Consider the following 72,089-nt stretch of genomic DNA (forward strand, 5'->3'; position numbering starts at 1 on the left):
ATTAGGAACTTGTGTGATAGCATTGTTTGATTGTTGCTAGACCCATTTTGGGCTAGTGGGATTGCCTCTATCCGCAGAGGGGATTTACCTCTCCAACAAGGACAATGGAGATGAGATGACCTACACATCTTAAGATAATTTTGGCCCTTCATTTATGGTAATGACCATAAAATTTTTATTTCTATTAGCATTTTGTATAAGCACATAAGTCTTAAACTATGTTTTAACCTTTTGACATTTTATTATTGAATTGTTCTAGTTTGACATATTATGATTCTTAGTTACTTTAATTGCATTGTTTTATAAGGTTTAAAGGTGTTTATTTTATAAGTAACATTGTTTTTTAACTATAATACAAAATGAGCATGAAGTAAATGATCTAAATTCGTATTTGAATATTAAATTGGATATCATCATTGTCGTCTTTCAAGAAGATTCTCTAGAAGTTTGTAGATATCTACAAAAAAACACCCTTTAAGAGTTGTATCAATGTTTGTAGATGGCATGTACATTTTCAAATAGATGTATTTAGTGATTTAGACATAAATTTCATGGTATTTAGAGATCACTTAAATCATAATTTTAATATCCAATATCTCAATTTTTACATTGAACTCTAGTTTTGTGTGTTGTGACTCATATTATTAGATTTTACTTTTACATGTTTTTCTAGTCTGTAATAATAATTAATTTGATGCATTTTGATCTTCATTATTTCTAAGTTGTTTTAGAGAGAAGGGGTCTGTAACATTTTAAATAGGAGAAATTAATGTTGGAAGTAACATAAATATACTTGGTAGAGAAAGATTTAATGCATTTTCATATAATGATTGTTTATTTAAATTTTTAAAAAAAGTATGTGTAAGATGTATAATGTGGAATTTTTTCCATATTGAATTTTATAGGGTCGAATTTTTTCCGTATCTAATCAAATTCGAATTCAAATTTGGTAACTATAGTTTAAATAACACAAATAAAAATTTCACCTCAAACTTTTTTACCAAATTTCGGTACGAGAAAATGCACTAAGAACAACTCCGTTCAAAAGTGTAGATAGATGATATAAATTTATTAGCGGGAGTAGCAACGTGAAGAGTCTAGCTCTCAGTAACTCTGTTTCCTGTTCAAGAAAATTGGTCTTCTATATTAAACATCCAATCAAACACAAAAGCCCACGACCCATTTGAAAGATGAATGCATATAGTCAATGAATTCCCATCCAGTTAAATAATGTTTTGTCGAGCTCAGAAGAGACACTAGAATCAATACAGATATTGTACAGGTGGTCCTCCTCTGCCCAAACGCTAACTGGGCCAGGAGCCTGACCTTCATACTCGAAATCGAACGTTGCAGTTCCTCCTGTTCCGAATATTGTAAGAGGTCGAGTTGCCTTCCCTTCTTTAAAGGGAATTGCAGAGCAATCCCATTTATCATCATCCTGCAACTCTCTGTCCCAAAGTAATTCACCACTGCTCAAAATTACAGGATCTTGGCAACCACCCAGGCCCTGAACTTTAGAGCACTGACCAACTTCAGCCCATGTAACTGCTGGTGCGCTTAAATGGGAGTGAGAAATGAGTGACTAGTGTGACCTAACGTCTCTCTTCTCGTGGTGTTCGCTCGTGTAATCTTCCAGAATACTAAATGCCCCATTATGAGTATTATAAGCGCCTAGGTAGACATCAGCTGAAATGGATGGATTTGAATCTGCATTAGGGTTCCATGGTGTAATTCCAGAAGAATATGCTGCAAACAAGTAATAGTCCATCATGATCTCATTTTCATTAAAGGTGTCACCATCATTTTCATTTTTTCCTGAATCGCTCATCCCAACAAGACCAAGGATGGTGACAATGTTATGAAACCAGCTCAAGAAAAGATAGAAAAGATAGATCAATGCCTTAGAATTTAGCCTCTTCGAGGGGGCAACCTCCTTTACATTACATAAATGAACAATTCTTTGATGATTCAAATGACAAAACCTCCTTTCTATGTATAGGAGTCTAAGGAGTCACAATATAATCTAGCCGACCTAACAATAATAATATAAAGCCACAAAAATAACAATAGAGGGATTCTATGGGGCACAGTAATAACAATATGGGGGCAATAGATGCACAACAATATTAATAAGAGGTATAACTACAATAGTAATGGGGTAATCACTAGTATTATAGGGACCCAACATGCCCCTCGCCTTCAAAAAAGTGTTGTCCTCAACGCTTGAGTAGTTCTGGATACTTCTGCATAAAATTCTCATCCTCCCATGTGGAATCTTCAGTGGATAAGTTCTTCCATTTGATAAGATACTTTGAAATTGATCGATTTCGTAGTTGTCGAGTTCTTGTTTCTATGACTGCTTCCAGTTCCAATATAATTTTTCCTTCCTCGTCAAGTTTTGGCAATATTGTTTGAACTGGGAGCTTGTCGCCTATAACCTTCTTTAAACATGAAACATGGAAAACTGGGTGCAATCGAGAAGCTGCAGGAAGCTCCAATTTGTATGCCATAGTACCAATCTTTTGCAACACCTTATACGGACCATAATACTTTGGTGATAATTTATTATCCTTCTTAGCTTGCTTGAGGGACATTTTCTTATATGGTTGTAGCCGTAGGAATACCCAATCACCTACATCAAAACTTCTTGCACTGCGATGTTGATCTGCCCGTTGTTTCATTCTATTCTGTGCCAACACGAGGTTATCCTTTAAGAGTTGTAGGACTTGTTGTTGATGTTCGATGTGATGTTCCACTGCCTGAACCTTAGAATTTTCTCTTAAATATGATGTGATGGATGGTGGTTGATACCGATAAAGTGCCATAAATGGGGTCATTTTTGTTGCTGTATGGAAGGAAGTGTTATACCACCATTCAGCCAGAGGCAACCATTTGACACATTGTGTCTGTTTATCAGATACAAAGCAACGAAGATATCCTTCCAAACATTTGTTTACTATCTCAGTTTGCCCATCAGATTGAGGATGATAAGATGAGCTATGAGCTAACTGAGTATCAAGACAAGAAAATAAGTTTGTCCAAAAATTTCCAGTGAAAATGGGATCTCTGTCACTTACAATAATCTTTGGGTTTCCATGTAGCTTTTGAATTGTTTCCATAAATGCAGTAGAAACTGTACTGGCTTTAAATGGATGTGATAATTCACAAAAGTGTGCATACTTGGTAAGTCTATCAATTACCACCATGATGACACTCTTTCCCTCAGACTTGGGTAAACCTGTGATAAAATCCATTGAAACCTCCTCCCAACGTTGGCTTGGAATGGATAAAGGTTGTAATAGACCCGGTGTCTTAATTGTTTCAACTTTATTTTGTTGGCAAACCAAACATTCCGCCACAAACTTTTGAATATCTAATTTAAGGCCATCCCAAAAAAATTCCTTCTTAACCTTGTGGTAAGTTTTTAGAAATCCAGAGTGCCCTCCTAAGGGAGAAGTGTGCAATTCCATAAGAATATTTTGTTTTAGCTGGGAATTCTTACAGAGGTATAAGCAATCTTTGTACCATAACAAATCATTTTGCCAGCTAAATGTATCAGACGTACTGGAATCTTGTTGTAGCTTTCGAATAAGTGCCCACACTTCTTCGTCATTCTTCCATTCCTCCCTTGCTTCGTTTATCCAATCTGGTTGGATAATAGAAATGGCGCACAACAATGCTTCCACATCCTCATCCTTTATTGAGAGTGCATCTGCCACAACATTTTGCTTCCCTTTTTTGTAGATGATTTCAAAGTCATAACCCAACATTTTTGTGACCCACTTTTGTTGCTCTTCAAAGGATAATCTTTGTTCTAGAAAGTATTTAAGGCTATCATGATCCGTTTTTACCTTGAAGTGTCTTCCCATTAGGTAGGGTCGCCATTTCTTAAGTGCATGGAGTATTGCCAACATTTCCTTCTCATAAATAGCTTTGCTTAAAAACTTTCCCTTGATTGGACGACTTTCAAAAGCAATGGGTCTTTCATCTTGCATTAGAACAGCACCAATTCCATTTCCTGAAGCATCACATTCCACAATAAAGGTTTTTGTGAAGTCCGGTGTAGCTAAGACCAGTGCTTGGCACATTGCCTCTTTAAGATGTTCAAAGGCCTTTGTTGCTTCTGGAGTCCATGAAAATTCATCTTTCTTCAATAATGTTGTTAGAGGTGCTGCTATTCTCCCATAATTCATAACAAACTTGCGATAATACCCTGTCAACCCAAGAAATCCTCGTAGATGCTTTATGGATGTGGGGATTTTCCATTCCTTAATGGCTTTAATTTTGCTAGGGTCTACCTTAACTCCTTCATGAGATACAATATGACCCAAATATTCCACCTCCTAGACTCCAAAAAAACATTTGGATCTTTTTGCATATAATTGTTTCTCCTCCAATAGTTGTAGCACCCTGTCAACATGTTCACCATGATCCTTCCAAGACTTGCTGTAGATTAGTATATCATCAAAAAATACTAACAAAATTTTTATAAGGAATGGTTTGAAAATTGAATTCATCAAAAGGCATGACCAAAAATTCATAATGACCCTCATGAGTTATAAATGTTGTTTTCAGAATGTCTTCAATCTTCATTCTGATTTAATGATATCCTGAACGAAGATCCAACTTGGTGAAGTAAATTGATCCATGGAATTCATCCAGTAATTCATCAATGATAGGAATGGGGAACTTATCTTTAATAGCAAGCTTGTTGAGCTCCCTATAATCCAGACACATGCGCCATGATCCATACTTCTTATGCACCAATACTATTGGAGTAGAGAAAGAACTTTGACTCGGTTGAATTATACCAGCCTCTAGCATTTCTACAACCATACGTTCAATTTCACTTTTTTGGACATAGGGATATCTGTACCGCCTGATGTTTGGAGGAACACTTCCTGGAATCAGATGAATAGCGTGATCATGATCACACATAGGTGGGAGACCTTTGGGAGTCTCAAATACCTTGGAATGATTGTCCAAGACTTTTTGGAGATCTGGAGAAATAGATGATTCTGATGTGGAAACATCTAGCGAACATAATTGTGCAATTACACCTCTTTTCTCCTTTTTTAGAAGTTTTGTCATACCACTAGAGCTGATTATCTTTCCTGGTTTCCCTGCAATACCCCTTAATTCAACTTCCTTTCCTTCCATAGAAAATTTGATGAAAAGTTCTTGAAAATTAAAAGCTATTGTACCCAAGGATTGTAGCCATTGGACTCCTAGTACAACATCAACACCTCCCATTGAAATGGAAAGCATTGGGCTAGTCAATACATATTCTCCCATGGATAGCTTGATATTATGGCACTTTCCAGAGCAATTTATTGTTCCTCCATTTGCAATCATCACTTGACACTTTGGTGCTGGATATAGGAAGCAATTCAATTCTTTTGCTACCCTACAATGAATAAAATTGTGGGTGCTTCCTGAATCAATCAACACTATTACCTTTTTCTTCTTGATCTGTCCTTCTATCTTGATGGTTTGAGGAGTAGTAATTCCCGCCAATGCATTACAAGATATGGTCGGATTTATTTGTTCTTCATCTAGGCTTTGTTCCTGGAGTATATCCTCTTCTTTTGACCTTTCTTGCTCCTTTTCTTCTTCCTCTTCACAATCTATGTGGAATAATTTCTTCTCAGCACACTTATGACCTTTAGTGTATTTGCTATCACAACTGTAACAAAGCCCTTTTTCTCTTTTTTCTTCCAATTGTTGTGGTGTCAACCTTATAGGTTGTGGAAGACTAGGGGTAACAACACTTCCGTCTTTATAGTTGTGAGTGGTATGATTCTTGGTTGCTATAATTTTGCTTTCCATTTTTCTTGCTAACCTGAATACCTTCTCTAATGAATCAGGTTCCCAAAGGCGAACATCATGTTGGATATTATCCTTTAAAGACCCTATGGACACATCAATCCTATCGTCCTCTGGAATATATTTTACCCTTATGTTCAATTTTTGGAACTCCTCAATGTGCTCCATTATTGAACCCTTTTGTTTGAGACTTATCAATTGGCTAAAAAAAGTGTTGCTTTTTGTATCCTCATAATGTGCTATCAATTCTTCCGTAAAAATTGCCCAAGTGATAAAGTTTTTATGAGAGCAAAGCCATTGATACCATACAAACTGATTTGGTTCCAAATATAAAGTTGCCATACGTACCTTTTGTGTGTTTTGCACATTATTGAGATCGAAGAACTGCTCCATCTGTAATATCCATGTGGCAGGATCCTTGCCATCAAACTTCCTCATATCGATTTTTGGAATATGGTGAGACTTCGATCCAACATTAGAGTCTATGGAATCATGATTAACATTTCTTTTGTTCTCATCATGAGTTTCCTTTAGTACCCTTTCACCCTTATTGACCATTTCTTGTAGCAACTTATTCATATTTATCTTCAATTCTTCCATCTTATCATCCATGCCATCAATTTTAGCTTCTACACCTTTTTTTAAACCATCCATCTTAGCTTCTACATCTTTCCTTAAATCATCCATCTTAGATTCTGTTGCTTTTTGTGCAAGTGACACTTGTTGCACTTGTTCTTGTAATTTTGATATATCATATAGCATTTCTTCTTCTTCTTCATGAGTCATGCTAGATCTTCCAGGTTCCTTACTAGGTGTTTGCATTTTCTTTCCTCGTGGAATCAATTACCGATAATAATGCTCTATTATGCCCTTTGAATTCCTTCAAAACAAATTTTCAAACCAAGCTTAAGCAAAAATTTAAGAAAATCTACACACCTTTTTTCAATTTGTAGGAGCTCGATATTGCCTCTGATGTATCTTTGTACTTTCTGATCATCTAGTTCTGAATTTGTGACCTGCAATAGCCCTTTATGTCCTCTTTCCAATTCCACAAGTCTGACCCCAATTGATTTCTCCAAGGAAGAGTTATGTGAAATCTCCCACAGTGACTTGATTATAGACTAGTTCAGTAGAGCGAACTTGTACGACGTTCCACGAGTCACTGTTTCGACCTTTGGATCTAAAAATGCATACCAGAAGCTAAAGTCCGTCCTCTTTCTGTACCTTCTTACGAAATTTCAATCCGATCCCCAGAGAGAAAGTTATGACGATTTTCCCCAGGTCACCTGTTTGGAATGTAATTCAGGAGTCTGCAAAACGACCAAATTCCGCAGATCATATCTCCCCAAATATAGCGCGAAAAGCTCTGAAATTTGGATCCAAGGTTCAGCACGATTTCTTCTCAAATGGGTTTTTCTTGCAACTTCTGAAACGTTGTAGAAAAAAAGTTATAGCGAAAATACCATGATGACCTGTTTGGAGCAGCGAAACCCTAGAATCCAAAGCTCTGATACCAAATGTTATGAAACCAGCTCAAGAAAAGATAGAAAAGATAGATCAATGCCTTAGAATTCAGCCTCTTCGAGGGGGCAACCTCCTTTACATTACATAAATGAACAATTCTTGGATGATTCAAATGACAAAACCTCCTTTCTATACATAGGAGTCTAAGGAGTCACAATATAATCCAGCCGACCTAACAATAATAATATAAAGCCACAAAAATAACAATAGAGGGATTCTATGGGGCACAATAATAACAATATGGGGGCAATAGGGGCACAACAATATTAATAAGGGGTATAACTACAATAGTAATGGGGTAATCACTAGTATTATAGGGACCCAACAGACAAGGCAGCCAGCAGAGTTATTGGGAAAGCCAGGAATTTCATGAGGCGGCAGTGTTGAACGCGGGTCTATTAATTGGTTGCATTTCGATGATGTAACTGTTGGAAATTTCTGGTAATTTCAAACACAAAAGAACAGAGAACAATGCTCTGTTTTTGCCACAGGATCTTAACACATGGAAGCTAAATTTTTCTGAGCAGACAGAGTTTTCAACACACATGGAAACACTTATGTATTCATTAATAAAACAGCCTGTTACAAAAACTCTTCCTCTTAATAGAGGGATTCACCAAGAACTTCCAAAAAAAATTACTCTGTCTCTTTTAGAAATTTTACACTACTGTGTGTAAAAATTTCTTTTACATTTACTGCTGTAAAAACAATCTTTAACTTCAGAAAATTACATTCACTGCTATGAAAAAAAAATCTTCAATACATATGCTGGAGCGCATTTGCATTACAATGCCCATTTACCCTCTGCATATTACACTGCATACATTACATATTAAAAAAAACATTACCCTCACGCTGCTGTGTGAATTGGGTTTTCATTCTCCACAAAAATGATTCTGCGCTGCCCCTGTTTTCTTCTTCGCACTTCTGTGCATATTACATTGCATATACAATACATAATAAAAACAAACATTACATGTTTTTTTACCTATGCTATACTCACGTGAGAATAAAAAACAATATAATTAAAACTTCTACCTACTGTCTACCAATCACAATTAAATTTCATTTAATTTCTTTGCTGACAGAACCGGCGGTCAAAACACAAAAACTTTCACGTCACGTCATGTTCAGGCCTGTATGCATCTTTGACTTCAATCAACGGTTTCAAGCCTTCATTTTAATCGAACGGCTGTCATTAATCCCCGGGAGCCCCTTTTAATCGAACTTTACGTTCTGGGGATTGGTGGTTTTGAAACCCTACAGTGGACACGCGTTAACTGGTCGGTGTGATCGGAGCCCTCGGAGGTAAAACCACAAATTGCAAAAGGCGGTGCGGGGAACTGTACTGGCAGTTTTCTGAAAATAAATGACGTGGCACTGTTCAACTATTACGGCAGTTGAAATTACAATTTCAACACTCCCCTTTAATTTCAACTACTGGGTTATCAATCATACCCAGACATTTCCTCAAAAATTCAAAGCTTTTCTGGTCCAATGGCTTGGTCAGAATGTCTGCAACCTCCTCCTGAGTCCTGCAATGTTCTAAAACAATTTCTCCATTGTTTACCAATTCCCTGATGTAATGAAACGTTGTGTCAATGTGCTTCGTTCTCTTATGAAACATCGAATTCTTGGATAATGCAATAGCTGAGCTATTGTCACAAAAAATCACCGTTCCTTTTGCCTGCTCTTGGCCTAAGCTCCTTAACATTCTTCTCATCCAAACTACTTGACATGCTGCTACTGTAGCTGCCACATATTCAGCCTCTGCTGTAGACAATGCTACAATAGGATGTTTCTTAGAAACCCATGAAATGGCTCCTGAACCCATGTGAAAAACATAACCGAAAGTGCTTTTCCGATCATCTACACTTCCAGCCCAATCACTATCAGTGTATCCAACTAAATCTGAACATTCTGAGACAGTATATAAAATGCCAAATTTTTTGGTACCTTTAACATACCTCAGAATCCTTTTTGCTGCCTGCCAATGTGCTTCTTTTGGCCTATCCATGAATCTAGAAATTAAACTAACAGCATGCATTATATCCGGCCTAGTTATAGTTAAATACATGAGGCTGCCAACTATGCTCTTGTACAAACTAGGATTAAAATCCTTGCTGCTATCCTCTTTGCTGAGTTTTAATCCCATCATTGTGGGAGTGATTGCTGCTTTGTTGTCCTGCATGTTAAATCTTTCCAACACTTCATTAACATATTTTTCTTGTGAGATAAAAATCCCATTCTCATTTTGATCTACTTCTATTCCTAATAAGTATCTCAGCAAACCCATGTCAATCATTTCAAATTCCTCTTTCATGACTGCTTTGCAATTTTCAATGAGATATTCATCATTGCCTATGAAAATAACATCATCAACATATAACACAACAATTAGAATTTTACCATCCTTTTCTTTGATGTAGACGGTGGGTTCTCCATCACACTTATCAAATCCATTTTCCAGTAGATAGGAATCTATGCTCTTGGTGCTTGCTTCATCCCATAAAGAGCTTTCTTCAATCTGCACACTTTGTGCTCTTGGCCTTTCTTTTCATAGCCTAGAGGTTGTTCAATGTAAACCTCTTCCATTAACACTCCATTTAGGAATGTTGACTTCACGTCCATTTGGTAAAATTTCCACTTGTTTTGTGTTGCTATGGATAGCACTGCTCTCACGGTTTCCATTCTTGCAACCGGTGCAAAAGTTTCCTCATAGTCTCTCCCATACTGTTGCTTGTATCCTTTGACAACCAGCCTTGCCTTGTGTCTTTCTATTTTGCCATCAGCATTACTCTTGGTCTTATAAACCTATTTAACTACAATGACTTCTTTTCCTTTTGGTATCTCAACCAAATCCCATGTCTTGTTTCTCTCTATGGCATTGATCTCCTCATCCATAGCTTCTATCCATTTCCTATCCTTAATAGCATCTTCGAAATGAATAGGGTCATCAACATGACAATATAATGCAAACAAAGAATTCATACCTTCATCATAAATGTCACTTAAATTTCTGAATTTCTTACCTCTTTCATTTGGTGTACAAGTTCTTGAAGATGCACTTGAATTTCCTCCTTGTGGTGTGCTTGGAGAAGCACTTTCATTTCTCCTCAAGGGTGTATCTTGTTGTCCTTGTGTTGGCGCTGCTGTTTGTGGATGTATTTAGCCATCTCCTCATCATTTTCATCATGAGACAAACAGTTTTTAACATTCACTGTTTTTTCTATGCTTCCATCCCAAGCTTCTTCCTCAATGAACTGAACATCTCTGCTCACAAAAAACTTCTTGGTAGATGGGATATACAACTTGTAAGCTTTGGATTCCTCACTGTATCCAATGAAAATACATTTCTCCCCTTTGTTGTCCAACTTCCTCCTTAGCTGATCTGGAATGTGTGCATAAGCCACACATCCAAAAACTTTCATGTGGGTGACTCCTTGTTTTCTCCCACTCCATGCTTCTTCCAACACTTTGTTCATCAATGCTTTTGTAGGACACCTATTCAAAATATATACTGCACAGTGTACAGCTTCAGCCCAATAATCATTTGGAAAATGCTTTGCCTTTAACATACTCCTTGCCATATCCATGATTGTCCTATTCTTCCTTTCAGCAACTCCATTTTGCTGCGGAGTGTACCTTGTGGTAAACTGTTTGTGTATTCCATTTTCTCTACAAAACCGTAGAAATTCCTTGGAGATATACTCACCTCCTCTATCAGTTCTCAGAACTTTGATATGCAGCCCACTTTGGTTTTCTACAAGTTCTTTGAAATTTCGAAATTTTTCAAACACTTCACTTTTGTTCTTCAGGAAATAAACCCAAGTCTTTCTGGTGAAATCATCAATGAATGTTAGAAAATATTGGCTACCTGCTAGTGATGGAGTTTGCATTGGTCCACATAAATATGAGTGGACAATTTCTAAGGGTGTTTTTTCCCTGATGCTTTTCCCTGATGGAAAACTTTCTCTGTGTTGTTTCCCCAAGATACAACCTTCACAAACGCTGTCTGGTTTCTCTATCAATGGTAATCCTCTTACCATTCCTTTTCTACTCAACAAGTTAAGACCTCCAAAGTTGAGATGTCCAAATCTCAAGTGCCATAACCAATTTTCATCCTTTGGTACGCTTTGGAAAGCCTCTTGTGTCACTGCTGCTATTACTTCTTTATTTTTCAAATCTGCCCTTATTTTGAGAGGGAACATCATGTTCCTCATCATCTTCACTTCAGCAATACATCTTTTTCTGGGTGCTCTATCCATGATGGTGCATACATCATTCTCAAAGAAAACATTGTACCCCTTTTGAACAAGTTGTCCAATACTTAAGAGGTTACACTTCATTCCAGGAACATAATAGACATCTGCTATGGTTTTCTTTTCACCTTTCTTTGTAAATATTTTAACTTCTCCTTTTCCCATAACAAAAATTTTACTATCAGTCCCAAGTGTGACTTGTGACTTCACATTCTGATCTAAATTTGAAAACAGGGCTATGTTTCCTGTCATATGGTTACTACAACCGGAATCTAGAAACCATATATCATCACTGTTTGTTTCAACCATGTTAGAAGATAAAAGCACATTATCATGGCTGATATTTTCTCTAGTGATATTTGAACTAGATCTATTATTCATATCATGTTGCTTCTTCCTACATTCATTTGCATAATGCCCATATTTTTTACAATAATAACATTGGACATTGGATTTTTCATACCTTTGTCCTTAAGCATGATGTTGTCCACTTTGTTGGCTGTTGCCTTGGCCTTGGTTCTGATTTGGATTGCTACCTCTTCCTTGAGCATTTTCTAAACTATTCCTTCCACCTCTGTTTTGGCTTCTGCCTCTTCCTCTCTTGTTTCCTCTGCCTTGACCTCTTCCTCTTCCAAATGACATCTGGGTCTTGAAGGCTTGTTCTAGAGATGAGTTCTCATTCCCACTCAATCTCTACTCATGTGTTATCAGTGATGCATGAAGTTCATCAACTGAAAAGTTTGTGAGATCCTTTGTCTCTTCTATGGTGGTGACAATCACATCGAACTTTGAGGGTAGGACCCTCAATAGTTTCTCCACAATCCTCCTTTTATCAAGAATTTCTCCATGACTTCTTATCTGTGTAACCAGACTAATCACCTGTGTGAAAAATGAGTCAATATTTTCTGACACCTTCATGCATAGATTCTCAAAATCTCTCCTCAGCAACTGTAGTTTTGCTGTCTTCACTTTCTCCAAGCCTTGATAAGCTATCTTGAGAGTTTTCCATGCTTCTTTGGATGTCTTGGCTACTGCTATCCTTGGAAACACACTCCCATGCACTGCTTGATATAAAAATACGAGGGCTTTGGAATCCTTCTTCTTATTTCTCTTCAACAGATCTTTCTCTACCTAAGTTAATCTATTAAACTCATCTTCATCTCCTGGTTCTTCAAACCCATATTCAACAAGTTCCCATAAACCTTGTGAGGCAAACAGGGCTCTCATGGTTATTGCCCAATAGTCATAGTTTTTTCCATTAAACTGTGGGAGCTGAGTATTAAAAATACCCATGCTAATGCTGGTGTTGGAGCCAGCCATTCCTTGCACTCTCTGCTATGCTTCAAATATTTGACTGTGTATTTAAAAAAAACACTGACTGTCTTCAACATCTACACAAAAAACTTTGAGAAATACCTGGATCCTTTCTTGACTGAGAAGTTGCTGCAGCAAGAAGTCCTTCCTTCAGCTTCTTTGACACCTTCAAAGAGCCTGGACGAGCTCTGATACCACTGTTGGAAATTTCTGGTAATTTCAAACACAAAAGAATAGAGAACAATGCTCTGTTTTTGCCACAGGATCTTAACACAAGGAAGCTAAAGTTTTCTGAGCAGACAGAGTTTTCAAAACACATGGAAACACTTATGTATTCATTAATAAAACAACCTGTTACAAAAACTCTTCCTCTTAACAGAGGGATTCACCAAGAACTTCTAAAAAAAATTACTGTCTCTTTTAGAAATTTTACACTACTGTGTGTAAAAATTTCTTTTACATTTACTCCTATAAAAACAATCTTTAACTTCAAAAAATTACATTCACTGCTATTAAAAAAAAATTCTTCAATACATATGCTGGAGCGCATTTGCATTACAATGCCCATTTACCCTCTACATATTACACTGCATACATTATATATTAAAAAAAACATTACCCTCACGCTGCTGTGTGAATTGGGTTTTCATTCTCCACAAAAATGATTCTGCGCTGCCCCTCTTTTCTTCTTCGCACTTCTGTGCATCTTACATTGCATATACAATACATAATAAAAACAAACATTACATGTTTTTTTACCTATGCTATACTCACGTGAGAATAAAAAAAATATAATTCAAACTTCTACCTACTGTCTACCAATCACAATTAAATTTTATTTAATTTCTTTGCTGACAGAACCTGCGGTCAAAACACAAAAACTTTCACGTCACGTCATGTTCAGGCCTGTATGCATCTTTGACTTCAATCAACAGTTTGAAGCCTTCATTTTAATCGAACGGCTATCATTAATTCCCCAGGAGCCCCTTTTAATCGAACTTTACGTTCCGGGGGATTGGTGGTTTTGGAACTGTACAATGGACACGCGTCAACTGGTCGGTGTGATCGGAGCCCTCGGAGGTAAAACCACAAATTGCAAAAGGCGGTGCGGGGAACCGTACTGGCGGTTTTCCAGAAATAAATGACGCGGCACCGTTCAACTATTACGGCAATTGAAATTACAATTTCAACAGTAACAGACTTACAAGATTGGCCTTTCGGTTGGGAACTCAGACATGCAACAACTTGATAATTGGTGGGAGAATAAGAATTAATCAACAGCCAAGAACAAGAAATCAGTTGGTTGTTATTGGGCTGCCCCTCAACTGAAAGCTCGCAATTTTGATCCTCGTCTACTTCTTGTTTTATTTTCAATATGTCTGAAACACAAGAGTGCTGATTTACAGCGCCTGTCACAATACTATAATTGTTATGAAGACATTGTGGGTACCCGTCAGGCATAACGCCCAACGGCTAGGTAATAAAAGACCGCTTGTAAGCATCACAAAGATGAGGATGAGGATGAGCAATCACTGATTTGGTATTGCAAGTATGATTGTATTTGGTTCTAGCGTTGCCCTTGGCATTGCTGGACGAACATGAGAGCCTGTGCTTCAAAACCTTCCTCTTGATGCAAGAGTTCCAGTAATTCTTGATGTCATTGTCTGTGCGTCCGAGAAAATGGGCAGCAATTTGACACCACCTGCACCATTCACTCCCAAAGATAATGAGGGGACATGGCAACAAAATTTTCAGAGAGTAACGGACAGATCAGCAGGCTTTCAGAACAATGACTACAAAATATATCAATGTCAATTAACTTCCAAGTGATAAAACAAGTGCTACTAGGAAAGTCACAGAATAGATAAAACCGGAGGAAATTAGTACGAATGGAACAAAAGAGGAACCTGTTCCCGAGAATGGATTGTAATTGTACGGTCAGTTGCTCTTCTTGAGATGAAATTGCGAAGCCTTTAAGACTAGGCCGCAGGTAGTTAATCCATCTCAGCCTGTAGCTCTTTCCACTTCTCTGCAAACCTATATGTTCATTTCATTGGATTTAATATGATAATGTATCCTAGCTGCTTCATCTTAACCCCAACTAAACTTAAATTTATTAAACAGAGAGAAAAAAGCCCTAGGAATGCCTACTGGAATAGATATTTGTTTAAGTAACAGAAATAAAGTGTACTGATCATTAAATAGTTATTTTCATAAGTATCTCAATAAGTATAAAATAGTGTAGGTAGAGTATACAATTTTAGGAAAGATTGTGGTTTGTTTATTGTTGTTTAAACTATATTTTTGAATGACTAAGTGGATTTAGCAACCTGAAAAATTTTAGGAAAATAAAATTTTATATATTAAATAACATAATTTTATGTTTTTAAAATCTCTATTAAATTTATTAAAATTAACCAAGAAAAAATATTATGAAAATGACTTTTTTTTATAACACTATTTCTTTTATAAGTTAGACTAAGCCTTTATAAACCCATATAAACCTAGAATTGATAGTATCAAAATGTTTGCAAGGCAGATAGCTCAAATTTATAAAAAAATTATATATATATCTATATATATATTTAATGAAAAAACATAAAGACATTCTCACCTGGACATTTTTAGCATCTTGTTTTGTATAGTCATCTTTATGTGGTTTTGTATGAACATCTTTATGTTGATTGCTGATTCCTAAAATATTTTGCAATCAGATAAACAGACATAAGCACGGTCAATTAACCCATATTCTTTTAATTGTGAAATATTAGAGAAATCAACCATGTACTTAAGTCATATCCTTTTGATTGTGAAATATTCGAGAAATCAACAGTCAAGAGTTAAAACTACTACCTGGTTCGTTTCTTCTAAAGGTTGATCCTCTAGGTGGAGATAGTATATTACAGCTATCTGTTCAAAATAGGAGTGCAAGTTGTTAAATTATTTACCAGCCATGTTTGTAAGATAGCTCCAGGAGCGATCCCGAAGGCCGTTCTTGGTGATATAATCGATGAGTTTCTCATCTTCCTCGAGTGACTAGAGCCCTTTCTTAAGATTTTGATTGGAGCATAAAAGGATGCCATGTCCTTGTTCTTCTGCATACCACATATTTTTTGTCAAATCCTTTTATCCATGAGAGATAAACGAGGGTGGTGAACTTGCCAAGAAGAATCACAGGTTGCCAAAGGGCTCATCTGTGATTGCAACCAACTCATCTCATATGTTTTGTTACAAACAAGAAGAGGGATTTACAGGCCGGCACATAACAAAACACGTTTCACCGGTCTATTAAGGATGGAGCCCATCATTCACCAACTTTTACATTAATTATGTAAATTGCTGACAAATTAGTCAACAGATTTTGTGTTCTCTGCAAAATTAAAGCAGCAAATTGTTAGGGTGGTCAGTGCTTGAAAGTGCTAGAAATTAGTTGTAATGCCAGTAATTTATTTCAGAGTTGATTGATAAACATTTTAGTAATAATTTTACTATATAAGAATGTAGTTAATGGTTCAATCATTTTAGTAATAATTTTACTATATAAGAATGTAGTTAATGGTTCAATTAATATATATGAGATTTGCATAGTTTTTAGCTCACACAGTAAATGTGTTTTATTTTTTTTTATTTTTTTTATATGTATTCTTATTCATAGTGTTGTTGGGTTATCAGTTGGCTGGAAATAAGTCATTTCATATTTTACAAGTGGTATCAAAGCACTTAAAATTGTTTTGGGTTAAAGTTGTATTGTTGGAATTTCACCAAAGTTAATCATGTCGAATTCTAACCAGATGCTAGTTCCAGAATTTTATGGTAACGACTATGATTATTGGTGCATTAAGATGATAACCTTTTTTATTGAAAAAGATTTGTGGGATATTTTTTAATCAGGATATAAAGAGCCAGCTGATTGGAATGCCCTTACAGCCAACGAAAAAACAACAAGAAAAGAAGCAAGGAAGAACAATTCTCAAGCTTTGTTTCACATTTAGATAGCTCTTGATAAGAGTTTATTTCCAAGAATATGAAGAGCAAAAATTGCCAAAGCTGCCTAGGAGACTCTACAAGAAGCTTACCAAGGTAGTGATCAGGTTAAGGTGATCAAGCTTTAGACATTGAAGCGAGAGTTCGAGAATTTGAAGATGCAAGAAGCTGAAAGTGTCAGTGACTATTGTGTGAGAGTCAAAGATGTGGTCAATAAAATGGCTACATTTTGAGAAACTATAAGTAATGAAGTTTTGATTAAAAAAGTATTGAGATCTTTAACACATAGATGGAATCATGTTGCAATAATCATGGAAGAAAGTAAGGATTTGACAAAACTATAGTTTGAAGAATTGGTTGGATCTTTGATGTCTCATAAAGAAAGATTGAAGATAACTTTTGAAGGTGTAGAGAAAGTTTTTTCATCTAAATTACAAATTACAAAGAATGAAGATGCAAGTAGCAGCAGTACCAAAAGCAATCAAGGTCAAGGTAAATGGCAAAGCCAAAATTATTCAAGAGGTAGAGGAGGAGGTGGCTCAAGTGGAAGAGGTAGTTTCAGAGGAAGAGGTAGAGGTAGATTTGATAAGAGAAATGTTCAATGTTACTATTGTAACAGGTATGGCCACTTTGAAAGAGAATGCAGATTGAAAGAAGGTAAAAATGTTAATTATGCTCAAGAAAGTGGTGAGTATCCTCTAGATAACTTATTTTTATCTTATGCCAAAGATGAAAATACTAGTAAAGATGTTTCATACCTAGATTCTGGATGCTCTAACCATATGACAAGGAATGAGAAATTGTTTTCAGCAAATGATGGAAGTTTCAAATCCAAGATGCAGCTTGGTGATGATAAATCATTGGAGGATGCTGCTAAAGGAGCTATGGAGGTCCAAACAAAAGAAGGTATAAAGAGTATTCATGACATTTATTATACTCCACAATTGAAGCATAGTTTGTTGAGTGTTGGGCGGCTATGTGAGCAAAATTATAAAGTAGTCTTTGAAAATAAGACATGTACTATCTATGATAAGAATAAGGGAAATAAGGTGATCATTGTTGTGCCTATGACAAGAAATAGGGTGTTTCCCTTTAAGTTTTATGAACATAACAACAATCTTGCAAATATGGCTTATGAGGACTCAAGTTGGTTATGGCATCTCAAGTATGGGCATTTAAATTTTCAGAGTTTGAAGTTTCTAACCTCACATGCATTAGTTTCTGGTTGGCCCAAGGTAGAAGAGCATAAGGAGGTTTGTGAAGGATGTGCTAAAGGAAAGCATGCAAGGGAAAGGTTTCCAAAGGGAGGTGCATGGATGACTCATCACCCACTTCAGCTTGTTCATTCAGACATATGTGGTCCTATGCAAACTAAGAGTTTGGGTAAGTCATCATATTTCATCACTTTTATTGATGATTACTCACGAAATTGTTGGGTATATTTTTTGAAGGTCAAAAGCGAAGCCCTAGATACATTCAAGAAGTTCAAAGCCCTTATAGAAAATGAGAGAGGGTGCAAGATCAAATGTTTGCGAACTGACTGTGGAGGAGAATTCTGCTCAAAAGCTTTCTATAGTTATTGTGATATGAATGGCATCAGGAGCCAGCATAGTACAGTATACACACCCCAAAAGAATGACATAGTTGAAAGAAAAAATCATACTGTGGTTGAAATGGCAAGATGCATGCTGCAAACTAAGTGATTGAGCAACTCTTATTGGGGAGATGCAGTTGCTACAACAATATACATCCTCAACCGTAGCCCCACCAGTGCACTAAAAAAGATGACTCCTTATGAAGCTTGGTATGGAAAAAGGCCTAATGTTAATCATTTCAAAGTTTTTTGTTGTTTGGCTTATGTGCATGTACCTGATCAAAATAGGAAAAAGTTAGATGCAAAGAGTGAGTTATGTAATTTTATTGGGTATAGTGAGACAAGAAAGGCTTATAAATTGTATAATCCTCTAAATAACAAGCTTATTGTCTCAAGAGATGTAATTTTTTTATGAAGGGGGAGTTTATGGTCATCAAAAAGGCAATGTTGAGAAGAAAAAATGTGTTTTGAATGATGATATAATTGTTGAAAATGATTATGAGCAGCCAACTAATGTTTCTGAAACTAGTGGCTTAACTCCACCAAGCAGCCCTTCATCAATTTCTTCAACATCAAGTTCAAGTCCAACTTCTTCTCCAACTTCTACAAGGAAGATAAGAAGATTGAGTGATATTTATCAGAGGAGGGCAAATCAAGCACATGAAGAAATCCCAATAGGTGAGATAGTCAATTTTGCTTTATTAGCCAAGGCTGAATTTGAACCATCATGTTTTGAAGATGCATGTAGTAATGAGGTTTGGATGCAAGCCATGCAAGAAGAGATGGATTTCATTCAAAGGAATGACACTTGGAAGTTGACAAAGCTTCCACATGACAAGAAAAACATTGGCACCAAAAGGGTCTATAAGAATAAATATAGCAGTGATGGGAGTGTTGAAAGACACAAAGCAAGATTAGTTGCTAAAGGATTCACATAGAAGTATGGAATCGATTATGAAGAGACATTTGCAACAGTAGCAAGACAGGAGACCATTAGAATGTTGATTTCATTAGTAGCTCATAAAAAGTGGAGCATACATCATATGGACATGAAAAGTGCCTTCTTGAATGGGTACTTAGAAGAGGAAGTATATGTGGAGCAGCCATAAGGCTTTCAAGTGGAAGGAAAGGAGAATAATGTGTACAAATTGAAGAAAGCTTTGTATGCTCTCAAGCAAGCACCAAGAGTGTGGTATGCAAGGATTGATGGATACTTTCAGGAAAATGGCTTCCAGAGAAGTAAGAATGATCCTACCCTTTACTACAAACAAGAAGGAATTGATATTCTAATCATAAGTTTGTATGTTGATGATTTATTGTATATCGGTAGTAGTTCTAAGACGAATGATAAATTCAAAGTTGCTATGATGAATGAATTTGAGATGAAAGATCTAGGCATCATGAAATATTTTCTAGGAATGGAGGTTTTTCAAGGTAAGGATGAGATTTTCATTTGTCAGACAAAGTATGCATAGGATATGCTAAATAAATTTGATATGCTTGATTGTAATCCATCCCCTCCTCCAAGTGCTCATGGAGAGGTGTTATGTAGGGATGATGGTGCCAATTTAGTTGATGACAAAACTTACAGAAGTATTGTGGGGAGCTTGATATTTCTAACCCACACAAGGCCTGATATTACATATTCAGTTTCGCTTGTTTCAAGGTATATGACAAATCCATCTGAAATACATATGAAGGAAGCCAAGAGGATTTTAAGGTATGTAAAAGGCACTCTAAGTTTGGGTATTCATTACTACTCTTCTGAAAAGTTCAATCTTGTTGGATTTAGTGATTCAAATTGGGGAGGTAGTCTTGATGACCGTAAGTCCACATCTGGAAATTGTTTCTCTTTTGGTCCTGGTTGGATTACATGGAGCTCAAAAAAGCAAAGCATTGTTGCCCTCTCATCCACAGAAGCAGAGTATGTTGCAGTTACCTCAGTTCATCATAGTAGGACAAAGCATTTTGACCTGAAATATCACCTCATTAGAGATTTGGTGCAGAAGAAGGATATTGAATTGAAGCATAAAAATACTCAGCATCAACTAGCAGATATCTTCACCAAAGCAGTTGCAAAAGATCAGTTTTTGGCACTACGAGATAAGATAGTAAATCCTCATTAATCATTAAGAGGAAGTGTTGGGAATAATGGTTAATTAGTTATGTAAATTGCTGACAAATTAGTGAGCAGATTTTGTGTTCTCTGCAAAATTAAAGCAGCAAATTGTTATGGTGGTGAAAGTGCTAGAAATTAGTTGTAATGCGAGTAGATTTATTTCAAAGTTGATTGATAAACATTTTAGTAATAATTTTACTATATAAGAATGTAATTAATGGTTCAATTAATATATATGAGATTTGCACCAGTTTTCAGCTCACACAGTAATTGTGTTTTATTTGTTTCTATTTTTTTTATATGTATTCTTCTTCACAGTATTGTTGGCTTATCAATTGGCTGGAAATAAGTCATTTCATATTCTACACAGCCGACCGACCCCTCATGGTTCTGAAGGCATCATTATAACAATTCTTAATCATGTTCTTCAAGCCATTTTACTACTCCATACCATAGTTATCAAATTCCAATTCAAATTCGGTTTCATAAGAAAAATTTGTACTCTATAAAATCAATTTCATAAGAAAAATTTATACTTCATAAAATCTAATACTGGAAATATTTGAAAATACATATCTTGTAAATATTTAAATATAATTTTTTTCAAAATTTTTATAAATTTAAATAAGCAACCATTATATTAAAAAAAAAAAAAATTATCATTTTTCTTAACTACAAAAATACCATTCTTTCACATATTTTAATATAGATTTAACATTCTAATTTACTTAACATACCGTATTATTTGCAAGCCATGCAAATTTACTTGATATAGCATTGGCAACTTTAAATTTTTAATATATAATTTTCTATGCTCTATAACAAAAATTAATATGCATATTTACTTAGAATATCATTCACAACTGCTAACTTACCCTAGTTGGTAAATATTTTTACATGCAGTTAGTTTGTTGTTATTTTTTTATTTTTTTAATACAAAACTGTTTTAGCTCATGCTGATTCATTACCGAACTCGAATTCACCGAATTATCAAGTGCACAAAACTGAATGGATTTACTAATTTTTTTTAGAGCAATATGACCTAATTGGGTAACTATGCTCCATTCTTTTAGGATTAATTTAGAAAAAATTGATAACTGAATGGATTTACTAATTTTTTTAGAGCAATATGACCTAATTGGGTAACTATGCTCCATTTTTTTTAGGATTAATTTAGAAAAAATTGATGACTGTCATCTGTTTTTAAGTGTTTGTTTTATTTGTCTTTCTAAATATTTGTTCTATTATATTAAGCTTTTATGTAATTATGTACTTATTCATATTAAGTTTTTATGTGGTTATAAATAGAATAAAAATTTCCTAACCATAATAACTTATTAATTTTTTAATAGTATTTAAAATTTTTAATGAAATATATGTTAATGATATTGAAAGCTATTCTTATCTTTCTCTATATTCAGATTTGATATGTGTTAAAATTTCATTTACAATTTATTCATCAAAAAATAATTACAATAAATAAATATACATTATAAAATAGTAACAAAATAAATAAATAAATAAATATTACAACTAAACATATTGTTTAAATTAATCTATATTTAAATCAATTATTAAAATTCAAATCACGAACATTAGGGTTACTTAAATACTTTCAAAACAAATCACTAACATTAAGGTCAACTTAAATACTTTCAAATTTTTTTCACCTATTAGGAAAAAGACGTTAGGTAGAAAGTCAAATTCCAGGCATGCTTGGAATGACAGGACCAGAAGGGCTCTTCCACAGAGTATCCTCTCTCTCTTCTTACGTTAAAGCATAACAACTCACATCAAAGACGTTCATTCCATTTGTTGAACATCCATCACTCACTTGTGGTTGGGAATGATGAATAAAATGGGAACCTGCCTTTCGTTCCTCCTTTCTGGTGGATCCGCGTGTGCCCCTCGATACAATGTCAACGCAAAATCTGTCTACCAACAGCTGGCGGGAAATAGCACCAATAAAGTTTTCCTTACCCGTTCTTTTTTTCTCTTATTCTTTATGACCGTCGACCAAAGTGTGCAAAACTATTTAATTTTAAATACAAGTATCAATTAACTCTTTTTTGGTTCTTCATTAACACATAGCTTTCATATAAAATATAAAATCTTAATTATTTTGAAGGGAGAAAAGTCAAATTTACGTTCGGTTAAGGACTTATATTTATTTCAAAATTTCTTTAAAATAAAGCGTTCTGAAGATCACAAATATTTTAATATAAATGATATGGTTACAATGGACCCTCAACACAATCAGGTAAGAATTCATTCATGTCACTCATATTTTACCCCTCCTTCTTGGGGTTTTATTAAATTAAATTTTGATGGAATCTCTAACGGAAACCCAAGTATTGCCAGGTTTGGGGCACTCTTGCGGGACTATAATAGTGATATCGTTCGCCTCTTTTCTCAAAGTTGTGGATGCCCCAGTAATAATTTGGTAGAATTCCCTAGGGAGTGGTCTCTTGTTATCCATTCGTGAATGTTTCTGTCTATTATAGGTTGAAATATATTTACAAGTGGCAGTCAATTGTGTGCAAGGTTTACTTAATGGAAAATTCCCATGGAAACTTATAATAAGTTGGTGATGGGAGGGAATTGTTGAATGGATCAATGCATCTTTGTTTAAGGTCGATTATGTGCCAACCACTCACACCAAGCGCAATGGTAATCACTAAGTGACTTGTTAGAAAATGTCAAGTGTTCGTCTAGGAAATTGGCATTAGATGATGTTTTTTATCAATCAATTTCAGACAATGATCCTAAGTGTATACAGGTTTTGTTAGATAGTGATTGTCACATCCCCGATTGGGGTGTTACCTCAGGAATTTTTCGAGACTACTTGAATGATGAGCCTCTCCCACATGTGGAAATATTTAGTTATGGAATGGTGTGAGGTTGGTGAAATGTGTTGAAATGAGGTTGGTAATGTGGGTAGTTATAAACACAGGCTTCTTGTGGCAGGTTAGAGGATATACATACCTTGCAAGCATGGTCGAGTGGTTATAGTCCCCTCGACAGGCTTGTAGACCTTGTGTTCTGTGTCTTTTCGGTTTGTGAATTTTCTTAGGTCTCTTTAGCACCTCAGGCTAGTATTGGAGTTAACAACAGGTGGCCTTCTTTGGTTTAGTGAGGTATTGCTTCTCTCATTCCTGCAATATTTTCTTGCTTCTATTATTGTACATTTGCTTTGTTCGACCATCGGGTTTTGTATTGCAGTGTTCTATATGCAATATTGCTATTAGGTTCTTTGGGTTCTCAATATGGTATTTCGGGTCTTTAATTGGTGCTTACTACATTGTGTTATTGTTACTTCCATGATTATCCATGGGGTGGTGGTTTTTCTGTAATTTCATAATTTTCTTTCGTGGGCATTCTTGGCTTTCAGTGTTTCATGTGCCTTCACTAATGATTGTTGGGTTATTTTGCTTCTACTAGTTCCTTTGTTATTTTGGATTTATGTTCCCTGTTGTGAGAGAACTAATTTTCTTTGTGGGAATTTGCATGTTATTCTATTTGCTAAGTCAGTCTGCCCGTGCAAGCTTAGCTCCACTATGTCCTTGTGATGTCTAGAATTAGGGTACATGTTAGAATTTGGCCTTGTTTAGTGGAAATAGGGGATGATTTGTTGGTCTTGAGGTCGGGTTTGTAACGGTCCATGTGTGATTTTTCCTCCTCCTTTGTTGGTCGTGGGGTTTTCTGGTTGTTTAGTGTGCTCTCTGATTTATTCAATCATGCCCCCTTTTCAACGAATGGTGAGTCAGAGGGGTGGTCTAGGAAACCTTGGCCCCAAGAGAACTCAAACCTTTGATTTTTATTTTGTGGGTTCTTTTTTTGATGTTATTCCTTTGGATGTTCAATGAGAAATTCTTCTCCTTGAGATCGAAGAGAAGGTAAATTACCCCTATCATTCTAATTCTAAGATCCGGGAGGGAGACTAAACTTCAACGATTCCCAGATCTTAAGAGATTTCGTTAGAAGAGGCTTGCAAAGGTGGAAGGTTTCATTGTTTTGAATTCAGCCTCTAGGGACCTTATTGATCCCCCTTATGATCATGTTGACTATATCGATCCCCCTTGTGGATAGTATTCCAGATCTCACAATTATCCCATCAGACGAGGGGTAACTATCGTTGTCTAATGTTTTTTTGTTCCTTCATTTTTTAATCTTCTTTGGTGGAACCGACAGGATTAATTGGTTCTTCATGTGGATTTCGATGGATTTTTGGTAGCCTTTACCTAGTCCTAGATACCACCTTATTTGATTGGTAACCTAGAAATGGAAGTTGGGGTTATGTTCAGGAGATGTCTCTTCGGTGTGGGGGTTGTCGTAATTCAAGTTTCTTAAAGGCTCCTTTTTGGCCACCTATTTTTTATGCTTATGCTAAATTGCTAGATGTGTGGTGTGGTGCATAATTGTGGTGTGTGGGAACAATTTTTTTATGTTTGCGAGGTGTTTTTGGCTGACGATTCACTCCCTCAATTGCTTGCTCAACAAAGGAAAATGTTTTTTTTTTTGTGGTGACTCGAGTTGGTTTTGGATGGCCTTGATAGGGAGTGCCTCAATTGTTCTTTTCCATACCACAATGTAAATACCTTCCTTGGTATTGGAGGTGGATGTTTTTCTAGTGGCTTGCAGTTTGGAAGTTTGTATGGTTGACGACAACTCTATTCTACGTTGCCTAGAGTTCATTTTTCACTGACTGTGAAATTGTTTCCTTTCTCTTTGTCTGGGTACTTTCCAAGTCTCTATGATGGCCCTTTAACTATTTTTTTATTGGTCCCATCTTATTCTTTGGGTTGTCCAGAATCATGAACTATGGTGGGATGTTGGTTTTTATGTTTTTGAGGTTGCTCTGTGCATATGAGGCACAATCTCCTATTAAAATCTCTTTGGTTATGGCTAGATATTTGGATGTAAATATGATGTACATTTCACTTTATTAATATAAAGTCTCTTGACGTTGCTTACAAAAAAACCCTGATTGAAAAAAAAAAAGTATGTTACATTACCTTCGAAATCATAGTGAACCAATCTGTGAATAAATAGATCAAATTTTAGAGGTTTCTCAGAAAATTTGTGGATTAGAAACATCTAAACCAACCTAACAAGAAAGTGACCAAATCGCTTTATAAAAAGATCGATTCTCCTTTAGAAAATAGTGAACCAATCTATTAATAAATAGATGAAATTATGGAGCTATTTTAGAATATATATGTACATAGAAACATATGAACCAACCTTACAAGAAAGTGACCAAATCTCTTTACAAAACGTTCATTTTGTTTTTAAATTTTAAGATTATGAATAATTAAATTAATATAAAGATATTATATTTTATTATGGGAATATAGCTATCCTTCAATAATATAAAGATATTATACTTTATTATGGGAATATAGTTATCTTTCAAGAAAAAACATTATAGTTCTTACAACATTGCTATAGAATCTCTAGCCATATTCGCTCATTTCTCTCAAGAAAAAAGGACAACCCCTACTTCTTTTTGCCTTAGCAAAGGGATTCTCTCAAATCCAAGTATACAATGACTCCATGATTATCATCCACTAGCTCAATAACACTCAAAAGTGCATAAATTTTTACTTTTACCCATTATGGAGAAAGAAATGAGACTCAAAATCTCTTTTAATTTTTTCTCATGCTCTCACATTTACAGGTGAAGGAATATATAATTTAATCATCTCTCTAAATAAGGGCTCATGCTCTCACATTTACAGGTGAAGGAATACATAAGTTGACCATCTCTCTAAAGAAGGTTTGTTGATTGATGAAGGCACATGGGAGATTTAGGAACTTCATGATGGTACTATTGGCTATGTCTTCTATCATAGGCCATACAAGGACTACTTCAAAACGTTTTTTTATTGATCAATAGTTTTCATACACTTTATTGGTCGTTTTGTCATAATTTTTTCTCGTACTCTACCTAGGTGCGTGAGGATCTCTCATACATTTTGTATTTTTGGTCAAAGCTTTTAAGACTGCTAATGTGTATTTATGTATATCAGGCATAAACTGGATATGCGATCCGAACTTAAAAAGGAACGCAACAAATTACAGATATAACCATAAATACAAAGATGTAGTAGAAATAACACTTCATTTCATTAGACTCAAAACACTAAAATATGCTTACAAACAAAATGGAAATAAACCAGCTCAGTCGATGGTAGCTTATCTCTGAGAAGAGATGTGACAGATACATGCCTCTAGACATTGTTACAATGAGGCTCAAAGGCCTATTTATTATTGAGAAACAACGAAAAACCCTAAACATCCAAAAACATAACCCTAGGAGATGAAGCACCAAAATGATGCGCCCCATTTGGGTAAATTGGTACATAAACTTCCTTGGGTCATAACTTTGGCATACGATCTCCATTTGGCTATCATAATACCTCATATCAAATATCTCAAATAGAAGGCTGGCAAAAAATTTGGTCAATTGTTGAAGGGCTCTTTTGGTCTCTCCATTTTCCCTAAAAACGTTGTCCTCAAAATGACCTCGGAAGTTGAAGACCCACAAAACTGCCAAAAATAATAAATTGTGCTACTAAAAAAGAAACTGAAAACTAAAAGAGACAGTGTTGGGAGTCTAACTGGAATAGTTGGGTTGCCACCAATATCCACCTGAATCAATGCTCCCCTCTTAAGAAGAAATCGTCCCCATTGCATTGAGTGCCTCCATGAGATGGGGAAACTTCTGCTAAACTTGGTCCCTAGTGAGGCACTTGCCTTGGTGTAGATGTTGGCTAGCTTTGATAACCTGATATATTTGGATCTTCTTCTGGAAAGTGTTATTAATTTTTGTTTCCATGATCCGATTAGTTGTGGCCTATTCCATGTAGTCTGGGTTTAGCTCTGTTGTTGTGAGTCATTCTGTAATGTCGGATCTATTCAACAATGGAGGAAAGTATGGCCCAAGGTGATCTATATTGAACACTAGGTGCATACCAAGGAATGGTGGAAATGGTGAGTCAGAGGGGTGGTTTAGGAAACCTTGGCCCCAAGAGAACTCAAACCTTTGATTTTTATTTTGTGGGTTATTATTTTGATGTTATTCCTTTGGATGTTCAATGAGAAATTATTCTCCTTGAGGTCAAAGAGAAGGTAAATTACCCCTATCATTCTAATTCTAAGATTCGGACAGGGAGACTAAACTTCAACGATTCCCAGATCTTAAGAGATTTCGTTAGAAGAGGCTTGCAAAGGTGGAAGGTTTCACTATTTTGAATTCAGCCTCTAGGGACCATATTGATCCCCCTTGTGGATAGTATTCTGGATCTTACAATTATCCCATCGAACAAGGGGTAGCTATCGTTATCTAATGTTTTTTTGTTCCTTCTTTTTGTAATCTTCTTTGGTGCAACCGACAGGATTAATTGGTTCTTCATGTGGATTTGGGTGGATTTTTGGTAGCCTTTAACTAGTCCTAGATACCACCTTATTTGATTGGTATCCTAGAAATGGAATTTGGGGTTATGTTCAGGAGACGACTCTTTGGTGTGGTGACTCGAGTTGGTTTTGGATGGCCTTGCTAGGGAGTGCCTCAATTGTTCTTTTCCATACCACGATGTAAATAACTTTCTTGGTATTGGAGGTGGACGTTTTTATAGTGGCTTGCAGTTTGGAAGTTTGTATGGTTGATGACAGCTCTCTTCTACATTACCTAGAGTTCATTTTTCACTGACTATGAAATTGTTTCCTTTCTCTTTGTCTGGGTACTTTCCAAGTCTCTATGATGGCCCTTTAACTATTTTTGTATTGGTCCCATCTTATTTTTTGGGTTGTCCAGAATCATGAACTATGGTGGGATGTTGGTTTTTATGTTTTTGAGGTGGCTTTGTGCATATGAGTCACAATAAACTATTAAAATCTCTTTGGTTATGGCTAGATATTTGGATGTAAATATGATGTACATTTCACTTTACTAATATAAAGTCTCTTGATGTTGCTTACAAAAAAAACCCTGATTGAAAAAAAAAAAAAAGTATGTTACATTACCTTTGAAATCATAGTGAACCAATCTGTGAATATATAGATCAAATTTTAGAGGTATCTCAGAAAATTTGTGGATTAGAAACATCTAAACCAACCTAACAAGAAAGTGACCAAATCTCTTTATAAAAAGATCGATTCTCCTTAAGAAAATAGTGAACCAATCTATTAATAAATAGATGAAATTTTGGAGGTATTTTAGAATATATATGTACATAGAAACATATGAACCAACCTTACAAGAAAGTGACCAAATCTCCTTACAAAACGTTCATTTTGTTTTTAAATTTTAAGATTATGAATAATTAAATTAATATAAAGATATTATATTTTAGTATGGGAATATAGCTATCCTTCAATAATATAAAGATATTATATTTTATTATGGGAATATAGTTATCTTTCAAGAAAAAACATTATAGTTCTTAGAACATTGCTATAGAATCGCTAGCCATATTCGCTCATTTCTCTCAAGAAAAAAGGACAACCCCTACTTCTTTTTGCCTTAGCAAAGGGATTCTCTCAAATCCAAGTATACAATGACTCCATGATTATCATACACTAGCTCAATAACACTCAAAAGTGCATAAATTTTTACTTTTACCCATTGCGGTGGAAGAAATGAGACTCAAAATCTCTTTTAAATTTTTCTCATGCTCTCACATTTACCGGTGAAGGAATATATAATTTAATCATCTCTTTAAATAAGGGCTCATGCTCTCACATTTATAGGTGAAGGAATACATAAGTTGACCATATCTCTAAAGAAGGTTTGTTGATTAATGAAGGCACATGGGAGATTTAGGAACTTCATGATGGTACTACTGGATATGTCTTCTATCATAGGACATACAAGGACTACTTCAAAACATTTTTTTATTGATCAATAGTTTTCATACACTTTATTGGTCATTTTGTCATAATTTTTTCTCGTACTCTACCTAGGTGCGTGAGGATCTTTCATGCATTTTGTATTTTTGGTCAAAGCTTTTAAGACTGCTAATGTGTGTTTATGTATATCAGGCCTAATCTGGATATGTGATCCAAAATTAAAAAGGAATGCAACAAATTACAAATATAACCATAAATACAAAGATGCAGTAGAAATAACACTTCATTTCATTAGTATCAAAACACTGAAAAATGCTTACAAACAAAATGGAAATAAACTAGCTCGATCGATGATAGCTTATCTATGAGAAGAGATGTGATGACTACATGCCTCTAGACATTGTTACAATGAGGCTCAAAGGCCTATTTATTATTGAGAAACAATGGAAAAACCTGAACATCTAAAAACATAACCATAGGAGATGAAGCGCCAAAACGATGGGCCCCATTTGGGTAAATTGGTACATAAACTTCCTCGGTCATAACTTTGGTATACGATCTCCATTTGGCTATCATAATACCTCATATCAAATATCTAAAATAGAAGGCTGGCAAAAAAGTTGGTCAATTGTTGAAGGGCTCTTTTGGTCTCTCTGTTTTCCCTAAAAACGTTGGCCTCAAAACGGCTTCAGGAAACGTTCAAGACCGCAAAACCACCAAAAATAGTAAATTGTGCTACTAAAAAAGAAACTGGAAAACTGAAAGAGACAATGTTGGGAGTCCAACTGGAATAGTTCGGTGGCCACCAATATCCACCTGGATCAATCCTCCCCTCTTAAGAAGAAATGGTACCCATTGCATTGAGTGCTTCCATGAGATGGGGAAACTTCTGCTAAACTTGGTCCCTGGTGAGGCACTTGCCTTTGGTGCAGAAGTTGGCTAGCTTTGATAACCCGATATATTTGGATCTTCTTCTGGCAAGTGCTATTAATTTTTGTTTCCATGATCCGATTAGTTGTGGCCTACTCCATGCAGTCTAGGTTTAGCTCTATTGTTGTGAGTCGTTCTGCAATGTCGGATGTGTTCAACAATCGAGGAAAGTATGGCCTAAGGTGATCTGCATTGAACACTAGGTGCATACCAAGGAACAATGGAAATGGTGAGTCAGAGGGGTGGTTTAGGAAACCTTGGCACCAAGAGAACTCAAACCTTTGATTTTTGTTTTTTGGGTTATTTTTTTGATGTTATTCCGTTGGATGTTCAATGAGAAATTCTTCTCCTTGAGGTCGAAGAGAAGGTAAATTACCCCTATCATTATAATTCTAAGATTCATGGAGGGAGACTAAACTTCAATGATTCCCAAATATTAAGAGATTTCGTTAGAAGAAGCTTGCAAAGGTGGAAGGTTTCACTGTTTTGAATTCAGCCTCTAGGGACCTTATTGATCCCCCTTGTGATCATGTTGACTATATCGATCCCCCTTGTGGATAGTATTCTGGATCTCACAATTATCCATCGGACCAGGGGTAACTATCATTGTCTAATGTTTTTTTTTCCTTTTTTTCGTAATCTTCTTTGGTGCAACCGATGGGATTAATTGGTTCTTCATGTGGATTTCGGTGGTTTTTTGGTAGCCTTTAACTAGTCCTAGATACCACCTTATTTGATTGGTAGCCTAGAAATGGAAGTTGGGGTTATGTTCAAGAGACGACTCTTCGATGTGGGGGTTGTCGTAATTCAAGTTTCTCAAAGGATCCTTTTTGGCCACCTATTTCTGATGCTTATGCTAAATTGCTGCATGTGTGGTGTGGTGCAAAATTGTGGTGTGTCAGAACACTTTTTTTATGTTTGCAAGGTGTTTTTGGCTGACGATTCACTCCCTCAATTGCTTGCTCAACAAAGAAAAACTTTTTTTTTTTTTTTGGTGACTCGAGTTGGTTTTGGATGGCCTTGCTAGGGAGTGCCTCAATTGTTCTTTTCCATACCACGATGTAAATACCTTTCTTGGTATTGGAGGTGGATGTTTTTCTAGTGGCTTGCAGTTTGGAAGTTTGTATGGTTGACGACAACTCTCTTCTACGTTGCCTAGAGTTCATTTTTCACTGGTTGTGAAATTGTTTCCTTTCTCTTTGTCTAGGTACTTTCCAAGTATCTATGATGGCCCTTTAACTACTTTGTATTGGTCCCATCTTATTCTCTAGGTTGTCCAGAATCATGAACTATGGTGGGATGTTGGTTTTTATGTTTTTGAGGTGGCTCTATGCATATGAGGCACAATCTCCTGTTAAAATCTCTTTGGTTATGGCTAGATATTTGGATGTAAATATGATGTAGATTTCACTTTATTAATATAAAGTCTCTTGACGTTGCTTACAAAAAAACCCTGATTGAAAAAAAAAGTATGTTACATTACCTTCGAAACCATAGTGAACCAATCTATGAATAAATAGATCAAATTTTAGAGGTATCTTAGAAAATTTGTGGATTAGAAAAATCTAAACCAACCTAACAAGAAAGTGACCAAATCTCTTTATAAAAAGATCAATTCTCCTTAAGAAAATAGCGAACCAATCTATTAATAAATAGATGAAATTTTGGAGGTATTTTAGAATATATATATGTACATAGAAACATATGAACCAATCTTACAAGAAAGTTACCAAATCTCTTTACAAAACGTTCATTTTGTTTTTAAATTTTAAGATTATGAATAATTAAATTAATATAAAGATATTATATTTTATTATGGGAATATAGCTATCCTTCAATAATATAAAGATATTGTATTTTATTATGGGAATATAGTTATCTTTCAAGAAAAAACATTATAGTTCTTACAACACTGCTATAGAATCTCTAGCCATATTCGCTCATTTCTCTCAAGAAAAAAGGACAACCCCTATTTCTTTTTGCCTTAGCAAATGGATTCTCTCAAATCCAAGTATACAATGACTCCATGATTATCATCCACTAGCTCAATAACACTCAAAAGTGCATAAATTTTTACTTTTACCCATTATGGAGGAAGAAATGAGACTCAAAATCTCTTTTAATTTTTTCTCATGCTCTCTCATTTACAGGTGAAGGAATATATAAGCTAATCATCTCTCTAAATAAGGGCTCATGCTCTCACATTTATAGGTGAAGGAATACATAAGTTGACCATTTTTCTAAAGAAGGTTTGTTGATTGATGAAGGCACATCGGTGATTTAGGAACTTCATGATGGTACTACTGGCTATGTCTTCTATCATAGGCCATACAAGGACTACTTCAAAACATTTTTTTATTGATTAATAGTTTTCATACACTTTATTGGTCGTTTTGTCATAATTTTTTCTCGTACTCTACCTAGGTGCATGAGGATCTCTCATACATTTTGTATTTTGGTCAAAGCTTTTAAGACTGCTAATGTGTATTTATGTATATCAGGCCTAATCTGGATATGTGATCCAAACTTAAAAAGGAATGCAACAAATTACAAATATAACCATAAATACAAAGATGTAGTAGAAATAACACTTCATTTCATTAGTATCAAAACATTGAAGTATGCTTACAAACAAAATGGAAATAAACTAGCTTAGTCGATGGTAGCTTATCTCTGAGAAGAGTCGTGACGGCTGCATGCCTCTATACATTGTTACAATGAGGCTCAAAGGCCTATTTATTTTTGAGAAATAATAGAAAACCCTAAACTTCCAAAAACATGACCCTAGGAGATGAAGTGCCAAAACTATGGGCCCCATTTGGGTAAATTGGTACATAAACTTGCTCGGGTCATAAATTTGGCATACGATCTCCACTTGGCTATGATAATACCTCATATTAAATATCTCAAATAGAAGGCTGGCAAAAAATTTGGTAAATTGTTGAAGGGCTCCTTTGGTCTCTCCATTTTTCCTAAAAACGTTGGCCTCAAAACGGCTTCGAAAGTTCAAGACCTGTAAACTGCCAAAAATAGTAAATTGTGCTACTAAAAAAGAAACTGGAAAACTAAAAGAGACAGTGTTGGGAGTTCAACTGGAATATCTGGGTGGCCACCAATATCCACCTCGATCAATCCTCCCCTCTTAAGAAGAAATGGTCCCCATTGTGTTGAGTGCCTCCATGAGATGGGGAAACTTCTGCTAAACTTGGTCCTTGGTGAGGCACTTTCCTTGGTGCAAAAGTTGGCTAGCTTTGATAACCTGATATATTTGGATCTTCTTCTGGCAAGTGTTATTAATTTTTGTTTCCATGATCCAATTAGTTGTGGCCTATTCCATGCAATTTGGGTTTAGCTCTATTTTTGTGAGTCGTTCTGCAATGTTGGATGTGTTCAACAATGGAGTAAAGTATGGCCCAAGGTGATCTACATTGAACACTAGGTGCATACCAAGGAACGGTGGAATGCTAAGCTTGAAGGAATTGTCCCATACAACCTTGGTGATGGTGTATGGTGCATATCGGAGTGGGTGAAGCTTGCGGTGGGGTCAAGCAAGGCGCTCCTTCTACAAAAGTAGCCAAACTTTGTAACCCACCTAGAACTTGTGCGACACCCAATGTTGATCATGGCACTACTTGTACTTAGCATTGGCTCTGTCAAAGATATCATGGACCTACTAGCGAATTTGTTGAATGCACTCAATGAAGTTGTTAGCCCTATTGGCTTCAGACTAGACATGAGTTGAATCTGCTCGAGTACCTACAAATGGTATGGCCACATCAATGGGACATAATGGCTGAAGTCGTAGCCCTACTTGAAATGGGCTATGACCCATTGTGTTGTGGAGAGCTTTGTTGTAGCTTTGTTCGACATATGGGAGGATTTCATCCCATGTGCATTGATGCTTCAAGTTGTATGTGCATATAATGTGTATGATCATCTTGTTGATGACTTCTATTTGGCCATCAGTTTGAGGATGCAAAATCATGCACCTAGTGAGTTTGGTATCCAACATTGACCAGAAACTTAATCAAAATGCACTTAGGAATCCGTTGTCCCGATTTGAGATAATGGACTATGGGATCCCAAAGTGTACCCACACTCACTCAAATAAGAACTTAACAGTGGTCTCTGTTGTGATACTCTTCTTGCCGGCCACCATAATGACCATCTTAGAGAATGTATCGACGACCACGAAAAGGCAGTCGTTGTCGTGCTTCGTAGAAGGAATGATCAACATGTAATCCATGGAGATGGATTCCCAAGCTCAACTAGGAGTAGGAAGAGGAGTATATAGGCCTTTCTTCTTGATGGTTGGTTTAGCAATGGCGTAGGTAGTGCATGATTTAATGTACCTCCCAACATCTTGATGAAGGTTAAACCAATAAAAATAATTTTGCAGTACTGCCACTGTTTTCTCTACTCTGAAATGTCTAGTGACTCGACTGTAGTGTGCCTCCCAAATCAGCTTTGCATGCTCACTTGAAGGAACACAAATGTGTCCCAGGTGGCATAAAAGTACATCCTGGACATGGAAATTTGGAACTTGCTTACCTTACAGGAGTGTCTGGTATGTGCTGCCGAATTTTGGATTGCTCTTGTAAAGATGTGGCCACCCCGAAGTCTCATGTCCATCGGAGTCGAGCACAGTGATCAACACCATGACTGGTGGTCGGCTGAGGTAGTCTGCAAAATTATTGGTGCTTCCCTTCTTGTACTTAATGTTGAAATGGAATTGTCGTAGGTATGTGAACCATTTTTTATGGTGATCATTTTGCAACTTCCCTTGTGTCCGTATGAATTGCAAGGGTCGATGGTCTATGTGGATGATCATTTCCTTCCACATAATGTAATTCTTCCATTGATGGTAGGCATGCATAATGGAATACATTTATTTTTCATAAGTGGGATACTTTTAGACTGTGTCTGAAAGTCTCTCACTACAGTAAGCCACTGGATTCCCCTGCTGACTAAGAACTACACCAATAACATAATTGGAAGCATATGTCTCAATCTCAAATGGTTGGTGTAGGTCTGGTAATGTGAGCACTAGTGCAAAACATGGGCGATGCTTCAACTCTGTAAACACCTTCTGTTGGGTTCCAAACCAATTTTTTTCTTTAGCTCCACCATTGGTGACTTGACTTAAAGGCCAAGTGATATGAGAGAACCCCAACACGAACCTGTGGTAGAAATTGGCAATACCCAGAAAGCCGCAGACCTCTGTTAGAGTGGTCGGGGATAGCCAATCCTGAGTGACTTGTATCTTGGTTGGGTCCACATGCACACCCTCTTCATCAATGATGTACCCCATATATTGAACCTGGGTCATGCCAAAAGTTCATTTCTCCAAATTGGCACACAACTTGTGTTGTCACAGGGTTTGAAGGACCTGTCGAATATGGTGGAGGTGCTCTTCCCAACTCTTACTAATGATCAAGATGTCAACTAAATACACCATCATGTATTCATTGGTGAAGGGTCACAATATGTCATCCATCAATCTCATGAAGGTTGTGGGGGCATTCATTAACTAGAAAGGCATGACCAACCATTCAAAAAGGCCCTCCTTGTATTTGAAGGCAGTCTTCCACACATCGAAGGGTTCAATAGGCACCTGGAGATAACCGGACTTTAACTCAATCTTGCTTAAATATTTGGCCCCCTTGAGCTGGTCTAGAAGGTCATAAATCTCTATGATTGGGTACCTATTCCAGACAATGATCTTGTTTAGTGCCCGATAGTCAATACAGAGTCTCCATGTCCCATCCTTCTTTTGTACCAATACAATCAGGATCCCATGCGGTGATGAAATTGGCCTGATGTGCCCTTTTTGCAAAAACTCTTGAATTTGCCTCTTGATCTCATTGTTCTCCAGAATAAAGCATTGATAGATCGACCTATTCGGTAGCGGCGCACTCGGGGTCAAATTGATGGAGTGATTGACCTGACAGTGCAAGGGTACCAATATAGGTGAGATGAAAATGTCCCTGTACTCCTCCACGACCTTTTCCATTTGCTACTACTATGCGGAGGATCCCTGTCAGGAAACCATGGAAACAACATTCTTTTTGCCCTGATGGTGAATCACAAGGAAAAAAAATTCTTAGTCTAGGAAATGATCTTACTGCATTGATTTGTATTGATAAAAGAGATGGTGGTATGTGGGGCTACCTCTGGTATCCTGTACAACTTATTTACCAAATTAATAATCATAGAGCGAGGTGTAGACTCATATATAGCATGTTGCTTCCACATGTATGGTTGTCTTAATAATACATCACAAACTTTAAGAGGAGAAACATCACACAATACCTCATCCGTGAAGGGATTGATGTTGTAGGGAAGGTGACACTGTTGGCTGATGTCGATATCTTGTCCTTCGTGAAGCCCTCCAATGGTTTATGGTTGTGGATATGCTATAGTCACGAGGCCTAGCCGCTTCACGACCTCTGCTGAAATGAGGTTATTTTGGCTCTCGTTGTCGACAATGCACTACAACGGAGAACCCTTCACCCACATTTGTGAATGGAAGAGGCATTCCCCCTCCTCTAGATCTTCAGGCTCATTCTTCTAGATCTTTGTAGTGGCCATGGTGGCACTGTGCTCCATGTGAATGATATGATTCCCTTTGTCATTCCCCTTATCGGGTTCTCACTTAAAGTCAGAACATGCTTCTAACTCAAAAGCCTTCAACTCAACCACCAGTCACTGCTTGGCTCGACACTCACTTGTGTTGTGAGTGGATCTCTTACAGAACTCACACTGATTTCTGATGTCCTTCTTTGTCTTCTTGGTTTTGGTTTTTTCTTGCAGCTTTGGTGGGTTTTCCTAGGGCACCCCGCCTTGCCTTTGTCCTTTGCTTCAGATCCGTATATCCAAAGTCCCACTTGTTCTATTTAAACTTCTGCTCAATCTTGACAGTGCATCTGTATGTTGTGCCAAGCGAGGAGATGTTCAAGGACTTCATATCATTTTGGATATACTTGCATAGACAAACGCAGTACAGTACAAAATGCTGGTCAGAGTCCTTGATACCTATCTTCGTACAAAGAGTATGGAAAATATTTGTTAACTCTGACACATCTTGGTCCCTTCCCTGCCATAGCATGGCTCACTTGATGTATTTATATTCATAGCTCCCAACATGGTAATATTGTTCTTTGATCGCATCTCGGAAAGAATTTGATGTGGGTTCGGCTGAAAACAGTGAGGATTCCTCTCATCCTTTTGTTCACAATAGGTTTCCCACAAGTCCTTAACATGTGGGGTGACTTTGAGAAGCGCAAAAGTACTCTTTTTTCGATTGAAAAGTCATGAAATGAAAAATATACTTCCAATAGATTTAACCATTTATCTATGACACATGCATCTATCTGGCCCTCAAATATGAGAATATTAAAGTTAACTTGTACCTTAAAAGGAGTGGCGCCCCTACAGTGGCTGTTGGATGAATATCCATAGCATGTGGGTAGTCGTTGAAGGATCTGGGCAAAGTTATCCATCATCGAATTCCTGTATCGCTCGAGGGCTTCCTTGAGCAGTATTTTGAAAGGATCTCCTGCCCCCTTATTTTTCTTTTCTTCCGCCATGGGAGGTTATCAAGATTTGTGAGGCTGGTCTTGCAAAGGTTCAACCAGTTCGATCCCTAACTTCTTATACCGTGACCTTGTTGGGGGCATGCAAAGAAAAACAGAGAAAGAGCAGACCACTCTAATACCACTAATCTAAATTTAAACAGGAACGAAAGAAATTATAGATATAACCATAAATACATAGATACAGTAGAAATAACACTTTATTTTATTAATACCCAAATACTGAAGCATACATACAAACAAAATGGAAATAAATTTGCTCAGGCGATGGTAGCTTATCTCTTAGAAAAGATGTGATAGATACATGCCTCTGGATTGTGTTACAATGAGGATCAAAGGCCTATTTATTATTGAGAAGCAATGGAAAACCCTAAACACCCAAAAACATAACCCTAGGAGATGAAGTGCCAAAATTGTGGGCCCCGTTTGGGTAAATTGGTACATCAAATTTCGGGGTTGTATCCTTTGCATACGATCTCCATTTGGTTATTATAATACCTCTTTTCGAAGATTTCGAAGAGAATACTATAATAAAATTGGTGAGCTGCTTTGGGTTTATTTTGTTCTCTCTGTTTTCCCTAACAAAGTCATTTAGGGCCTCAAAACGGTTTTGGAAGTTCACGACCCGAAAAATTGCCAAAAATAGTAAACTATGCTACAATTAAGGAAACTAAAAAGCTAAAAAAGGCAGTGTTGGGGGTCCAAGTAGAATAGACGGGTGACCACAAATATCCACCTAACTCAATATCGGTCCAAAACAATATTTTCCTTTCTTGAATGCATAATCATCGTGCATCTATAGAATATAATTATATCATTTTCAATATAAATATAATTACATTTATTTTCTTTGGAATAAAATATCAGATTGTTATTATTTCATATTGGAAAAGTAATTTCCTTAACTCTTAATCATATTAATTACGCAAATCTCTTACTACTTCTAAATTCAAATATCATGAATAATTAAAATATTATATTTTATTATGGAATTTTTATCAATTTCAATGGGACATATTAATCATCCAACCCAGTTTTAGTTGTGCTTATCCATTTAAATTTTATTTCAATTAAATTAAATATTATATATATATACAATTAAATTTGTTGTGTGTGGAGCATGATTGTTCAGAGGTCTTTGTTTCAGCCGGATGTATACCCCAGGAAGTTTGTACACCCCTCCACGCGGGGGGGACTTGTCCCCCCCGTGGGGGTCTGGGGGGGCCCATCCCCCCCGGCTGGGGGGTCCGAGGGCCAGCGGTCCCCCGGCGGGGGCTCGGGGGCAGCGCCCCCGAAGCCAAAAATAAATGTAAAATTGCCTTGTAAAAGTATAGTAATTTCTAGTCAATCTGGGCCGTTCATTAGGCGGATGATCTGACAGTAGAACTTATGTTTAGTTTAGGGTTTTTTGCCCTAGAAGGCAACCCCTCTCTTTGTATGAGGGTATTGTATTTGAGGTTGTGATATAGATGTGTATTCTGTGAGCGAGAAATAGAGAGGTGAGACTGTGAGAGAAAACAGAGGATATTACAGCGGATTTGCTGTAGGTTGTGTCTCTTCATTTTGCTGGATAATAGAAAGGAAGGACTGGCTGTTCGGGGTGGACGTAGCCCAAACTGGGTGAACCACGTATATCTGTGTCTATCTTGTTTTGTGCGTTTTCTGTGTTTATATTTCTGCAATATTTTATGTGTTCCATTGCTCCGTAATATATAATTTTCTAACAAAATTAAATAACATAATTATAGAATTGAGGCTTCTGTGATCCATAGTAAGTTTATGAGAGATTTTTCGACGTAAATCACATGATATTTCATTTGTTGACGCGTTTCAAACCAACCAGTGTGGTTCATCGTTAGGACAAGTTGAATGAACAGATCTTGCTTTGCATGTTAAATAGATAGAGCAGAACATCCAATGGCTATATTTCTTGACCAGGTAATGGCTATATTGACAACGACTAGATTTGACCAAGAAACGATTAGTCGGTTCCCTCTCCCACTGAGTGTTTCGTAAGAAAACTCATATGGAGCAGTATCTTCATACTAGTTCCCACCATTTCTCGGCTTAGAAGCTGGGGGTTCTCAACACCCTTGCTACTCGTGCCTTAACGATCTCTGATGAAAATAGCTTTGAGGAGGAGAAATCCCATCTCCTTAATTTCTTTGTTGAGAATGGTTATAGTAGACACTTGGGACAGAAGGCTTTCCTCAAAGCAGCTAAGAATTCGTTAACTAAAAGAGATAAGAAGGAACGAGTTCCTGGTGTCCATCTTCCATTTGTTCAAGGGACCACAGATAGGATTGTGAGGATTCTTAAGAAGCATAATGCCCCCTTGACCTTTAGACCTCTTAACACCATTCGTAAGTCCCTCAGATCAGTGAAGGATCCTATCGACCCCAAGGACATGAAAGGGGTATATATTATTCCTTGTTCATGTGGGACCCCCTATATTGGTGAGATTGGTCGCTCCATTAATCAAAGGATTAGTGAGCACGCAGCTGACCTTAAGCATAGGAGAACCAAGTCTTCAGCTTTAGTAGAACATGTGGAGAAAACAAATCATCATGTCTATATCAAGGAGGCTAGTGTTATTGCTAGAGTGTCCCAATTCCATCACCAAAAATTTAGGGAAACCCTTGAGATTGAAAAAAGGCCGAATAATCTCAATAGAGAGGATGGCTGGAAGATCAGTAGTTGCTGGGTCCCATCCCTCTCCTCCTAGTCGTTTTCTTCCATTCTTCCCCTCCCTAGGTATAGCTTTATCTTGTTTCCCATTTCTTGTGGCCTTTGTTCTTTGAGGGGTGATTGATATAGTTGGAGGTATTGTAATAGCACTTATTTATGCTATTAGTTTTATTCTAATAACAAAAGGAAAATAATCTTGATATTAATCTATGATAATATTCTAATTTTAACCCTTAAATAAACTATTAATTAATTTTAAATATTAAAATATTCTTTCTAACCCTTAAATTACTCTAATATTTATATATTTAATTAACTTTTATAAATAACTATTAATTTAAAATTAATTTATTTTATAATTAATTTATTTTAATATATATTTATAAATATAAGTGTATCAAACAATCCCTTTAACTTATATTTTAATAAAAATATAACTAACTATTTATATATTACTCTAATAATTATATATTTAATCACTTTTATAACTAACTATTAATTTAAATTAATTAATTTATTTTAATATATATTTATAATTATAAATTACTCTAATATCATACCCTTAAATTACTCTAATATTTATATATTTAATTAACTTTTATAAATCACTATTAATTTAAAATTAATTTATATTATAATTAATTTATTTTATATTTATAAATATAAGTGTATGAAACTGTCCCTTTAACTTATATTTTAATAAAATATAACTAACTATTTATATATTACTCTAATATTTATATATTTAATAACTTTTATAACTTACTATTAATTACTCTAATATTTAGATATAATAACTTTGATAACTAACTACTACTTTGAATTAATTTATTTTATAATTTATTTATTTTAATATATATTTATAATTATATGTTTATAAAATGGTCCCTTTACTTTTATTTTAATAAGAATATAACTAACCGAATTAACTTTTTTAATTAAATAAAGGTTACACCCCTAATCCAGTCCATACTAACCATTTCCCGGTCAAATCTAGCCGTCATCAATATAGCCGTTACTGGTCAAGAAATAGAGCCGTTGGATTCTGCTCTATCTATTTAATATGCAAAGCGAGATCTTTTCATTCAGCTTGTCGTGACGATGAACCACACTGGTTGGTTCAAAATGGGTAGACAAATGAAATATACTTATAATTATAATGATATATTATTATAATACGTTAATTATTACATAAATATTGTATATATTATAATAGATTAATTATTACATAAATATATATAAACTATCTACTAATGGTTCTATGTTTTAAGTATTTAACAAAATGGTGATTTAACTAAAAAAATTAAAGAGATAAGAGTCACCTTCAATACTCATAGCTTTACTAGTTATCTTATTTCTTATTATATAATATTAATTATATTTTATTTAATTTTAAGATTATTTTGAGTTATCTTATTTCTTATTATATAATATTAATTATATTTTATTTAATTTTATATAATTTTATGAATATTTTGAATAATATATTTATTTAAGTATAACGTGTTTATATATATAATAGCGAGGAAACAATTATTTAATATATATGAAATATATTAAAATTATTATCAAATTTGTAAAATAACAATTATAATAATAAAATTTAATTATTTAATAAGGTATAGTGTTTTTTTATTGGATTTCATTTTTCAAATTGGCTTTTTTAAATAATATTTTAATTAAATATAAAAACATGGATTTTCCAAAATAATAATAGGATATAAATTTCACATATTCGCACTAAAATAAAATAAAAATTATCAAATTTGTAAACATAATATTCCTTTTAATAAAACTACATTACAAACCTTTTGGATTCTTAAAAAGGGATATAAATCTCAGATTAAAATAGTCTAGCATGATAAATAAATACATAGAAATAATTCATATTTTTCTTATATACTTTTAGAAAAAATATGACTTTCGCTGAACTTATTTCTAAATTTCTAGAAAATCCTTTGGATGAATATAAAAAAGAATTGGAAAATAGGTAAAAGCTACTTGTTCCTCCATTAAACTTATATACCTTTTTATTTTGATGAACATCCTCCTAGGTGGAGCCATCCTCCATCTTTCTCATATTCATTTTTTTTTCTCTTGAGATACTACCCTAGTTTATGTTCTAAACCCAAGGCAAATTTTGCTGGTGTTAACGGCTTTTATCTTAGGTCTAGAAGATTGGTCTAAAAAAATCCGAGGTGAAGGTATAAAACATTAGATTACAGTTCTCTCACATTTCACGAAATGCATGTCGACATTTTATTGGATTTCTGAAAAAGGAGTTCAAACAAAATGAATTCTCAAGAGAAGTGTTATCACAATGAAATGAGTTCAGTTTATATTTATTTATGGTCAAATGAAATGGTGAAGGACCAATATTTTAGTTTCTTTTCGATGCCCATATCATCGTACTATGTTGCCACCTCTACAAAAGAACAAAAGATTATTTTTATCAAAAGATTATTGTTATCAGATTTTTAGTGATTATTTATGTGAGATGTATAAAGATACACGGTGTGGAATACGGAAAGCCAAATGAAAACGCTCTGTAAAACGATTTTTAAGCTATGGTCTTTGTTCAACCCTCCGCATCAAGGTAGTTCCATTGGTGGTTTTTGGCAATACCTAAATACTAGCACAACCAAATTTTGTTGGTGGTTTTTGCCCTCGCACAACCATATTTAATTAATTATATATGATAATAAAAATAATAATAAAATAAAAACTATCACAATTTTTTTTTATGATTAATAAAAATTATTATTTTTATTAAAAATTATTATAATTATTTTAAAATAATTATTGTTATATTAAATTATTATTATTATTAAGACGGTTGTTATTAATTAATATTTTTTTTAAATAATTAAATTATAATAAATAATTTTAAACTAAATAATATTAAAATTTAAATAATAATGTCTATAAGGTTTTGGATAGGTGGTGATCGAGTGCTCTGTTAAGACACTCCTTGATGTGAAGTCACCTATTCAATTCCTTGTCATGATTGGGGTGATATATTGAACATGATGAAGATATAATCCTCCCAAACTTACAAAAAGAAATCAAATAATATTAAGTAATTTAATTAAATAATAATACTAACAACAATATTGTTACTAAAATATACCTAACGATTAAAAATTTATGGTGATGATATTAAAGATCAAACAATGAATGAGAAGGTCCTAAGGTTTTTGCCTACCAAATTTGATGTTGTAGTAGCAACCATAGAATAATATGAACATTTGGAAACGTTGAGAGATGATTAGTTGATGTGATCATTTCTATCCCATGAGGAAAGAATAGAGAAAAATAAGGATTCCACTTTAGGAACTACTTTCAAAGCAAGGTTTCTATCTCAAGAGACATAGGTCAAGGCAAAGGTAGATCAAGAGATAGAGGACAAGGTAGAAGACATGGTGCTTAAAGAGATGGGAGAGAAGAGCAAGAAGATGAAAGTGGAAACAATAGTAGAAGCTCTTACAACAATCAAAGAGTCGACAAATCAAAGGTGAGATGTTATCGCTACAATAAATTGGTCTCTATGATTGTGATTGTAGGAAGAAGATAGTTGATCAAGGAAAGAAGAGAGCTAAGCTCACTACAGAGAATACTGATTCCATGTTCATAGCTTGCTTTACCATGCATGAACCTTCTGATAATGCGTGGCTATTAGATAGTGGCTGCAGTAACCACATCATAAACAACAAGAATTTGATTGCAAACCTCGATCAATATGTCAAAATAGAGATAAAGTTGGGCATTGACAAGATAGTTGATGTAGATGGCAGATGAATGATCAACATTCTTACCAACCAAGGGGAGACGAAAACAATCCAAGATGTATATTATTTCCCTGCTCTCAAACATAATCTGATAAGTGTTGGTTAGTTAATGGAGAAATGATACATGGTTATTTTTCAAAGAGAAGAATTTGTTATATATGACAAGTCCCCAAGCAAGAAGCTAATAGAAAAGGTACAGATGATGAGGAACAAACTCTTTCCTCTAATAATGAATTACGGTGATCAAGTCAGTTCTCTTACAATTGCATGTTCTAGTGATTGTTGGTTATGACAATTTTAGTTTCGACACTAAAACTTCTATTGTTTAATATTTTTGCAAAAGAAATAGATGGTAAGAGGATTACCTCCCATCAAGGAACCTTCTAGTACTTGTAAGTGTTGCATCTTGAGAAAGAAACATCATGAAAGTTTTTCAAATGGAGTTGTATATAGAGGAAAGTAGCCGCTAGAGTTGGTTCATATAGACCTGTGTGGACCTATGAGGTCAAAGTCGATTGGTGGAAGCTATTACTTCCTCACATTCATTGATGATTTTAACAAAAAGGCTTGGGTTTACTTCCTAAAGCATAAGTCTGAAACTTTTGCAAAGTTCAGAGAATTCAAAGCCTTAGCAGACAAATAGAGTGAACAAAAGATTGAGGTATTGAGATCAAATCATGGAGGAGAATATGATTCAAAATAATTCCATGCAATTTGCAAACAACAAAATGGTGTAGCAGAGAGGAAGAATAAGACAATTATGAACATGGGAAGGAGCATGTTGAAAGGAAGAAACTTATCTAATGAGTATTGGGAAAACATAATTGCATGTTTTGTTTAAGTGATAAACATATCTCCCACAAAGAGCGTGATGAACACAGTAACATAAGAAGCATGGTCATGTATGTCTTATAGTGTATCTCATCTCAAATTGCTTGTTGTAGCTTATGCACATGTCCATAAGGAGCTAAGAGGCGAATTGAATGATAAAATTGAAAACTGCATATTTACTTGTTATAGTGAGCAATCAAAAGCTTAAAAAAATTATAACATTGTCACCAAGAAGACCATGATCAAGAGAGATGTTTCCAAAGAACAAGAGTCATGGAATGGGAGTATAGACAAGACAGTTGATGCAAGAATGATACTGATGGAAGAAGAGGATGTAATAGAAAAAGAGTAACAAGAATCATAGGGGAAGACATGAAACAAATCAACCCAGCAGCGACTCTAAGCTATTATGAACATCATGGATTTTCAAACAGATTAACAAATCAAAATTCTCCCAGAAATCAGTCAGGTGATGAATCAAGCAATGGTAAGAGAAAAATGAGAAGTTTGAAAGATATTTATGATGATTTGGATGTTAGTTCAAAATTTTCATTTTTGTCCTTTCAACCTTCATCGTTTGAAGAAGAAATCAGAGAATAAAATTGGGTGCAAGCTATGGATGAAGATATTGAAAATATTGAAAATAATGATACACGGGATTTGGTTGATTTTCCAAAGGACAAAAATCTAATTGCGGTGAAATGGGTGCACAAGACAAACTTGAATGAGAAAGGATAAATGGACAGATTTAAAACAAGACTTGTAGCAAAAGGGTTTTTGCAGCAACTGGTTTTTTTTGAAGCCCTCGACTCAACCACCAGTCACTGCTTGGCTCAACACTCACTTGTGTTGTGAGTGGAGCTCTTACAGAACTCACACCATTTTCTGATATCCTTCTTTGTCTTCTTCGATTTGTTTTTTTCTTGCAACTTAGGTGGGTTTTCATAGGGCGCTCCACCTTGGCTTTGTTCTTTGCTTCAGATTCGTTCATCCAAAGTCCCACTTCTTCTATTTAAACTTCTGCTCAATCTTGACAGTGCATCTATACACCATGCCGAGTGAGGAGATGTCCAAGAACTGCATATCGTGTTGTATGTACTTGTGTAGACAGATGCGGTACTTGAGTACCAAATGCCGCTCAGAATCCTTAATACCCATCTTCGTACGAAGAGTATGGAAAATATTTGTCATCTCCAACACATCTTGGTCCCTTCCCTGCCATAACATGGTCCACTTAATGTATTTATCTTCATAGTTCCCAATAGGGTAATATTGTTCCTTGATGGCATCTCGGAAAGAATCCGAAGTGGGTTCGGCTAAAAATAGTGAGGATTCCTCTTGTCCTTTTGCTCACAGTGGCTTTCCCACAAGTCCTTAACGTGTGGGGTGACTTTGAGAAGCACAAAAGTACTCTTTTTTTGATTGAAAAGTCATGAACTGAAAAATATCCTTCCAATAGGTTTAACCATTTATCTGTGACACCTGCATCTATCTAGCCCTCAAATACGAGAATATCAAAGTTAACTTGTACGTCAAAAGGAGTGGCGCCTCTAGAGTGGCTATTGGATGAATATCCATCGCATGTGGGTAGTCGTCAAAGGATCTAGGCAAATTTATCCATCATCGCGTTCCTGTGTCAGTCGAGGGCTTCATTGAGTAGTATTTTGAAAGGATCTCCTGCCCCCTCATTTTTTTTTCTTCCGCCATGGGAGGTTGTCGAGATTTGCGAGGCTGGTCTTGCAAAGGTTCAACCAGTTTGATCCCTAACTTCTTATACTATGACCTTGTTGGGGGCATGCAAAGAAAAACAGAGAAAGAGAAGACCACTTTGATACCACTAATCCAAATTTAAACACGAACGAAACAAATTATAGATATAATCATAAATACATAGATTCAGTAGAAATAACACTTTATTTTATTAATATCAAAATACTGAAACATACTTACAAACAAAATTGAAATAAACTAACTCGGGCGATGGTAAGTTATCTCTGAGAAGAGATGTAACAGATACATGCCTATCGATTGTGCTACAATGAGGCTCAAAGGCCTAACTATTATTGAGAAGCAATGGAAAACCCTAAACATCCAAAAACATAACCGTAGGAGATGAAGCGTCAAAACTGTGGGCCCCGTTTGGGTAAATTGGTACATCAACTTTCTGGGGTTGTATCCTTTGCATATGATCTCCGTTTGGTTATTATAATGCCTCTTTTCGAAGATTTCGAAGAGAATACTATAATGAAATTGGTGAGCTGCTTTGGGTTTATTTTTTCTCTCTATTTTCCCTAAAAAAAATCATTTAGGTCCTCAAAACGGCTCTGGAAGTTCACGACCCAAAAAATTGCCAAAAATAGTAAACTGTGTTACAGTTAAGGAAACTAAAAAGCTAAAAAAGACAGTGTTGGGGGTCCAAGTAGAATAGACGAGTGGCCACAAATATCCACCTAACTCAATATGAGTCCAAAACAATCTTTTCCTTTCTTGAATACATAATCATCGTGCATCTATAGAATATAATTATATCATTTTCAATATAAATGTAATTACAATTATTTTCCTTGGAATAAAATATGAGATTGTTATTATTTTATATTGGAAAAGTGACTTCCCTTAACTCTTAATTATGTTAATTACCCAAATCTCTTCCTACTTTTAAATTCAATTATCATGAATAATTAAAATATTATATTTTATCATGGAATTATTATCAATTTTAATGGGACATATTAATCATCCAACCAAGTTTTAGTTATGCTTATCCATTTAAATTTTATTTCAATTAAATTTAATATCCCAATTTTACTTATAATTATAATGATATATAATTCTAATACGTTAATTATTACATAAATATGGTATATATTATAATATGTTAATTATTACATAAATATTTATAAACTATCTAATAATGGTTTAACTAAAAAAATAAAGAGATAAGACTCACCTTCAATACTCTTTACTAGTTATCTTATTTCTTATTATATAATATTAATTATATTTTATTTAATTTTAAATAATTTTATGATTATTTTGAATAATATATTTATTTATGTATAAAGCTACTTGTTCCTTCGTTAGACTTATATACTTTTTTCTTTTGATGAACATCCTCTTAGCTGGAGCCATCCTCGATGTTTCTTATTTTCATTATTTTTTTCTCTTGAGATACTACCTCAATTTATGTTCTAATCCCAACGTAAATTTTTCTTCTATCTTAACGCCTTTTATCCTAGGTTTAAAAGATTGGTCTAAAAAAATCAGAGGTGAAGGTATAAAATATTAGATTACAAGGAGTTCTCTCACATTTCACGAAATGCATGTCGGCATTTTATTGGATGGAAAAAAAAATTCAAAGAAAAGGTGCAGATGATGAGGAACAAACTCTTTTCTCTAATCATGAATTATAGTGATCAAGTCAGTTCTCTTACAATTGCATGTTCTAATGATTATTGGTTATGACAATTTTATTTTGGACACTCGAATTTCTATGGTTTAAGATTTTTTGCAAAAGAAATAGATGGTTAGAGGATTACGTCCCATCAAGGAACCTTCTCGTACTTGTAAGTGTTGCATCTTGAAAAAGAAACATCGTGAAAGTTTTCCAAATGGAGTTGCATATAGAGTAAAGTAGGCACTAGAACTGGTTCATACAAACTTGTGTGGACCTATGAGGTCACAGTCAATTGGTGGAAGTTGTTACTTCCTCACTTTCATTGATGATTTTAACAAAAAGGCTTGGGTTTACTTCCTGAAGCAGAAGTCTGAAACTTTTGCAAAGTTCAAAGAATTCAAAGCCTTAGTAGAGAACTAGGGTGAACAAAATATTAAGGTATTGAGATCAATTCATGGAAGAGAATATGATTCAAAATAATTCCATGCAATTTGCAAACAACAAAATGGTGTAGCAAAGAGGAAGAAGAGGACAATTATGAACATGGGGAGCATGTTGAAAGGAAGAAACTTATCTAATTAGTATTAGGCAAACGCAATTGCATGTTTTGTTTATGTGATAAACATATCTCCCACAAAGAGGGTGATGAATAGAGTAACATAAGAAGCATGGTCATGTATGTCTTGTAGTGTTTCTCATCTTAGAGTGCTTGGTGTAGCTTATGCACATGTCCATAAGGAGCTACGAGGCAAATTGAATGATAAAAGTGAAAAGTACATATTTACTTGTTATAATGAGCAATCAAAAGCTTAAAATTTTTATAACATTGTCACCAAGAAGACCATGATCAAAAGAGATGTTTCCAAAGAATAAGAGTCATGGAATGGGAGTATAGACAAGACAGTTGATGCAAGAGTGACACTGATGGAAGAAGAGGATGTAGCAAAAAAAGAGCAACAAGAATCATAGGAGAAGACACAAAACAAATCAACCCAGCAAGGACTCTAAGATATTATGAACATCATGGATTTTCAAGTACATTAGCAAATCAAAATTCTCCCAGAAATCAGTCGGGTGATGAATAAAGCAATGGTAAGAGAAAAATGAGAAGTTTGAAAGATATTTATCATGATTTGGATGTTAGTTCAAAATTTTCATTGTTGTCTTCTCAACCTTCATTGTTTGAAGAAGAAATCAAAGAAGAAAATTGGGTGCAAGCTATGGGTGAAGATATCGAAACTATTGAAAATAATGATACACGGGATTTGGTTGATTTTCCAAAGGACAAAAATCCAATTGCGGTGAAATGGGTGTACAAGACAAACTTGAATGAGAAAGAAGAAATGGACAAATTTAAAAGAAGACTTGTAGCAAAAGGGTTTTCACAGCAACTGGTAATAGATTTTGGAGAAACATTTTCTCTTGTAGTTAGACTAGATACTGTAAGAGAATTCTTAGCCACAACAGCTTATAACAAATGGAAAATGTATCAAATAGATGTGAAATCATCCTTCTTAAATGGAATTATAGAACAATAAATCTATGTGAAGTATCCTCAATGATGTGAATTTGAAGGATAGGAAGATAATGTTTAGAGGTTTAAGAAAGCGCTCTATGGACTCAAGAAAGTGCCTAGAGCTTGGTATAGAGAAATTGATTGTTACATGATCAAGAATGGATTTCGTAGAAGCATCATTGAGCCTACATTGTACAAAAAGGTAAATGATGATGGACAAATTTTGATTGTTTGCTTGTATGTGGATGACATGATTTATACTTGTGATCTTGTGTTGGGTGAATTTAAAGCAGCCATGAAGAAAGAATTTTAGATGACAATCTTGGTCTTAAGAAATATTTTCTTGGCATGGAAGTTGAGCAATACGAAAAATGAATTTTTATTTGTTAAAATAAATATGCTAAAGATGGTTGAAAAGATCCAGGATGGAAAATTGTAAACATGCCCGTAAACTAGTTGCAGTAGGTACACATTTAAGTAAATATGATGAAGGATCATATGTCAATCCAAGTCTATTCAAAAGATTGGTTGGAAGCCTCATGTATCTCAGAGCTACAGGACTAGATATTATGCAGGGAGTGAGTTTGATCTCTATATTTATGGAATCTTCAAAAGACTTACATTAGAGAGTAGGAAAAAGAATTTTGAGATATATAACAAGAACTATAGATTTTTGCATAATGTATGCAAGCACAAAGTAGAAGGGCTTGGTTGGATAGATTGACAATGATTTCACAGGAAGTTTGGATGATAGGCAAACCACTTATGGTTATGTGTTCCATCTTGGTTCAGTTGTGATTTTATGGGCATCTAAGAAGCAACCTATTGTGATATTTTCATCAGTAGAAGAAAATATGTGGTAGCGACATCAGCAACATGCCAAGTAGTATGGTTAAGCCGAGTCTTGAATGGACTGAAACATAAACAACAAGGATCAACAACAATATATTGTGACAATACGTTAGCCATTGCAATATCAAAGAATGGTGTGTTTCATCAAAAGAGAAAGCATATTGATATGAGATATCATTTGAATAGACAACATGTGAACAATGGAGAAGTCTACTTGAAGCCTTGTAAATTGAGAAATCAATTGGTTGATATATTCACTTAGTCATTAGAAAAAAATGTGTTTGAGTTTCAGAGAGGAAACTTGGGTGTCGTAAGCGTACCTAAGACTTAGGCCAACAAGCATGTTTTGGTTGTAATGAGTGGGAAATGCTAAAGATAACTAATTACTCTCACATGGAGAGTTGTCTAAAAGTAGAGACTCAATTAACCAAGTCAGGTTGACTCAAGTCGAGTTAAATATAACTAAATACGCTAGCATGGAGAGTTGTCTAAAAGTAGAGACTCAATTAACTGAGTCAGGTTGACTCAAGTCGAGTTAAGAGTTAAATATAACTAAATACGCTAGCATGGAGAGTTGTCTAAAAGTAGAGACTCAATTAACTGAGTCAGGTTGACTCAAGTCGAGTTAAGTCTTATTTCCGGTAAAGTCAAATTTACTCTGTGGTTGCAAATACCACTCACGAGGTTCATTGTAATCATCAAGTTTGTGTTTGTGTGATCAATTAAAGAGTCATGTTATTGTGTGTGTTAAATTTTGTGCCTTTCCAACATAAATTAGAAAAAGAACATTTTTTCCCTGAGGTGTTTTCAACTTCTTTTATATTTAAAATCAAAGTTTGAAAGATTTTTATGTTAATATCAATTTTATCTCTCAAACATTCCCAGATCTGTAATTAACAATTTCAGATTTGTAAAAAAGCCAAAACTACGTTAACGCTGGTTATAGGCTTCTTAAACCCATTTTTCTAAGATGCTTTTGAAAGCAATTTACGGGATTTTCTCAATCCATGTGGCAAACTATCTTCACTCTCAAATTATTCGTTGAAAAATATAACGATTTTGATAATAAAGATGCAGTCTTCCATATTTTTATATCCCACCGTTTCCATTTGCAATTACACATTTCACTTTAACATTTTCACAAACAAAATCTGTAATTTCATATTTTAACTTCCTCTTTATGTTTAAAGATTTTAAGAGTACAATTTAACAAGCAGAGTAAAAAGTGTACTCAAACATTTAATATGGATTTTTTCTACCTATTTCTACCCTAAATTCAGTTAAAAGTTCGAATTGGAGTTTGAAGTATTAATATTTTAAAATTCAAACGATGAAGGGAATTTTTGGATTTCAAAAATGAGCTGAAACTATTTTTATAATATAAACATAAATTTAATAAGAAATGAAACTCTTGCAATAATAAATTCGAAACATGAAAAGTTCAGAATTCTTTCACATAGAAAATTCTGGAATTTATAAAAACCTGGAAATAAATTTATTAAAAATATCTGAAGTTCCGATCGCTACGCAATTAAGGTATTACCACTATACAAATCATGCCTTGCGTAAGCGACCGTTATAGCTGAAGACTAAAACAGATGACCTATATTAAAGAGGTACACCAAATAACATAGTTCAAAAGATGATTTGTTTTCGGTGTAATTTTTTGGAAATTTTTATGGTAAGTTTTTCTGTTTAAATTTTTTAAAATTTGATAGGAATTTATTGAAATCACAATTTTTATGAGTAATTCTGTGCAATGGAATGTCTTACAAGTTTTTTAGGTTGCTGAATCCATATATATAATTAAAATAACACAAAAAATTTCGACCTCAAATTTTTCTATCAAATTCTAACACCAAAAAATCCAAAAACCCGAAAAAAAAACAACTTCGTAAAAAAATGCAGACAGATCATATAAATTTATTACCGGGAGTAGCAACGTGAAGAGTCCAGCTATCAGTAACTCTGTTTCCCGTTCAAGAAAATTTGTCTCTATATTTTAAAACATCCCATCAAACAAAAAATAGTCAATGCATTCCCATCCAGTTAAATAATGTTTTGTCAAGCTCAGAAGAGACACCAGAATCAAACAGATATTGTACAGGTGGTCCTCCTCCGCCCCAACGCTAATTGGGCCAGGAGCCTGACCTTCACACTCGAAATCGAACGTCGCACTTCACCCTGTTCCGAATATTGTAAGACGTGGCATTGCCTTCCCTTCTTTAGTGGGAATTGCAGAGCAATCCCATTTATCATCATCCTGCAACTCTCTGTCCGAAAGTAATTCACCACGGCTCAAAATTACAGGTTCCTGGCAATCACCCGTGCCCTGAACTTTAGAGCACTGATCAACGTCGGCCCATGTAACTGGTGCGCTTGACTGGGAGCGAGAAACGAGTGACGGGCGTGACCTAATGTCTCTCTTCTCGTGCTGTTTGCTCATGTAATCTTCCAGAATACTAAATGCCCCAGTATGAGTGTTATAAGCACCTAGGTAGACATCAGCTGAAATGGATGGATTTGAATCTGAATTAGGGTTCCATGGTGTAATTCCAGAAAAATATGCTGTGAACAAGGAATAGTCCATCATGATCTAATTTTCTTTAATGGTGTCGCCATCATTTTCTTCAAGGCAGTGTTGAACGCGGGTCTGACCATTGTCGCATTTCGATGATGTAACAGACTTACAAGATTGGCCTTTCGCTTGGCGACTTGGAGATGCAACAACTTGATAATTGGTGTGAGAATAAAAATTAATCAACGGCACAAGAAATCAGCTGGTTATTATTGGGCTGCCCCTCAATTGAAAGATCCCAATTTTGATCTTCGTGTACTTCTTGTTTTATTTTCGTTATGTCCGGAACACAAGAGTGCCGATTTACAGCACCTGTCACCATACTAAAGTTATTATGAAGACATTGTGGGTACTCCTCAGGCATAACGCCCAATGGCTGGGTAATAAAAGACCTCTCGTAAGAGAGTGATATGAGGTTCAACGGTAAATTTCCATGGCTGGGTAATAAAAGAACTCTCGTAAGAGAGTGATATGAGGTTCAACTGTAAATTTCCGTGGTGTAACCTGCGAGATGAGGGTTCAAATCTCATTGATTATATATATGACCTGTTGTGTCTTGGCTAAAAGAGTAGGCGACCCCATAGCGGACGTCTCAACTCTTGTTGAGGCATAAGTTTCCTGCTATTGTGCGGCTTGTAGGGAGTTGCACATAGCCTAGGTATATAGTGGCAGCCAGTTAGATTTGATCTTGGGTCTGTTCAGGATAACTCTCACCAGTTACTGATTCTCCTAGACTAAAAAAAATAAATAAATAAATAAAAGACCTCTCGTAAGCATCACAAAGATGAGGCTGAGCTTGCACTGATTTGGTATTGCAGGTATGATTGTATTTGGTTCGAGCGTTGCCCTCGGCATTGGTGGACGAACATGTGTGATGGAGAGCATTCGACTGAAAATGCTACAACTGGAAATGGTTTTTAATTTCTGTTGCAAAGAAAGAAAAACATTTCAAATTTTGTTTTATTTTTGTTTTACTTAAATTAAGGATACAACAATTGTCCTTTAAAAATTAAGCAACCAAGTAAAATAGGATTAGTTAAGAGTATGTTTAAAGACACTGTAACTATAAGGTAACTGAAGGACAGTTCCTCAACTGTAAGAGACTGCTAGTAAGGCATTAAAAACAAAACCAGATCCACCCTGTGAGAGAAGGCTGCCATCCAGAGAGAAGAAAGGGCACAGAAATTGAAATTACAATTTTCTTGAATATATATGAAAGCAAATGAATTTAACATCTCTGTCTTTAAGAAAGAAAGACAATTTCTTCTTTTCTTGTGCATTAGTGTTTCAGATATTGTTTTAAATCAAAATAGTGAAGTATTTCATTAAAAGGTCGAATAACATTGATAGAAACCTCGTGACTGAAGGCATCTCAGACTAGGAACTAGAAAAAGGCAAAGCCAACAAAGATATCACATTCTTTCAAAATTTAACAGTTCAATATACATTTATGAAACTAAAACAATAGAGGGTTTCAAAACCCACAAGCACTGAAAATAACATTTTGCATACCAAGACTAGTCCAACAGCGAGGGTGTGAAACCCACGAAACCATACAAAACATATGGAGAAAACAAAACCCCAAGGGTTATGCCTAAGGATAACACAAGAAAAAACCACAAGACAATCATGGAGGGATCCTACCCTGTTTCCCAAGCCACAAAGACTCCCAAGGACGAGATTGTGGAGCAGAATTCTCCAGGCATGACCTGCACATCATCACAAAAAGAAGACGGGTAGTCAAAAACCGGAAAGGCAAACAAAATAAATTGACAGAGAGTAGATAAAAGAAGGGAAGAGCAGGGATTTACCTAGAAAAATCCTGTCTCTGAATCAAAGTACGAGAACCGAGTCTCTCGCTAGAGGGTTTCTCTCAGCAAAAACACCATTGGCAAGTTTACCTGCTCACGAAGAAGCCAGAGGGTTAGAATCACAAAACCGAGATGAGGGAATGACACCAAAACAAAAAAATTACCTGAAGTAGTGTTTGCTGAGCCACCCACAGAAGTAGCAAGGGAAGAACCTATGGTTACACAGAGCGAGATCAATACTAGAGCCAACATCGAAAATCACCACGAGCAGAGTAAAAACGAAGCATAAGCCGACAACAAAGAATAAATGAAACAACTTGCAGATTGAAAGTCAACCTGAAGGCTTCGTGAACCAACAAACAAACCACCACAAGAAACAAGAAAATGCACAACGCACACACAGAGCCAAACCGGACCAACAACGGATGCAAGAATCGAGATTGACTCCTAGTTTCCCTCAGCATGTGTGAAATGGCTCCATTTGCGAAACCAAGGCTAGTACAAAGGCGAGGCTGAAACTATTAAAGTGTATTAAAACTTCACACCTAAAACCCTATTTTGTTTATTTGGAAAATCTACGAAGTTAGACAGTTGTTGATATGTGTCCTTTCTTCAATATTGCCACCAATTTTTCATATCAGAGCAAGTTAGTTCCTTTCCTCAGTAAAGATGGAGGTAGGTAGAAGAGGTCAAGGTAGAGCCATTAGAGGAGTAGCAAATGAAGGGCTACGAGAAGAGATTAGGACCTTAACTGCACGTTTGGCAGCAGTGGAAGCAGGAAGGCGTAGGGATCTGGAAGGTGGGGATGACAGTGAGGAAGAAAACACAGCCACGACGGATGGGTCAGATGCAGAGGGACTAGAGATTAAACTGTTGAGATCAGTTTTGCTGGTTAGTAGCAAGCCAAGACCATAGCTTTCTAATTATGATGGCAGTTTGTCCACAGAGGCATTACTGGACTGGATAAGTGAGCTAGATAAATATTTTGAATATGAAGAAATCAGCAAAAACAAGAAGATCGGGTTTGCTATCACCAAGTTGAAAGAACATGCAGCACTGTGGTGGGACAGTGTGCAGGCAGAAAGGAGAAGATGGAACAAACCATTGATTAAAAAATGGGACAGGATGATTGCTTGGATGAAGAACAAATTTCTGCCTAAAGATTACCAAATTGCCCTTTATAGATAGGTATAGAACCTGATACAAAGAACGATGACTGTAAAGGAATATACTAAAGAATTTTATAAAGTAAACTTGAGAGCTAGCTATGTTGAAGATACCCTTGAGAAAACAACGAGGTTTGTAAATGGTCTACAGATGGAGATCCTAGACGAAATTAGTATTCTTTCCCCTAAGATCATAGAGGAAGCCTATCAGAGTTCTTTGAAGGCAGAGGAAAAGATTGCTAGGAAACATAATTCCAGAAAAGGACGTGGTTCTGGCAGAGGTAGAACTGCCAATAGCAATGAAGAGGGGAGAAGTTCGAAAACTTCGAGAAAGATTGAAAGGGAAAGTAATACCAGAGGAGGAAGGTCATAACAGTGAGGAAGAGGTAATGGCAGAGGTAGAGGAAATGCCTATCAGTGTTACAAGTGTCACAAGTGGGGACACAAGTCCTTTGAATGTCCTGAAAATGAACAAACTCGATAGAGGGAAGCATATGTTGCTCATCTCGATGAATCAGAGGCACTGTCACAAGAGGTGAAAAATATGCCTGAAACTGGGGAAGCCTTGGTGTTGAACAAGATATTATTGAAACCAGCTAAGGAAGTAGCTGATTAGACACAGAGGAAAGCATTGTTTCAGACTGTGTGCAAGTCGCATGGGAAATGTTGCAAATTAATCATAGAAAGTGGAAGTACTGATAATCTAGTACCTACTAAAATGGTGGGGAAATTGGGTTTGAAGAAGTTGAAGCACCCAACTCCATATAGGGTGTCTTGGTTGCAGAAAGGACACCAACTGTTGGTTGATGAGCAGTGCAAAGTAGAGTTTCATATTGGGAAATACAAGGACAAGGTGACTTGCGATATCATGCCAATAGACATGTGCCATATTCTGCTGGGCAGACCATGGCAGTATAATAGGAAGGTTGTCCATGACAGGGAAACAAATTGTTACAAGTTTGTTAAAGATGGGATAAAGCATACCCCTGTGCCCATGAAGGAAGAGGATGCTACAGAAACCAATGGAACAAAAGCATTACTGTTAGGTGGAAAAGATTTTCTGTGACAGATTGAGAATAATAAGGTTAAATATGCAGTTGTGCGAAGGCCAAAACGAGTATTAATCCATCCTGAAATTACTGAATTACCTGAAGAGATATAGGACATCCTGCAGGAATTTAGTGATATTGTGGTAAATGATCTACCAGATAAATTACCACTAAAGCGGAGCATTAGTCACCATATTGATTTCATTCCAGGAGCCAGTTTGCCAAATAAAGCTGCCTACCAGATGAGTCCAAAGGACAATGAGGAAATCATGAAGCAGGTGCAGGAGTTGTTGAATAAAGGGCTAATTCAGGAAAGTCTAAGCCCTTGTGCGGTTTCGACTATTTTAGCTCACAAGAAAGGAGGTGAGTGGTGGATGTGCACTGATTCCTGGGTAATTAACAATGTCAGTATCAGGTACAAGTTTCCTTTACCTAGGATGGATGATATGATGGATTGTTTGAGTGGAGCAGCATATTTTTCGAAGATAGACTTGAAAAGCAACTACCACCAAATCAAGATTCTAGAAGGTGACGAGTAGAAGACAACTTTCAAGACTAATGAAGGCTTATATGAATGGTTGGTTATGTCATTTGGACTGGGCAATGCCCCTAGCACATTCATGCATTTGATGAATGAGATGTTGAAAGAATTAATTGGTAAACTTGTGATTGTATATACTTATATTCAGCAAAACGAAGGAAGAGCATTTTCGACATGTGAGGTATTTATTGGAAAAATTGCAGCAAAATAGATTACTAATACATTTGAAGAAATGTTGTTTTTTCATGAAAGAATTAATTTATTTTGGACTTGTGATTTCCGTGAATGAACTAAAAATGGATCTGGAAAAGTTTGCAGCCATAGTTAGCTTACCATCTTCCAAAATTTTGTTTGAGGTCCAGAGTTTTCATGGATTGACGATTTTTTATCAAAATTTTATTAAAAATTTTAGTGGAATTTGTGCACCCATGGTGGACACCATTAAGAAGGCAAATCAACCTTTTCATTGGACAAAATCGGTTGAGAAGAGTTTTCAGCTGCCCAAAAGGAAGATCATTGAAAAACCAATTTTAAGATTACCAGACATTAACAAAATTTTTCAAGTTCGTTGTGATGCCAGTGGGATAGCCATTGGTGCAGTACTCAGCCAAGAAGACAAACTAGTAGCCTATTTCAGTGAGAAATTAAATGAGAGTAGGTAGAAGTACACATCTTATGAAAGATAATTTTATGCCGTGGTCCAAGCACTAAAGCATTGGAGACATTATCTACTGGCCAATGAATTTGTCTTATTTTCAGACAATTCTGCATTACATTATATTATGCAATAGCATAAACTGAACCATAAACATGTGAAGGGGGTGGAGTACTTGCAGAGTTTTACATTTGTGTTGAAACACATTAGCGGTCAAGCCAACAAAGTGGCAGATTCATTAAGCAGGAGGAATTTGATCCTACAGGAAGGCACAATATAAGTATTAGGATACAAACATCTTAAGGACTTGTATGAAATAGATGCAAATTTTAAGGAAGCCTATGAAGCTTCCCAAAATCTACTATTGAGGGATAATAGTTCATGGCTGGACTATAATATGCAGGAAGGGTTGTTGTTCAAAGGAGGGCAGGTGTGTATTCCATAATGTTCTATGAGAGAGAACTTAATCCGGGAAAAGCATAATGGAGGTTTAGCCGGGCATTTTGGCATAAACAAGGCTTTGGAACAATTGAGCCACTTTTATTATTGGCCGAAGATGCGTAGATATGTACAGAGGGTTGTGACTAGATGCAAAATGTATCATCTTGCAAAGGGACACAACCAGAACACAAGGTTTTTTATGCCCTTACCTATTCCGAACAGACCATGGGACTGAGTCTGTTTAGACTTTTTCTTAGGTCTGCCAAAGACACAACGGGGATTCGATTCCATGATGGTGGTGGTGGATCGTTTCACCAAAATGGCACATTTCATTCCTTGCGGGAAAACTAGTGATGCCACACATGTAGCACATTTGTTTTTCACAGAGATAGTCAGATTACATGGCTTGTTGAAGTCTATTATTTCGGACCGAGACGTAAAGTTTACAAGTCATTTTTGGTGAACCTTACGGAAAAAGTTAGACACCAAACTGAACTTCAGCGCAACTTATCACACACAGACTGATGAGAAAACCGAAGTGGTGAACCGAAGTCTAGGAACTCTACTAAGGAGTCTGGTTGGTGAAAATTCTCAACAATGGGATCGTGTAATTGCACAAGCGGAATTTTCTTATAACGATTTTCCCAACAGAAGCAAGGGTAGTAGTCCTTTCCAGATCCTATACAAAATGCACCCACGTGGAGTACATAAGCTGTGGGATTTGGGTCAGTTGGAGCGCAGGAGTGCTGATGGTGAAGATTTCAAAAAGCCAATCAGTGATCTTCATGAACAGGTAAAATTAAAATTACAAGACAGTAGCCAAAGATACAAACAGAAAGAATATTTGAAAAGGCAGGAGGTACAATTCAACGTAGGTGACCTGGTACTAGTACACCTACGCAAGGATAGGTTTCCTAAAGGTGAATAGAACAAGTTAAATTTGAAGAAAATTGGGACTTGCAAGATTCTTCAAAAGTTTTTTGCGAATGCTTATGAGTTGCAGTTACCTCTAGGTATAGGAATCACGCCCATTTTTAATGTGGCAGATCTGTACCCATACATTGCTGTTAATGAAGAAGATAGTTCGGAAAGACGAACACGGAACACCCAGAATGAGAACGACTCGTGGATTAAACAGATGCCCCCAGAAGGGAAGAGGAGGGATTTATCTAGAAAAATCATGTCTTCGAGTTAGAGGACAAGAACCGAGTCTCTCGCCAGAGGGTTTCTCTCAGCAAGAACGCCATTGGAAAGTTTACCTACTCACCAAGGAGCCAGAGGGTTAGAATCACAAAAACGAGATGAGGGAATGAAACCAGAACAAAAAAATTACCTGAAGTAGTGTTTGCTGAGCCGCCCACAGAAGTAGCAAGGGAAGAACCTGTGGTTACACAGAGCTAGATCAACACTAGAACCAACATCGAAAATCACCACGAGCAGAGTAAAAACGAAGCATAAGCCGGGCAACAAAGAATAAATGAAACAACTTGCAGATTGAAAGTTGACCTGAAGCCTCCGTGAACTAGCAAACAAACCACCACAAGAAACAAGCGAAGGCACAATGCACACACAGAGCCAAATTTGACCAACAGTGGATGCAAGAATGGAGGTTGACTCCTAGTTTCCCTCGGCAGGTGTCAAATGGCTCCATTTGCGAAACCAAGGCCAGTACAAAGGGCAAGCTGAAACAATTAAAGTGCATTAAAATCTCACAACTAAAACCCTGTTTTGTTTATTCGGAAAATTTACAAAGTTAAATGGTCATTGATACGTGTCCTTTCCTCGATATTGCCACCCCTCTGCGCCAAAACCTTCTTCTTAATGCAAGAGTTCGAGTGATTCTTCATCTCATTATCTCTGGCTCCCGACAAATGAGCAGCAATTGTGCAGCAATTTGACACCATCTGCACCATTCACTCCCAAAGATAATGAGGTGACATGGCAACACAAATTTTCAGAGAGTAATGGACAGATCAGCGGGCTTTCAGAACAATCACTACTAAATATATCAATGTCAATTAATTACCAAGTGAGAGAACAAGTGTTACTAGGAAAGTCACAGAATAGATAAAACCGGAGGAAATTAGTACGAATGGCGCAAAAGAGGAACTCTTCCCGAGAACAGATTGTAATTGTCTGACCAGTTGGTCATCTTGGGGTGAGATTGCGTAGCGTTTAAGACCAGGTCGCAGGTAGTTAATCCATCTCAGCCTGAAGCTCTTTCCACAACTCTGCAAACCTGTATGTTCATTTCATTGGATTCAACGTGATACTATATCCTAGCTGCTTCATCTTAACCCCAACTAAACAGAAATATATTAAACGTTGAGAAGAAAAGCCCTAGGAACGCCAACTAGAATAGATATTTATTTAAACAGAGAGAAGAAAAGCCCTAGGAATGCCAAGTGGAATAAATATTTGTTTAAGTAACAACAACAAAATCAACTAATTAATGGCTTAGTCTTGACCAAATAGTATTTTTCATTTGTATGACAATTTGTTTAAGTTACAGCAACGGAATCAACTAATGAATGGCTAAGTTTTGACCAAAGAGTATTTTTCCCTTGTATTTTCATACAAATATAATTTTATGTAAGATTGTAATTTTTTGTTGTTTAAAATATATTTTTGAATGTGTAAATAGATTTAACAATCTGAAAAAATCCTAAAACAATAAAATTCTATATATTAAACAATCTAATTTTAATTTCTAAATTCAAACTTCTGTAATCCATATTAAATTAAGAAAAATCTTTGAATAAAAATAATAATAATACACTAACTAAAATAAAACACAAATAACCATCTCATTTATTTCGTTAGAAACAAGAGGAGAGATTTAGAGGCCAGCACATAACAAAACACGTTTCACCGGTCTATTAAAGATGGAGCCCATCATTCTCCTATTTTCAATCATGAGCAAATGGGCAGCCGACCGACCCTTGACGTAAATACATACTGCAGTGGTTCTGAAAGCATGATTATAAATTTCTGAATCTTGTTCCTCAAGCAATTTTACTCCTCCATCCCTTGGGATCAGGCCAGTTAGAAAAATTTGATGACTGTCATTTCTTTTTAGTTCTTATCTCATTTGTTTTTCGGGCTGGTCGCATTATGCTCATAGGTGGTTATATTTAGAATATGAATATTTTAGGCGGTAAAAATCATTTGTTTTCAGCCTGTAGCATGGTGCTTGCCGCATTATGCTTGTAGGTGGTTATATTTAGAATATGAATTTTTTAAGCACAATAACACACTAGTTTGTTTCTGTAAAGCAGAATTTTTTTAATGAAATGGATGTCAACGGTGTTCAATGTTTCTCTCTATCCCATTTGTGCTATCAAACATTCATTTCCAGCGGATCCACTAAAAAATGTGACAAGAATGAAAGGCGAGGCAAAGGGACTTCTTTCATGCAGCAGATGAGAATGTTAATTCTTTAATCGTCTTGCGCAGTAGTAAAAAAGACTTCAAATTTTACATACAACAAAACAGAGTAAAAACAGTGTTACGCAAGTAAAAACCAGACATGAAATTTCCATAGAAGTATGGAGGGCGCCGCTTTTTCAATAATTCATTCTAAAATATGTAACATGAAATAGGGAGGGTATAGTTCTTTCACTATTTATATTTTAGTAACTAAATTGTTTTATGCTATTATAACAAATAATAGCAAAACATGATTTGCTGAACTTACAAATGTTATACACACTAAATGTATAGATTATATATTTTACCAACCCTTCATTAAATGGTCATTTGTTTTTAATTATTTGATGTGTTGCGGAATACGTAATCCATGTCATTTAACCTGGCAACAAAAAACTTCTTCGTGCAAAGAAAAATAGTTTTCGGTTTATTGTTGTACTCTAAAAGATGATTATTGTTCCGATAATAACTATGGGAATAATTTTTTGGAAAAATAAATGCATTTCCAGCTTATACAATATATACTGTACAATGACAAAAAAATATGTACACAATTAAGCAAATTATCTAAATTAATCTCTATCTAAATCACTTATAAGAATTTAAATCACTAACGTTATGTTCAACTTAAATAGTTTCAATTTTTTTTCACCTATCACGAAAAAAGATGTTCTGGAGAACGTCAAATTCCAGGTCTGCTTGGAATGACAGGGCCACAGGGCCAGAAGAGCTCTCCCACAGAATATCATCTCACTCTTCTTACGATAAAGCATAACAACTCACATCAAAGATTTCCATTCCATTCGTTGAACATCCATCACTAAGTTGTAAAAACACATTAACAAAAGAGTTTAAATAAAAATATAGTAATGGCAATAGTAGTGTCTTTATGTAACCCCACATCTTTCTAAGTTAGTGTGTTTATGTAACCCCCACATCATGGTAGTTCCAAGAGTTTTTTTGCGTCCTCGGTAAATACGTTATTTTTTATTATAAATGGTGTACATAATTTTTTTTATAGATAAGTATGGAGAATTAGAGAGTAAATGTCAATTTATTGAGTGAAATTGAGTCATGTCGAGTTAAGTTTGATTTTAGGCTAAGTCTAATTTAGTGTGTGGTGTTAAAGTTATTTTGAGTTGTTTGCTTGAAAATATTAAATATTTTTTATCGGATTTATTATAATCATTAAGTTTATGTGATCAATTGAAGAGTCACAACTTCTGGTATTGTGTGTGTTAAATTTGTTGATAATTAGGAGCAATTATCTCTAAGTCGGTTCTCGTAATTCAAGTTCCTAATTTGTCTTTGCCACTGGCTGTATAGATAGACTCTTGAAAATTCGCTATAAAGATAGACGAGAATCACTCCTGTAATTGTATCAGCTTTCCTTAACTATAGGATCTAAATTGTATACAGCGGCTATATCAGTAAAAAAGATATTGAAGCCTTTCACAAAAACTGCTTGTTTTTGACTTGGTATCAAAGTGGGGTTCTTTGCCTGTGCGCCTGAATTCTAATATACCCCTTGCATCATGACTAAGGATCGACCCAAATCATCTTCTGTACCAGTCATTCATGTTCAATCAGAAAACCCCAGTTTCACCACCAATATCATCCTTACCGAAGTTAATTATGATGTCTGGTCCCAAATCATGGAAACGTAGATCGCAGGGCTTGAGAAGCTTGAATACCTCACGAGTAAAACACCTATTCTGCAGGTTACTGATGCTGCCTATGCAAAGTGGTATGCTGAAAATCAAAAGGTCAAAGGATGGTTGCTGACTTCTATGTCACCAGAGATTATGAAGTGCTATCTTAGACTGTCTACTACACGTGAAATATGGACTGCTCTTGCTAAAGCTTTCTATGATAGGTCAGATGAATCGCAACTCTTTGCATTGAATCAACGAGCATTCTCCACCAAACAGGTTGGCCATTCTCTTTCCACCTATTATGGTGATCTAGTAGAAATCTTCCAAGAACTAGATCATCGTGATACGATTGTCATGAAGGATCCCGAAGATGCTGTCGCCTATAAAAAATCAATTGAGAGACTGTGGGTGCATATCTTCTTGAATGGACTAGATGCAAACTTTGAACAAATTCGAGGTGAGATTCTCAGAAAGGATCCTGCACTTGATCTTGAAGCAACTTATGCATATGTTCACCGTGATGTCGTTCACTGAGCTGCACTTCATGGTGAACCTGAACACTTTGAATCTGCTGCTGTGGTGGCTCGTCGAGGAAAGCCTTACCAATCGCAAACACATTCGAAACCAGATTGCACTTTTGGTCCGCTGAATCACACAACTAACCAAATTCGATCATCTGGATCACAAAATCTTAGCTATGAAATAGGAGCTGCAAAATCAGAATGTGTATGTACTCACTGTGGAGAAATCGGGCATACAAAGTCACGTTGCTATGAATTAATTGGATATCCAGAATGGTGGGATCCTGCCAAGGCACCTCGCAAGCGAAATTCAAAGTCAAATCATCATGCTTCTCTTGCTGTGGCTGAGCCCTCCACCAACACCAGTAAGTCTATTCATACCTCTGTCCCTGTTGGTCATAGTGAATGGATAATTGATTCAGGTGCCACAGATCACATGACCTTTGACAGTAAACATATTCAGTCCATGAAATCCTCAGACCACCATATAGTGTCCACAGCCAATGGTACTCCCTCTCCCGTGGTTGGAGAAGTTTCAGTTTCTCTTACCCAAAATTTGAATTTGGAGTCTGTTCTAGTTGTTCCTTCTCTTAATCACAACTTATTGTCCGTTGCTCAAATAACCCTCACTTTGAACTGTATTGTGATATTTTGGCATAACCTTTATGTTTTTAAGGACATTCGGACTTGAAAGACAATTGGTTATGGTACTAGGAGAGGAAAGCTCTACTATCTTGATCTACTGCCAGCAAGCTCCAATCAATTGGCTCAAGTTTTCTCAGCTAATAAGTCTGACACACATCAGAATTCAGAACTCTGGTTATGGCACAGGCGTTTAGGTCATGTATCTTTTGGATATTTACAGAAATTGTTTCCAAAGCTCTTTTCTCAATTGAATGTTTCAGATTTTAAGTGTGACATTTGTGAACTGGCTAAAAGTCACCGTGTCCCATTTCCCATTAGTATGCATAAAAGTTCTGCACCTTTTATGGTTATTCACTATGATGTCTGGGGACCTACAAAAACTTCTTCTTTGAGTGGAGCATGTTGGTTTGTTTCTTTTATTGATGATCATACTCGCATTGACTTGGGTTTGTTTAATGAAATCAAAGAATGAAGTTAGTTCCCTATTTCAGCAATTTCACAAAATAATAGCCACCCAATATCAATCAAATATTCAGATTCTTCATACTGATAATGGTGGAGAGTTTGTTATTCAAGACTTGAAACAATACCTGAATTTACATGGCATTGTTCATCAGACGACTTGCCCTTACTCCCCTCAACAAAATGGTGTAGCAGAACGGAAAAATCGTCACCTTCTTGAACTTGTTCGTGCTTCCTTGTTTGGGGCTCATATGCCTATTAGTTATTGGGGAGAAACCATTACGGTTGCAGCTTATCTCATTAACCGTGTACCCTCTAGTTCACTACAATTTTAGACCCCTTTTGATGTTCTCCATAATACTGTGAGTGACCCTACCATACCGAATCTGTGCCCTAAAGTTTTTGGGTGTGTAGCCTTTGTGCACCTTCACAAACCCTTGAGAAATAAGCTAGAGCCACGTGTCGTTCGCTATGTCTTTGTTGGCTATGCCTTGCATAAAAAAGGTTATCGGTGTTATCACCCCCCTTCTCGTAAAATTTATGTTACACTTGATGTGGTCTTTCATGAAGATGATATGTATTATTCTGCCTCTGCGTCTCCACTTCAGGGGGAGAATAGAGATGAAATGGAGACTTTGCATCGTTCTTTGGACCTTGATCTTATAAGTGGAGATAATTTGGACACTAGGGTTGAATGTGACCGTTTGGAAACTAGTGATGAATGTCGAAGTGAAGGTGACACTATAACTCACAAAGGTGATTGTCCAGATGGGCAACAAGTTTTGGAGAATGAGGTTTTGGATCAAATGGAAGTGGAAGTGTCATCCGTGCCTTCCTCCTCTCAAGATGTACCACAAAACCAATTGTCTTCTCCAGCCAATTCCATGCCCAAGTCTCAGGTAAACTCTGAATCTGAACCTCACTTAAAAATATTACCAGATCGAGTCACAAGAGAGAAACCCAAAGTTAACTATGAACTTGTTCTCAACTCCAAATCTAAGTATCCCATAAGAAATAATGTATCCTACCATAGAATGTCAAATGAGAGTAAGGCATTTGTGAATCAATTATCTGTTGTAACTATCCCTAACAATGTGCAGGAAGCTTTGAAAGATCCTAGATGGAGGTAGGCGATGAATGAGGAAATGAAGTCTCTTCAAAAGAATTCAATGTGGGAAGTTGTTGAGTTGCTTGAAGGGAAGATACCTGTTGGATGTAGGTAGGTATTCTCCATTAAATATAAAGCTGATGGAACCATAGAACTATTCAAAGCAAGAATTGTCACCAAGGAATATACTCAAACATATGGAATTGATTATATGGAGACAATCGCACCAGTGGCCAAAATTAATATAGTCTGTATTTTACTATCTCTTGCGGTGAATTTTGACTGGCCTTTGAATCAATTCGATGTAAATAATGCAGAGGAGCAACCTGAACTCGTGTTATGACTAACTTAACCGAAATCCCATCGGAGAGAACGAAGTGCAGTGAGCGCTCTTTAGGTGTGAATTCTATGGAGATATCTTTCGTCCATCTATCTATTGGTGGAATGCTATGCCATCTTTGTCTAACATAACGAAACAAAAACGCTAGTCGTCCCCGTGTCAATATTGGAGAGGGGTGGCCAAAAAGAAGTAGTTGCGATGTTCGTCCCCCACGACCCAATACTTGTTCGTTGATGGTCAAACGTTGTTGTGTGTCCGCCAGTGTGGCTGATCAAAAGACTGAATATCCAATCCAGCAGGGCCAGGTCGCAGCAACTAATAACTAGTAGTGCCTGCCTGGATCACCTTCAAGGTAGGTAGGGAGTTGTCCCCTGGCTGTAAGCTGTAGACTAAAGGCAATAAATAGGTTTGTAGATTGAAAAAATCTCTATATGGCTTGAAGTAGTCTCCTAGAGCGTGGTTTGGAAGGCTCACTAGCTTTATGAGGTCTATCGGTTACAAGCAAAGTAACTTAGATCACACTCTCTTCTTGAAACATAATGGAGAACGAATCACAACTCTCATTATGTACGTTGATGATATGATAGTATAAACTGGAGATGATCCTGAAGAAAAGAAAGCACTGCAAGAGAAACTTGCTTGTGAGTTTGAAATGAAGGATCTTGGGGAATTGAAGTGTCAAGATCAAAGAAAGGTATTTTTCTGTCACAACAGAAATATGTCTTAGACTTATTGAAGGAAACTGGCATGACAAGATGGAGTCCAACTAGTACCCCTATGGAAGAAAATCTGAAGCTAGGTGTGCACCCAAACCAAGTTCCTGCTAACAAGGAGCGCTATCAGAGATTGGTTGGAAGATTAATGTATCTTGCACATACTCAGCCAGATTTAGCTTATGCACTAAGTGTTGTCAGTCAATTCATGCACTCCCCAAGTGAAGAACATATGAGTGCTGTCATCCAGATCTTACGCTATTTGAAGTCATCTCCAGGAAAGGGAATTTTATTCACAAAAGGTGATAGCTTGGATGTTAAAGGTTATACAGATGTTGATTGGGCTAGGTCAATTGAGGATAGATGTTCTACATCGGGCTACTTCACTTTTGTAGGAGGAAATTTGGTTACTTGTCAAAGTAAAAAAAAAGAGGTAGTTGCTAAATCGAGTGCTAAGGCCAAATACAGAGGAAGGGCTAAGGCAATATGTGAATTGTTGTGGATCAAAAATTTATGGCAGGATTTACATATGAAGCAAGTCGGTCCTATGAAGTTATATTGTGATAACAAGGCAACATGTGATATTGCTCATAATCCAGTTCAACATTATTGAACTAAGCATGTTGAGGTTGATAGGCATTTTATCAAGGAGAAACTAGAAGCAAAGTTGATTGAAGTTCCTCATGTTCGATATCAAGACTAGCTTGCTGATGTGCTGACCAAAGCAGTGTCAAACCAAGCATTTAATTGATGTCTCAACAGACTTGGCTTGAGTGACATCTACTTACCAACTTGAGGGGGAGTGTTGACAATTGGGAGCAATTATCTCCAAGTTGGTTCTCCATAATTCAAGTTCCTAATTTGTCTCTGCCACTAGCTGTACAGATAGACGAGAATCACTCCTGTAATTGTATCAGCTTTCCTTATACTAGTCCTAAACTATAGGATCTAAATTGTATACAACGGCTATTTATGCTGAACAAGTATCAGTAAAAAATATATTGAAGCCTTTCACACAAACTTCTTGTTTTTGACTAAATTTTGTGTGTTTTTTTCTTTGCCTTTCCAACAAATTGGTCTCTGAGAAAGATTACAAAAAATCATTAAAAAACGGATTAACAATCGTCCATGAGAGAGAAAATAAATATTTGTTTTCTCTTGGTTAAATAAATATTTGTTTTCTCTTGGTTAAATTATAATGCACCTTGCAGTAGTATTCAAGGCATTATAACACATGAAACACCTATGGAGAGGCGTGTTACAACACCCAAAGTTAGAGCATTAACACACCGTCATCTAAGGTCATGGGTTCATGTTCCAATGGCCATGTTAGAGCATTAACATACCCTCCATTCTCGTGAAAAGCATACTAATGCATGCGCTCCTTAAAATGAGCCATGTTAATCTTCAGAAAGTGTAGGGTCAAGGTTTTAAAATTTTGAAACATATAGTAATGACCATCCAAGGGTTTATATGTTGAGAGGTTTTTAAAACATCCAAAAGTTTTTAATATATATTGAGTGGGTTCATTGAAGTTCATTTATTGAAATTTATTTATTCAAAAAGAGTTATGATATAAATTTTTTAATAAAAAAAGGATTTTATAAAGATTATAAAGGGGTTATAAAGGTTGTTTATCCAACAAGGTTATTATTATTATTTAAAGAAGGTTTTTTTTAAATGTCTTTATCTAGTTTTAAATTGTAGTTTCTTTTATTTACAAAGAAATATTATGATGTGTGGATCATTAAGATGGAGAACACATTAAAGACTCATGATATTTAGGAGTATGGTTAGTTCGGATTTCCAAAACCTAAGAATGAAGCAGAAGAACGAACCCTCACTAATGCAAAGAGGGAACAATGGAAGAAAGAAAAAAAGAAGAATGTGCAAGTGTTGCAGCTTATCCAACAAGGTGTGGACCGAGCAGTGTTCCATAAAATTATGATCATGTCTTCAGAAAAGATAGCATAGGAAACTTTGGCAACAAGTTATAAAGGTATGAAAAAAGTCAATATTGCTAAGTTGCATAGTACTAGAAGAGATTTTGAAAGTTTGCAGATGAAGGAAACAGAGCACATTGATTCATTCATGAATCGAGTCTTGATTGTTGTAAATCAGTCAAAAATTTATGGTGATGATTTAAAGATCAAACAGTGGTTCAAAAGGTTGTCAGATCTTTGTCTACAAAATTTTACATTGTTGTAGTAGCCATAAAAGAAGCCAAGGATTCAGAAACATTGACAGTTGATGAGTTGATGGGATCACTTCTATCCCATGACTCAAGAATAAAGAGAAATGAGGATTCCACTTTAGGAACCACTTTCAAAAGTCAAGTTTTTATCTCAAGAGACAGAGATCAAGGCAATGGTAGAACAAGAGGCAGAGGATGAGGCAAAAGACATGGTGCTCAAAGAGATGGAAGAGCAAAGCAGAAAGATGAAAGTGGAAGCAATAGCAAAAGCTCCAACAACAATCAAAGAGTCAAAAGTAAAAGGTGAATTGTCATTACTACAATAAATTTTGTCACTAAGCTCGTGATTGCAGGAAGAAGATAGGTGATCAAGGAAAGTAGAGAGCTAATATCGCTACAGAGAACACTGCATTAGCGGAGTTTCGAAGTCTAAAATGGGCCTCGTAAGGAAATATTAAAATAATAGCTAAACCGATAAAATAGTATTTATGAATTTTCAATTCACATTTTGCACCAAAATCCAAGAAATCGTTGTTAAGTTCAATTGAAAAGTTGTACCAAAATAAAATTGATAAAAAAAATATAATGATGTGACTATAAATAAAAATGATTTTTTCAAGAAAAAGTCATTCTCAATTAACAACTAATACATTTTCCCTTTGTACTTAATTAACTTAAAATAAATTATAAGTATAAATTCATAAATTATTAACTGTATAATATACTATTAATTAAAAATTATGCTATTTACAATTAAAATACATAATAACATGTAATGTAATTAAGATATTATATAAAATCCAAATAATATAATATAATAAATTAATATAGTATTTTATGTCTTAATTTTATATTACATATTGAATCGATTTGATTTATATAATAAGAAGAAATGATATATAATATAAAAAGGAATATAATACATATTCTATTACATTTAAATTATTTTCCATAATATTACGTATAATAATATGTAATATTAATATAATCATATTGAAATGAATTGAGTTATGTTGAAAATTAAAGAAAAATAGTATTGAAATAGATTTAATTTATATTTATGACTAGATAATTATTTATATATGTATAAATATTAACTTACAATTTGTAATATTAAATAAAATAAAATGAATATATAATTTAAAATAAACGTATGAAAATATATAAATATAATATTTATTGAAAAATGTGTAAAGGCATGATGATTGTATAGCGACATGCATTGTTTCTTTCAAAAAATATGAAATGATGATAAGAATATTTTATTCAAAAAGTGTGAAATGACCTTTATTATGAGTACTTTACTTTATGACTTTAAAAGTACTTGAGTACTACCATGGTTAACCATGAGTTTTTATCCACCATTGAGAATGTGACAAGTATTTACCTTTAAATCAAACAATGTCACCTCAACCATGGAGGATGATGTCATCCCCTAAAATGTGATTGGTTCTCATAAATTGAATTTTGATTGTACATTTTCCTTAGGAGGCCCATTTTTTATCTCACAATTCCTCTAATGGACTCCATGTTCCTAGCTTGATTTACCATGTCTGAAACTTTTGATAATATGTGGCTATTACATAGTGGTTGCAATGACCACATCACAGAGAACAAGAATTTGGTTGCAAACCTGGATCAATCTGTGAAGATAGAAGTAAAGTTGGGCATTGATAAGATTGTTGATGTAGATGGAAAATGAGTGGTA

Source organism: Pinus tabuliformis, chromosome 7 (genome assembly GCF_031772625.1).
Source record: "Pinus tabuliformis cultivar Carrire ecotype Pingquan chromosome 7, CPIR1, whole genome shotgun sequence".
In the NCBI taxonomy this organism is placed as follows: Eukaryota; Viridiplantae; Streptophyta; class Pinopsida; order Pinales; family Pinaceae; genus Pinus; species Pinus tabuliformis.